Source organism: Panulirus ornatus, chromosome 73 (assembly GCF_036320965.1).
Source record: "Panulirus ornatus isolate Po-2019 chromosome 73, ASM3632096v1, whole genome shotgun sequence".
Lineage (NCBI taxonomy): Eukaryota > Metazoa > Arthropoda > Malacostraca > Decapoda > Palinuridae > Panulirus > Panulirus ornatus.
In genome coordinates, this window is record NC_092296.1 from 11139090 (window position 1) to 11211178 (window position 72089).

The window sequence follows — 72089 nt, forward strand, 5'->3', positions numbered from 1 at the left end:
CTCAATTTCATTTTTTCCCTGCAAAAATCGTCCAAATGCCTCTCTCTTCTCTTTCACTAATACTCTTACTTCTTCATCCCACCACTCACTACCCTTTCTAATCAACCCACCTCCCACTCTTCTCATGCCACAAGCATCTTTTGCGCAATCCATCACTGATCCCCTAAATACATCCCATTCCTCCCCCACTCCCCTTACTTCCATTGTTCTCACCTTTTTCCATTCTGTACTCAGTCTCTCCTGGTACTTCCTCACACAAGTCTCCTTCCCAAGCTCACTTACTCTCACCACCCTCTTCACCCCAACATTCACTCTTCTTTTCTGAAAACCCATACAAATCTTCACCTTAGCCTCCACAAGATAATGATCAGACATCCCTCCAGTTGCACCTCTCAGCACATTAACATCCAAAAGTCTCTCTTTCGCGCGTCTGTCAATTAACACGTAATCCAATAACGCTCTCTGGCCATCTCTCCTACTTACATAAGTATACTTATGTATATCTCGCTTTTTAAACCAGGTATTCCCAATCATCAGTCCTTTTTCAGCACATAAATCTACAAGCTCTTCACCATTTCCATTTACAACACTGAACAGCCCATGTATACCAATTATTCCCTCAACTGCCACATTACTCACCTTTGCATTCAAATCACCCATCACTATAACCCGGTCTAGTGCATCAAAACCACTAACACACTCATTCAGCTGCTCCCAAAACACCTACCTCTCATGATCTTTCTTCTCATGCCCAGGTGCATATGCACCAATAATCACCCATCTCTCTCCATCAACTTTCAGTTTTACCCATATTAATCGAGAATTTACTTTCTTACATTCTATCACATACTCCCACAACTCCTGTTTCAAGAGTACTGCTACTCCTTCCCTTGCTCTTGTCCTCTCACTAACCCCTGACTTTACTCCCCAGACATTCCCAAACCACTCTTCCCCTTTACCCTTGAGCTTCGTTTCATTCAGGGCCAAAACATCCAGGTTCCTTTCCTCAAACATACTACCTATCTCTCCTTTTTTCACATCTTGGTTACATCCACACGCATTTAGGCACCCCAATCTGAGCCTTCGAGGAGGATGAGCACTCCCCGCGTGACTCCTTCTTCTGTTTCCCATTTTAGAAAGTTAAAAATACAAGGAGGGGAGGATTTCTGGCCCCCCGCTCCCGTCCCCTCTAGTCGCTTTCTACGACACGCGAGGAATACGTGGGAAGTATTCTTTCACCCCTATCCCCAGGGATAATATACATATATATATACATATACACATACACACACATACACATACATACGCACATATACACACACACACACACATACATATATATACATATGAAAAATGTAAGAAACAATTTAGAAAACCAAAACTTCTAGCTTGAAATGAAATGAAAAAATGAATGTCACATAATGGTTCAACCTCTGGTTATGGAAAAAGGAAATGTATAATTTATTTACACAGACGTCAATAGCTGTTCTCATCAATTTAACCACTGTATCAATAAGCTTCAATGTCTAAGCTGCATTTTTTTCCAATTTCACTATTTTCTTGTCAAAACACCATATATGAAAACTATCACTCCAGTAACACAACTATAAATATTTACTTCCCCTTTAAAAAAGTTCTGGGGAAGTCTGTCTCGATACACTGCGGGAAACTCTACCACCTGGCGAGGTTTGTGTTGCAATGGTTCTTGATTCACAAACGTAGTAGCATCACTGGTGGGCCAAGGTAGTTCCGTTTGCGAAGAGGCGCTTTATATGATGTCTTGACACACGATGATCTTGATGAGGTACGATACAGTTGACCAAGTTCTCTTGTGCTCTGCCACTTGCCACGTGTCACCTTGGTGTGATAAGCTCCCTTAAGACGACCCGTGAGTCATGACGGCTGGCGCGGCGTACGTTCTCTTCGTCTAATTTAATAAGATATTTTCTTATGTGAAAATTCCACACTCATTTCTAGTTCTTGTTTATCATTCTCCAAGCTGTTAATTTGCTGATGTAGCTACTTTGCTTCCCATGTTTTGGCATTAAGTAGCTTTTGCAAGCAGAAAGAAGGACTCTTTACTAGCATTGACTGATCCATAAAAGGAGAGATAACAAGTCTGCTTCTAAGCTTTGTATCTGTTAATATTGTGATGTACAATAGAAGCACAGTCAACTTTGTCAGTTCCACTTGGCTGCCTGGCACAACACACCAGATTTGGTCCAGCAAAGTGCTACATTTCAGTGCAATATGTTCAGCTGTTTCCCCTTCCATCTTTCAAGTTATGAACAGACAGTAACTGTCTACCATCTACCAATATATATATATATATATATATATATATATATATATATATATATATATATATATATATATATATATATATATATATATATTTTTATACTTTGTCGCTGTCTCCCGCGTTTGCGAGGTAGCGCAAGGAAACAGACGAAAGAAATGGCCCAACCCCCCCCCCATACACATGTACATACACACGTCCACACACGCAAATATACATACCTACACAGCTTTCCATGGTTTACCCCAGACGCTTCACATGCCTTGATTCAATCCACTGACAGCACGTCAACCCCTGTATACCACATCGCTCCAATTCACTCTATTCCTTGCCCTCCTTTCACCCTCCTGCATGTTCAGGCCCCGATCACACAAAATCTTTTTCACTCCATCTTTCCACCTCCAATTTGGTCTCCCTCTTCTCCTCGTTCCCTCCACCTCCGACACATATATCCTCTTGGTCAATCTTTCCTCACTCATTCTCTCCATGTGCCCAAACCATTTCAAAACACCCTCTTGTGCTCTCTCAACCACGCTCTTCTTATTTCCACACATCTCTCTTACCCTTACGTTACTTACTCGATCAAACCACCTCACACCACACATTGTCCTCAAACATCTCATTTCCAGCACATCCATCCTCCTGCGCACAACTCTATCCATAGCCCACGCCTCGCAACCATAAAACATTGTTGGAACCACTATTCCTTCAAACATACCCATTTTTGCTTTCCGAGATAATGTTCTCGACTTCCACACATTTTTCAAGGCTCCCAAAATTTTCGCCCCCTCCCCCACCCTATGATCCACTTCCGCTTCCATGGTTCCATCCGCTGACAGATCCACTCCCAGATATCTAAAACACTTCACTTCCTCCAGTTTTTCTCCATTCAAACTCACCTCCCAATTGACTTGACCCTCAACCCTACTGTACCTAATAACCTTGCTCTTATTCACATTTACTCTTAACTTTCTTCTTCAACACACTTTACCAAACTCAGTCACCAGCTTCTGCAGTTTCTCACATGAATCAGCCACCAGCGCTGTATCATCAGCGAACAACAACTGACTCACTTCCCAAGCTCTCTCATCCCCAACAGACTTCATACTTGCCCCTCTTTCCAAAACTCTTGCATTCACCTCCCTAACAACCACAACCATAAACAAATTAAACAACCATGGAGACATCACACACCCCTGCCGCAAACCTACATTCACTGAGAACCAATCACTTTCCTCTCTTCCTACACGTACACATGCTTTACATCCTCGATAAAAACTTTTCACTGCTTCTAACAACTTGCCTCCCACACCATATATTCTTAATACCTTCCACAGAGCATCTCTATCAACTCTATCATATGCCTTCTCCAGATCCATAAATGCTACATACAAATTCATCTGCTTTTCTAAGTATTTTTCACATACATTCTTCAAAGCAAACACCTGATCCACACATCCTCTACCACTTCTGAAACCACACTGCTCTTCCCCAATCTGATGCTCTGTACATGCCTTCACCCTCTCAATATATACCCTCCCATATAATTTACCAGGAATACTCAACAAACTTATACCTCTGTAATTTGAGCACTCACTCTTATCCCCTTTGCCTTTGTACAATGGCACTATGCACGCATTCCGCCAATCCTCAGGCACCTCACCATGAGTCATACATACATTAAATAACCTTACCAACCAGTCAACAATACAGTCACCCCCTTCTTTAATAAATTCCACTGCAATACCATCCAAACCTGCTGCCTTGCCGGCTTTCATCTTCCGCAAAGCTTTTACTACCTCTTCTCTGTTTACCAAATCATTTTCCCTAACCCTCTCACTTTGCACACCACCTCGACCAAAACACCCTATATCTGCCACTCTATCATCAAACACATTCAACAAACCTTCAAAATACTCACTCCATCTCCTTCTCACATCACCACTACTTGTTATCACCTCCCCATTTGCGCCCTTCACTGAAGTTCCCATTTGCTCCCTTGTCTTACGCACTTTATTTACCTCCTTCCAGAACATCTTTTTATTCTCCCTAAAATTTAACGATACTCTCTCACCCCAACTCTCATTTGCCCTTTTTTTCACCTCTTGCACCTTTCTCTTGACCTCCTGTCTCTTTCTTTTATACATCTCCCACTCAATTGCATTTTTTCCCTGCAAAAATCGTCCAAATGCCTCTCTCTTCTCTTTCACTAATACTCTTACTTCTTCATCCCACCACTCACTACCATTTCTAATCAACCCACCTCCCACTCTTCTCATGCCACAAGCATCTTTTGCGCAATCCATCACTGATTCCCTAAATACATCCCATTCCTCCCCCACTCCCCTTACTTCCATTGTTCTCACCTTTTTCCATTCTGTACTCAGTCTCTCCTGGTACTTCCTCACACAAATCTCCTTCCCAAGCTCACTTACTCTCACCACCCTCTTCACCCCAACATTCACTCTTCTTTTCTGAAACCCATACAAATCTTCACCTTAGCCTCCAAAAGATAATGATCAGATAAATGTGAATAAAAGCAAGGTTATTAGGTACAGTAGGGTTGAGGGTCAAGTCAATTGGGAGGTGAGTTTGAATGAAGAAAAACTGGAGGAAGTGAAGTGTTTTAGATATCTGGGAGTGGATCTGGCAGCGGATGGAACCATGGAAGCGGAAGTGGATCATAGGATGGGGGATGGGGCGAAAATTCTGGGAGCCTTGAAGAATGTGTGGAAGTCGAGAACATTATCTCGGAAAGCAAAAATGGGTATGTTTGAAGGAGTAGTGGTTCCAACAATGTTGTATGGTTGCGAGGCGTGGGCTATGGATAGAGTTGTGCGCAGGAGGATGGATGTGCTGGAAATGAGATGTTTGAGGACAATGTGTGGTGTGAGGTGGTTTGATCGAGTAAGTAACGTAAGGGTAAGAGAGATGTGTGGAAATAAAAAGAGCGTGGTTGAGAGAGCAGAAGAGGGTGTTTTGAAATGGTTTGGGCACATGGAGAGAATGAGTGAGGAAAGATTGACCAAGAGAATATATGTGTCGGAGGTGGAGGGAAAGAGGAGAAGAGGGAGACCAAATTGGAGGTGGAAAGATGGAGTGAAAAAGATTTTGTGTGATCGGGGCCTGAACATGCAGGAGGGTGAAAGGAGGGCAAGGAATAGAGTGAATTGGAGCGATGTGGTATACCGGGGTTGACGTGCTGTCAGTGGATTGAATCGGGGCATGTGAAGCGTCTGGGGTAAACCATGGAAAGCTGTGTAGGTATGTATATTTTGCGTGTGTGGACGTATGTATGTACATGTGTATGGGGGTGGGTTGGGCCATTTCTTTCGTCTGTTTCCTTGCGCTACCTCGCAAACGCGGGAGACAGCGACAAAGCAAAAAAAAAATATATATATATATATATATATATATATATATATATATATATATATATATATATATATATATATATATATATATAATTATACTTTGTAGCTGTCTCCCGCCCTAGCGAGGTAGCGCAAGGAAAGCAGACGAAAGAATGGCCCAACCCACCCACATACACATGTATATCCATACACATCCAACCACGCAAATATACATACCTATACATCTCAACGTATACATATATATACACACACAGACATATGAATATATATACATGTGCATCATTCGTACTATCTGCCTTTCATTCATTCCCATCGCCACCCCGCCAAACATGAAATAACAACCCCCTTCCCCCTCATGTGCGCGAACTAGCGCTAGGAAGACAACAAAGGCCCCATTCGTCACTCGTCATATATATATATATATATATATATATATATATATATATATATATATATATATATATATATATATATATATTTATTGGGAAGGATCACAATTTATGACCGTGATCAAGATATACCTATGAGTCCTCGGGAGAATGAAACACGGTAAGTTCCCAAGTGCGATTTCGTGTAATTATCACATCATCAAGAAAGAAATATAAGTCAGTTGATATACATCGATGAGACGAAGCTAGGACGCCATTTGGTAAACATGTGATTGTCCAAAACATACAACGAGCGTTCATAAACTCATCATTTTACAAATCTTATCAACAATAAAGTTATCTAATTTGTATAGACCATCACTAATATTAAGATTATAATTCTTTGTGTATCTAATAATAGAAGATTCAATGATATTTCTCTTGGTAATAGAGTTAGAGTTAATAACTGAGATGGCGTTACTCCAGTCAATACAATGATCATAGTTTTTAACTTGACTAAACAAGGCATTTGATTCTTGTCCCGTTCTTATACTATATTTATGTTGCATTTTATTTAGATGGCATGATCCATAGACAAGGAAACAAGTTTAAGTTTAGCATATACAGAAAACCCACCAATGTATGCTCATATATTCATTATTACTCACCTCAACACGACAGAGTTGAATTATTATCATTTCAATCTATGTTCCTAAGGGCATTACGTATTTGCAGTCCAGGGTTTATTGATGATGAGTTTGAGAAGATATATTCTATTGGATCTAAGTTAAAGTACCCTTGATCTTTCATTGATAAATCCCTTAAGTTAGCAAAGAAATCATTTTATAGAGTTGAGCCCAAACCTCCCATTGACACCAAGAATCTTTTAGTTCTCCCTTTTAATAATAATTTCACTTTGCTTCCCATGTTGCTTAAACCCTTTAATGTAAATGTTGCCTTTAGCAACAATAATGCTATAAAGAATATCTTGATCAGAAATTCACCAGAAAATTCTCTTGGTTGCATCTATAAAGTGCCTTGTGGAAACTGTGATAAATTTCATGTTGGTCAGACTGGTAAGGATCTTTCTGTTAGACTTAAGCAACATAAATATAGTATAAGAACGGGACAAGAATCAAATGCCTTGTTTAATCATGTTAAAAACTATGATCATTGTATTGACTGGAGTAACGCTATCTCAGTTATTAACTCTATTACCAAGAGAAATATCATTGAATCTTCTATTATCAAATACACAAAGAATTATAATCTTAACATTAGTGATGGTCTGTACAAATTAGATAACTTTGTTGTTGATAAGATTTGTAAAATGATAAGTTTATGAACGCTCGTTGTATGTTTTGGACATTCACATGTTTACCAAATGGCGTCCTAGCTTCGTCTTTTCGATGTATATCAACTGACTGTTATATTTCTCTCTTGTGTCTCTCCTGATGATGTAATTATTACACGAAAGTGCAATTGGGAACTTTTCGTGTCTCATTTTCCCCGTGGACTCAAGGAATATATATATATATATATATATATATATATATATATATATATATATATATATATATATATATATATATATATATATATATATATATATATATATTATTTTTTATTATACTTTGTCGCGATCTCCCGCGTTAGCGAGGTAGCGCAAGAAAACAGACATGAAAAGGTAGAGGAAGGTTGGGGCCACGTGGATGTACAGGAAGGTTAACGCCATGTGGAGGTAGAGGAAGGTTAACGCCACGTGGAGGTAGAGGAAGGTTAACGCCATGTGGAGGTAGAGGAAGGTTAACGCCATGTGGAGGTAGATGAAGGTTAACGCCATGTGGAGGTAGAGGAAGGTGAACGCCATGTGGAGGTAGAGGAAGGTTAACGCCATGTGGAGGTAGAGGAAGGTTGACGCCATGTGGAAGTAGAGGAAGGTTAACGCCATGTGGAGGTAGAGGAAGGTTAACGCCATGTGGAGGTAGAGGAAGGTTAACGCCATGTGGAGGTAGAGGAAGGTTAACGCCATGTGGAGGTAGAGGAAGGTTAACGCCATGTGGAGGTAGATGAAGGTTAACGCCATGTGGAGGTAGAGGAAGGTGAACGCCATGTGGAGGTAGAGGAAGGTTAACGCCATGTGGAGGTAGAGGAAGGTTGACGCCATGTGGAAGTAGAGGAAGGTTAACGCCATGTGGAGGTAGAGGAAGGTTGACGCCATGTGGAGGTACAGGAAGGTTAACGCCATGTAGAGGTAGAGGAAGGTTGACGCCATGTGGAGGTAGAGGAAGGTTAACGCCATGTGGAGGTAGAGGAAGGTTGACGCCACGTGGAGGTAGAGGAAGGTTAACGCCATGTGGAGGTAGAGGAAGGTTAACGCCATGTGGAGGTAGAGGAAGGTTAACACCATGTGGAGGTAGAGGAAGGTTGACGCCATGTGGAGGTAGAGGAAGGTTAACGCCATGTGGAGGTAGAGGAAGGTTAACGCCATGTGGAGGTAGAGGAAGGTTAACGCCATGTGGAGGTACAGGAAGGTTGACGCAATGTGGAGGTAGAGGAAGGTTGACGCCATGTGGAGGTAGAGGAAGGTTAACGCCATGTGGAGGTAGAGGAAGGTTAACGCCATGTGGAGGTAGAGGAAGGTTAACGCCATGTGGAGGTACAGGAAGGTTGACGCAATGTGGAGGTAGAGGAAGGTTGACGCCATGTGGAGGTAGAGGAAGGTGAACGCCATGTGGAGGTAAAGGAGGTTGACGCCATGTGGAGGTAGAGGAAGGTTGACGCCATGTGGAGGTAGAGGAAGGTGAACGCCATGTGGAGGTAGAGGAAGGTTGACGCCATGTGGAGGTAGAGGAAGGTTGACGCCATGTGGAGGTAGAGGAAGGTTGACGCCATGTGGAGGTAGAGGAAGGTTGACGCCATGTGGAGGTAGAGGAAGGTGAACGCCATGTGGAGGTAGAGGAAGGTTGACGCCATGTGGAGGTAGAGGAAGGTTAACGCCATGTGGAGGTAGAGGAAGGTTAACGCCATGTGGAGGTAGAGGAGGTTAACGCCATGTGGGAGAGGTAACAGGAAGGTTGACGCAATGTGGAGGTAGAGGAAGGTTGACGCCATGTGGAGGTAGAGGAAGGTGAACGCCATGTGGAGGTAAAGGAAGGTTGACGCCATGTGGAGGTAGAGGAAGGTTGACGCCATGTGGAGGTAGAGGAAGGTGAACGCCATGTGGAGGTCGAGGAAGGTTGACGCCATGTGGAGGTAGAGGAAGGTTAACGCCATGTGGAGGTAGAGGAAGGTTGACGCCATGTGGAGGTAGAGGAAGGTTAACGCCATGTGGAGGTAGAGGAAGGTTGACGCCATGTGGAAGTAGAGGAAGGTTAACGCCATGTGGAGGTAGAGGAAGGTTGACGCCATGTGGAGGTACAGGAAGGTTAACGCCATGTGGAGGTAGAGGAAGGTTGACGCCATGTGGAGGTAGAGGAAGATTAACGCCATGTGGAGGTAGAGGAAGGTTGACGCCACGTGGAGGTAGAGGAAGGTTAACGCCATGTGGAGGTAGAGGAAGGTTAACGCCATGTGGAGGTAGAGGAAGGTTAACACCATGTGGAGGTAGAGGAAGGTTGACGCCATGTGGAGGTAGAGGAAGGTTAACGCCATGTGGAGGTAGAGGAAGGTTAACGCCATGTGGAGGTAGAGGAAGGTTAACGCCATGTGGAGGTACAGGAAGGTTGACGCAATGTGGAGGTACAGGAAGGTTGACGCCATGTGGAGGTAGAGGAAGGTTAACGCCATGTGGAGGTAGAGGAAGGTTAACGCCATGTGGAGGTAGAGGAAGGTTAACGCCATGTGGAGGTACAGGAAGGTTGACGCAATGTGGAGGTAGAGGAAGGTTGACGCCATGTGGAGGTAGAGGAAGGTGAACGCCATGTGGAGGTAAAGGAAGGTTGACGCCATGTGGAGGTAGAGGAAGGTTGACGCCATGTGGAGGTAGAGGAAGGTGAACGCCATGTGGAGGTAGAGGAAGGTTGACGCCATATGGAGGTAGAGGATGGTTGACGCCATGTGGAGGTAGAGGAAGGTTGACGCCATGTGGAGGTAGAGGAAGGTGAACGCCATGTGGAGGTAGAGGAAGGTTGACGCCATGTGGAGGTAGAGGAAGGTTGACGCCATGTGGAGGTAGAGGAAGGTTGACGCCATGTGGAGGTAGAGGAAGGTTGACGCCATGTGGAGGTAGGGGAAGGTGAACGCCATGTGGAGGTAGAGGAAGGTTAACGCCATGTGGAGGTAGAGGAAGGTTAACGCCATGTGGAGGTAGAGGAAGGTGAACGCCATGTGGAGGTAGAGGAAGGTGAACGCCATGTGGAGGTAGAGGAAGGTTGACGCCATGTGGAGGTAGAGGAAGGTTAACGCCATGTGGAGGTAGAGGAAGGTTGACGCCATGTGGAGGTAGAGGAAGGTTAACGCCATGTGGAGGTAGAGGAAGGTTAACGCCATGTGGAGGTAGAGGAAGGTTGACGCTTCGTATGTAAGACTCACGCACACTACCATTAATTTTTCATCAGTTATTTATCATTATCATTTTACTGTGAGTTACATAGATGTATGTTGCCATGGGCCCACTGTTCCCACGGGCTACTGTTAATCAAGATGTTTGAACACGTAAGAGCTGATCTGTTATTTGAACACGTAAGAGCTGATCTGTTGTTTGAACACGTAAGAGCTGATCTGTTATTTGAACACGTAAGAGCTGATCTGTTGTTTGAACACGTAAGAGCTGATCTGTTGTTTGAACACGTAAGAGCTGATCTGTTATTTGAACACGTAAGAGCTGATCTGTTGTTTGAACACGTAAGAGCTGATCTGTTGTTTGAACACGTAAGAGCTGATCTGTTATTTGAACACGTAAGAGCTGATCTGTTATTTGAACACGTAAGAGCTGATCTGTTGTTTGAACACGTAAGAGCTGATCTGTTGTTTGAACACGTTGTTGAACGGGTGTTGACGGACTCCTATATAACCCCTGTCAGTGTGACCTGAGGGCACACACTGGCCAGCATCGTCACACTGTTCACTAGGGTGTGTCGTAGTGTGTCGTAGTGTGTCGTAAGACTACAGCCCACACTACTACGCATGGACGTATATATTTTTTTCAATAAATCTACAAAGTTCGCTTGAACTTCATTGAGTACCACAGACGAAGAAGACATGATTTTCTTCCTATCACCTCAACCTTACATGGATACCATGGTACGTACATCATGCTGGATACCATGGTTGGTGCGCCATGCTGGATACCATGGTTGGTGCGCCATGCTGGATACCATGGTTGGTGCGCCATGCTGGATACCATGGTTGGTGCGCCATGCTGGATACCATGGTTGGTGCGCCATGCTGGATACCATGGTTGGTGCGCCATGCTGGATACCATGGTTGGTGCGCCATGCTGGATACCATGGTTGGTGCGCCATACTGGATACCATGTATGGTTTATCAAGCTGAATACCATGGTTGGTGCACCACGTTGGATTCCATGGCAAGTGCACCATGCTGAATACCATGGTTGGTGCAGGATGCTGGATACCTTGGTAATGCACCGTGCTGGATACCATGGTTGGTGTACCATGCTGGATACCATGGTTAGTGCATCATGCTGGATACCATGGATGGTTTATCAAGCTGGATACCATGGTAGGTGCATCATGCTGAATACCATGGTTTGTGCACCATGCTGAATACCATGGTTGGTGCACCATGCTGGATACCATGGTAGGTGCATCATGCTGAATACAATGGTTGGTGCACCATGCTGGATACCATGGTTGGTGCGCCATGCTAGATACCATGGTTCGTGCGCCATGCTGGATACCATGGTTGGTGCACCATGGTGGATACCATGGTAGGTGCATCATGCTGAATACCATGGTTGGTGCACCATGCTGAATATCATGGTTGGTGCGCCATGCTGGATACCATGGTTGGTGCGCCATGCTGGATACCATGGTTGGTGCACCATGGTGGATACCATGGTAGATGCATCATGCTGAATACCATGGTTGGTGCGCCATGCTGGATACCATGGTTGGTGCGCCATGCTGGATACCATGGTTGGTGCGCCATGCTGGATACCATGGTTGGTGTACCATGCTGGATACCATGGTTGGTGCGCCATGCTGGATACCATGGTTGGTGCGCCATGCTGGATACGATGGTTGGTGTACCATGCTGGATACCATGGTTGGTGTACCATGCTGGATACCATGGTTGGTGCGCCATGCTGGATACCATAGTTGGTGTACCATGCTGGATACCATGGTTAGTGCACCATATTGGATACCATGGATACCATGGTTGGTGCGCCATGCTGGATACCATGGTTGGTGTACCATGCTGGATACCATGGTTAGTGCACCATATTGGATACCATGGATACCATGGTTGGTGCGCCATGCTGGATACGATGGTTGGTGTACCATGCTGGATACCATGGTTGGTGTACCATGCTGGATACCATGGTTGGTGCGCCATGCTGGATACCATGGTTGGTGTACCATGCTGGATACCATGGTTAGTGCACCATACTGGATACCATGGATACCATGGTTGGTGCGCCATGCTGGATACCATGGTTGGTGCACCATGCTGGATACCATGGTTGGTGCAGCCATGCTGGATACCATGGTTGGTGCGCCATGCTGGATACCATGGTTGGTGCGCCATGCTGGATACCATGGTTGGTGCGCCATGCTGGATACCATGGTTGGTGCGCCATGCTGGATACCATGGTTGGTGCGCCATGCTGGATACCATGGTAGGTGCACCATGCTGGATACCATGGTTTGTGCACCTTGCTCGATACCATGGTTGGTGCACCATGCTGGATACCATGGTTGGTGCACCATGCTGGATACCATGGTTTGTGCACCATGCTGGATACCATGGTTGGTGCACCATGCTGGATACCATGGTTTGTGCACCATGCTGGATACCATGGTTTGTGCACCATGCTGGATACCATGGTTGGTGCACCATGCTTGATACCATGGTTTGTGCACCATGCTGGATACCATGGTTTGTGCACCATGCTGGATACCATGGTTTGTGCACCATGCTGGATACCATGGTTTGTGCACCATGCTTGATACCATGGTTTGTGCACCATGCTGGATACCATGGTTTGTGCACCATGCTGGATACCATGGTTTGTGCACCATGCTGGATACCATGGTTGGTGCACCATGCTGGATACCATGGTTTGTGCACCATGCTGGATACCATGGTTTGTGCACCATGCTGATACCATGGTTTGTGCACCTTGCTCGATACCATGGTTTGTGCACCATGCTGGATACCATGGTTTGTGCACCATGCTGGATACCATGGTTTGTGCACCATGCTGGATACCATGGTTTGTGCACCATGCTCGATACCATGGTTTGTGCACCATGCTGGATACCATGGTTGGTGCACCATGCTGGATACCATGGTTTGTGCACCATGCTGGATACCATGGTTTGTGCACCATGCTGGATACCATGGTTTGTGCACCATGCTTGATACCATGGTTGGTGCACCATGCTGGATACCATGGTTTGTGCACCATGCTGGATACCATGGTTTGTGCACCATGCTGGATACCATGGTTGGTGCACCATGCTGGATACCATGGTTTGTGCACCATGCTTGGATACCATGGTTTGTGCACCATGCTGGATACCATGGTTTGTGCACCATGCTGGATACCATGGTTTGTGCACCATGCTGGATACCATGGTTTGTGCACCATGCTTGATACCATGGTTTGTGCACCATGCTGGATACCATGGTTTGTGCACCATGCTGGATACCATGGTTTGTGCACCATGCTGGATACCATGGTTTGTGCACCATGCTGGATACCATGGTTTGTGCACCATGCTGGATACCATGGTTTGTGCACCATGCTGATACCATGGTTTGTGCACCATGCTGGATACCATGGTTTGTGCACCATGCTGGATACCATGGTTTGTGCACCATGCTGGATACCATGGTTTGTGCACCATGCTGGATACCATGGTTTGTGCACCATGCTCGATACCATGGTTTGTGCACCATGGTGGATACCATGGTTTGTGCACCATGCTGGATACCATGGTTTGTGCACCATGCTGGATACCATGGTTTGTGCACCATGCTGGATACCATGGTTTGTGCACCATGCTGGATACCATGGTTTGTGCACCCTGCTGGATACCATGGTTTGTGCACCATGCTGGATACCATGGTTTGTGCACCATGCTGGATACCATGGTTTGTGCACCATGCTGGATACCATGGTTTGTGCACCCTGCTGGATACCATGGTTTGTGCACCATGCTGCATACCATGGTTTGTGCACCCTGCTGGATACCATGGTTTGTGCACCCTGCTGGATACCATGGTTTGTGCACCCTGCTGGATACCATGGTTTGTGCACCATGCTGGATACCATGGTTTGTGCACCAGTGGTTTGTGCACCATGGTGGATACCATGGTTTGTGCACCAATGCTGGATACCATGGTTGGTGCACCATGCTGGATACCATGGTTTGTGCACCCTGCTGGATACCATGGTTTGTGCACCTGCTGGAATACCATGGTTTGTGCACCTGCTTGGATACCATGGTTTGTGCACCCTGCTGGATACCATGGTTTTGTGCACCCTGCTGGGTACCATGGTTGTGCACCATGCTGGATACCATGGTTTGTGCACCATGCTGGATACCATGGTTTGTGCACCATGCTGCATACCATGGTTTGTGCACCCTGCTGGATACCATGGTTTGTGCACCCTGCTGGATACCATGGTTTGTGCACCATGGTGGATACCATGGTTTGTGCACCATGCTGGATACCATGGTTTGTGCACCCTGCTGGATACCATGGTTTGTGCACCATGCTGAATACCATGGTTTGTGCACCATGCTGCATACCATGGTTTGTGCACCATGCTGGATACCATGGTTTGTGCACCCTGCTGGATACCATGGTTTGTGCACCCTGCTGGATACCATGGTTTGTGCACCATGCTGGATACCATGGTTTGTGCACCCTGCTGGATACCATGGTTTGTGCACCCTGCTGGATACCATGGTTTGTGCACCATGCTGGATACCATGGTTTGTGCACCATGCTTGATACCATGGTTTGTGCACCATGCTGCATACCATGGTTTGTGCACCCTCCTGGATACCATGGTTTGTGCACCATGCTGCATACCATGGTTTGTGCACCATGCTGGATACCATGGTTTGTGCACCATGCTGCATACCATGGTTTGTGCATCATGCTGGATACCATGGTTTGTGCACCATGCTGGATACCATGGTTTGTGCACCATGCTGGATACCATGGTTTGTGCACCATGCTTGATACCATGGTTTGTGCACCATGCTGCATACCATGGTTTGTGCACCCTCCTGGATACCATGGTTTGTGCACCATGCTGCATACCATGGTTTGTGCACCATGCTGGATACCATGGTTTGTGCACCATGCTGCATACCATGGTTTGTGCATCCTGCGGGATACCATGGTTTGTGCATCCTGCTGGATACCATGGTTTGTGCACCATGGTGGATACCATGGTTTGTGCACCATGGTGGATACCATGGTTTGTGCACCATGGTGGATACCATGGTTTGTGCACCATGCTGCATACCATGGTTTGTGCACCCTGCTGGATACCATGGTTTGTGCACCCTGTGGATACCATGGTTTGTGCACCCTGCTGGATACCATGGTTTGTGCACCATGGTGGATCACATTCCATCATTTATCACAGTTAGCAACACCCACGCACCCGACGTTGCCACATCGGATTAAATGCTACTCGTTCACTCTAATACTTTATCTTACTTTAGTTAAGTAAAACAGATAATCGTTACTTCTACTTGTCATATAAGTATTATGACAACCAACGTTGTGGTGTAGTGGATGAGCGTGAAGTCATCATATAAGATGATAATGAAGGGTTGGTGGATTGGATATCACTTGTTTACAGTGTTAGCATCAGATAAGAGCCACTTATCATGTCTAGCGTGGTTCAGTTGTATTTGCTGCTCGGTGAGAAACACTTGATATCTCCTTCATATTTTCATATAAATCGTGGTAGACAGAAACAGTTTCTTCCGACTGGATGGAGAGTTCAAAGAAGGATAAACCCAATCATAATGTGAGTTATTATAACTTGGGTCAAGTTTGATGTACACAACACTTACCATGGAGTTGCTTGCGTGTGGCTGAAGCAAACATGGAAGTTCCTCTTTCTTGGTGTTGATTGGAAGTCTAGGCTTGGGAATGGGGGAGATTGTGAGGTGGAGTGGGGTGGGGAGTTTGTGGGTGGAGTGGAGTGGGGAGTTTGTGGGGTGGAGTGGGGTGGGGAGTTTGTGGGGTGGAGTGGAGTGGGGAGTTTGTGGGTGGAGTGGGGTGGGGAGTTTGTGGGTGAAGTGGGGTGGGGAGTTTGTGGGGTGGAGTGGGGTGTGGAGTTTGTGGGTGGAGTGGGGTGGGAGTTTGTGGGTGGAATGGGGTGAGGAGTTTGTGGGTGGAGTGGAGTGGGGAGTTTGTGGGTGGAGTGGAGTGGGGAGTTTGTGGGTGGAGTGGGGTGGGGAGTTTGTGGGGTGGAGTGGGGTGGGGAGTTTGTGGGTGGAGTGAGGTGAGGAGTTTGTGGGTGGAGTGGGGTGAGGAGTTTGTGGGGTGGAGTGGGGTGGGGAGTTTGTGGGGTGGAGTGGGGTGGGGAGATTGTGGGTGGAGTGGGGTGGGGAGTTTGTGGGTGGAGTGGGGTGGGGAGTTTGTGGGTGGAGTGGAGTGGGGAGTTTGTGGGGTGAGTGGGGTGAGGAGTTTGTGGGTGGAGTGGGGTGAGGAGTTTGTGGGTGGAGTGGGGTGAGGAGTTTGTGGGTGAAGTGGAGTGGGGAGTTTGTGGGTGGAGTGGGGTGGGGAGTTTGTGGGGTGGAGTGGAGTAGGGAGTTTGTGGGTGGAGTGGAGTGGGGAGTTTGTGGGTGGAGTGGGGTGGGGAGTTTGTGGGGTGAAGTGGGGTGAGGAGTTTGTGGGGTGGAGTGGGGTGGGGAGTTTGTGGGTGGAGTGGGGTAGGGAGTTTGTGGGGTGGAGTGGGGTGAGGAGTTTGTGGGGTGGAGTGGGGTGGGGAGTTTGTGGGTGGAGTGAGGTGGGGAGTTTGTGGGTGGAGTGGGGTGGGGAGTTTGTGGGGTGGAGTGGGGTGGGGAGTTTGTTTTAGGAAAAGTGAAGTAGAAAATGGGAAGAACAGGTAATGTCCAAAAGACTCTGGGATTATCCAGAGAAACTACATTGTTCTTATTTTTATTTGATGTTTCGTTTATCTTAACTATTGTCAGACTTTAATGTAACTTATTATCCAAAGTTTGTTTTGCTGTCAATTCAATAGTTGTTTATTGCGTTTGTTGGTGTGTGGGGCACCAGGACCTTGTGTTACTGGTTGCTTACCCAATCTTGTATGATTATTATCTTATTTGATTGTTTGTTGTTTATTTTACACATCTTGGATGTTGTGTGTGTGTGTGTGGGGGGGGGGGGGGACTTACCTCATCTTGTATATATATTTTGGTGTGGGATTATTTAATATTATTTCCCTGCTACATGAGAACCAGTAATGGCTTTTTCTCGATTATCTTCTCTTTTTATCAAACATTTTCAAATATTTCTGTATTTTGTTTAATTTTTTCCATACTTTTTTTTTTTTTTTGCCCTGTCGTGAAGACATATATTCATTGATGGTAAATTTGCTATTTGATGTAGTTTTTCATTTCAGATTATTTCAGGATAACTTATACTGAATGTAAATTTCAGAACTTTGTGTTGTGCTCCTCGTGATTTCTTTACATTTGTCAACTTTATGATATGTACAAGTATGGATGGATATCATTCTACCAGACTTATCAATGTTGTACACATTCTATTTCTATTTTCTAACTTATATGTCAACATCTTTGTAACTTAGCTCATAATTCAATTGTTCTTCTTAGGTTTTTCTGTTATCAAGTCGTTCATACCTCTGCCTGTAATGTTATCAAGTTGTTCATACCTCTGCCTGTAATGTTATCAAGTTGTTCATATCTCTGCCTGTAATGTTATCAAGTTGTTCATACCTCTGCCTGTAATGTTATCAAGTTGTTCATACCTCTGCCTGTAATGTTATCAAGTTGTTCATACCTCTGCCTGTAATGTTATCAAGTTGTTCATACCTCTGCCTGTAATGTTATCAAGTTGTTCATACCTCTGCCTGTAATGTTATCAAGTTGTTCATACCTCTGCCTGTAATGTTATCAAGTTGTTCATACCTCTGCCTGTAATGTTATCAAGTTGTTCATATCTCTGCCTGTAATGTTATCAAGTTGTTCATACCTCTGCCTGTAATGTTATCAAGTTGTTCATATCTCTGCCTGTAATGTTATCAAGTTGTTCATACCTCTGCCTGTAATGTTATCAAGTTGTTCATACCTCTGCCTGTAATGTTATCAAGTTGTTCATATCTCTGCCTGTAATGTTATCAAGTTGTTCATACCTCTGCCTGTAATGTTATCAAGTTGTTCATACCTCTGCCTGTAATGTTATCAAGTTGTTCATACCTCTGCCTGTAATGTTATCAAGTTGTTCATATCTCTGCCTGTAATGTTATCAAGTTGTTCATATCTCTGCCTGTAATGTTATCAAGTTGTTCATACCTCTGCCTGTAATGTTATCAAGTTGTTCATACCTCTGCCTGTAATGTTATCAAGTTGTTCATACCTCTGCCTGTAATGTTATCAAGTTGTTCATACCTCTGCCTGTAATGTTATCAAGTTGTTCATATCTCTGCCTGTAATGTTATCAAGTTGTTCATATCTCTGCCTGTAATGTTATCAAGTTGTTCATACCTCTGCCTGTAATGTTATCAAGTTGTTCATACCTCTGCCTGTAATGTTATCAAGTTGTTCATATCTCTGCCTGTAATGTTATCAAGTTGTTCATACCTCTGCCTGTAATGTTATCAAGTTGTTCATATCTCTGCCTGTAATGTTATCAAGTTGTTCATATCTCTGCCTGTAATGTTATCAAGTTGTTCATATCTCTGCCTGTAATGTTATCAAGTTGTTCATACTCTGCCTGTAATGTTATCAAGTTGTTCATACCTCTGCCTGTAATGTTCAGTACCAGTAATGTACGTTCTGTATTATATGTATACAAATCTTCTTGGCCTGTTATTGGATCATTGTTAAATTTCTCAGTTGTTATTATTTTGAATGTCTTTATCATTTATATTTGTTTTGATAATCCATTTGTATTCAAAGTTATCAATATTTTCTATTGCACTAGCTCTTGGTTTTGTCATTATTGATTTTGATTTTACTGGATGTATTATTATTGGTTATATCATCTGCATGCATGATATACTCAGTATACTGTGTTGGTGGAGGCATACCTGATGTGTATATTATAAACATAGTTGGGGAGAAGCATCCACCTTGTGAGACTCCACTCTGTAGTTGTATAGGATTCCCTATACATACATTCCCTTATACAACAACGTATGTATGCTTCTCTGTCTTGCAGATCGTCACAGTATGGTTTCGGAAGTCCTAGTTGCAGTGTTTCATATTTCAGTTCTACCTGCTATACTTTATCAAATGCTTTGGAGACATCTCTTAGCTCCATGTTTACTTGATTGTTCTTAGCTTTTCTCTTGCTAGTATTTCTGTTATTGTAGCTATAGCTGTGTGTTTCTCTAAATCCGTGCTCTATAGAATTATTCAAATTTTCATCTATATATGCTAACAGTCGAGTGTTCATTATTTTTTCTAGTAATTTCACGGTTATGTCTAATAAGCAGATACCATGGTCTGTAATTTAGGATAACTTTTGGGTCTTTTCCTTCTTTTGGTATGAAGATTACTTTAGCTTTCTTTAATGTGCATGGAAAATATCTTGATGCTAATGTTCTAATAGCATTTTGGGGAAGATTGAATAGCATGTTTCTTGCTATTCCACTGAATCCTGCTGCTTTTTTCTCTAAATCGGCGTAAACTGTCTTGTAGTCCACCTTCTGATATTTTTCCTAGTTTTTGTATTGAATGTGTGTAGGGTACTTGAACCCACATGAGCAGGGTATGGACATTGATGCATGGGGTGGGTGTGTATGGTAGAGGGACCCACATTGGTATGGTATGGACACTGATGCAAGGTGTGGGTGTGTATGGTAGATGGGTGCGCTCTTGGGGAGCTCTCTTCTCTCGACCATCTGAGCCGGAGGGACGAGTCATAACCGACTATGACCCAAGCAGCGAACCACTGGTAGAGGTTTTAACCGTGGACGAGGCAGCACACCACCTCAAACCACCCAAACCTCTGCCTCCGACCCTCGACGGAATGCAAACGCGACTCTTGAAGTCCATTCCTCCGCGTGTACTGTGCAGGATTATCCTGTGGCTCGCCACGTCTACCCTGCCTGAACCACTCACGCAAACAGGAGGATGCTGATATAGAAGGTATCTAATCCAACCTAACCTAAGGACTACAAGCCAATCACCATCTCGTGCGCCGTAATGCGTCTGCTTCATAAGATCTTTAAGCAGCCGCATCTCGAGCCTCGTCCAGATAGATGGAGCTCAAAAGGCATTCGTTCCTGTGGACGAAAGCTTTCAGAACCTCACGATCCTGGACGCTATGATCGGTCACGCTGGCACACACACGCCCACAGTGTGCACCTGGCATTCCCCGACATGGCCAAAGCATTCGATAATGTTATTCATAGCACCATCGAGCGGGCAATGTCGCAGAAGGGCATTCCTGTCCTCGTCAGGGTATATATTGTGTCGACGTATCCAACCTTCACATGAAGGCAGCGGCGGGATGTCGGGCGAAATACGAATAACTCGTGTGATCAAGCAGGGGGACCCCTCATCGCCCATTCTTTTTAACCTTGTAGTTGATGAAGGAATGGCAAGGGTTGAGGAATCGGGCGTGGTTCTTGGATTCGGTGACCAGAAAGTGTCAGTGTTAGCGTTTGCCGATGACTTAGTTCTGGTGGCGAAGACGCTAGCTGGCCTACAGAAAGCAATAGACCTTCATGTCAGAGACTCCTTGTGAAAATGAGCTTCCAGTGTCGGTCCCTCAACATGGAGGTCGATGGCAAGCGTAAGACTTGGTACGTCAATAATATAGGACGTTCCAAGTCTTGGGCAGCGCTATCGGCTCCATGGACGCTAAGGACGACTACAAGTACCTTGTACACATGAGTAAGAAGGAGATAGTGGGTGACCAAAGGGTCTCCAGACTGGGCGAAAAGTAGCGGATTCGGCTACTTTTAATCTACTAGTTGCTATTTTTTGGACTACTTCGTATTGCTTTTGAGCTACTTGTGAACATGATTGGGCTACATGAGTAACAATATTTGTAGTGAAAATATTGATAATAGTAATAACAATGATAATAATAATAATAATAATAATAATAATAATAATAATATAATAATGATAATAATAATAATAATAATGATAATAATAATAACAATAATGATAATAATGATAATAATTATGATAATGATATCAATGATAATAGTACTAATGATAATAATAGGGGAGAAACAATACTTCCCACGCATCCCTCACGTGTCGTAGAAGGTGACTAAAGGGGACGGAAGCAGGGGGCTAGAAACCCTCCCCTCCTTGTATTTCAACTTTCTAAATGAGGGAACAGAAGAAGGAGTCACACAGGGAGTGCTCATCCTCCTCGAGTGCTCAGATTGGGATGTGTGAATGTGTGTGGATGTAACCAAAATGAGAAAAAAGAGAGATAGGTAGTATGTTTGAGGAATGGAGCCTGGATGTTTCAGCTCTGAGTGAAACGAAGCTTAAGGGTGAAGGGGAAGATTGGTTTGGGAATGTCTTGGGAGTAAAGTCAGGGGTTAGTGAGAGGACAAGAGCAAGAGAAGGAGTACCACTACCCCTGAAACAGGAGTTGTGGGAGTATGTGATAGAGGGTAAGAAAGTAAATTCTAGATTGATATGGGCAAAACTGAAAGTGGATGGAGAGAAATGAGTGATTATTGGTGCGTATCCACCTGGTCATGAGAAGAAAGATCATGAGAGGCAAGTGTTTTGGGAGCAGCTGAGTGAGTGTGTTAGTAGCTTTGATGCTCGAGAACAGGTTATAGTGATGGGTGATTTGAATGCAGAGGTGAATAATGTGGCAGTTGAAGAAATAATTGGCGCACATGGGATGTTCAGTGTTGTAAATGGAAGTGGTGAAGAGTTTGTAGATTTATGTGCTGAAAAAGGACTGGTGATTGGGAATACTTAGTTTAAAAAGAGAGATATGCATAGGCATATGTATGTCAGTAGGAGAGATGGCCAGAGAGCGTTATTAGGTTATGTGTTAATTGATAAGCGCGCGAACCAGAGACTTTTGGAAGTTAATGTGCAGAGAAGAGCAAGTGGAGGGATATCTGATCATTATTTTGTGGAGGCGAAGGTGAAGATTTGTAGAGGTTTTCAGGAAAGAAGAGAGAATGTTGGGGTGAAGAGAGTGGTGAGAGTAAGTGAGCTTGAGAAGTTGACTTGTGTGAGGAAGTACCAGGAGAGACTCAGTGCAGGATGGAAAAAGGTGAGAGCAAAGGACGTAAGGGGAGTGAGGGAGGAATGGGATGTATTTAGGGAAGCAGTGATGGCTTAAACAAAAGCTGCTTGTGGTATGAGAAGCGTGGGAGGTGGGTTGATTAGAAAGGGTAGCGAGTGGTGGGATGAAGAGGAAAGATCATTAGTGAAAGAGAACAGAGGGGCATTTCAACGAGTTTTGCAGAAAATAGGGCAAATGACGGGGAGATGTATAAAAGAAAGAGGCAGAAGGTCAAGAGAAAGGTGCAAGAGGTGGAAAAGAGGGCAAATGAGAGTTGGGGTGAGAGAGTATCATTAGATTTTAGGGAGAATAATAAGATGTTTTGGAAGGAGGTAAATAAAGTGTGTAAGACAAGACAACAAATGGGAACATCGGTGGAGGGGACTAATGGGGAGGTAATAACAAGAAGTGGTGATGTGAGAAGGAGATGGAGTGAGTATTTTGAGGGTTTGTTGAATGTTTTTGATGATAGAGTGGCAGATATAGGGTGTTTTGGCCGAGATGGTGTGCAAAGTGAGAGGGTTAGGGAGAATGATTTGGTCAACAGAGAAAAGGTAGTAAAACCTTTGCGGAAGATGAAAGCCGGCAATGTAGCGGATTTAGATGGTATAGCAGTGGAATTTATTTAAAAAGGGGGTGACTGTATTGTTGACTGGTTGGTATGGATATTTGATGTATGTATGACTCATGATGAGGTGCCTGAGGATTGACGGAATGCATGCATAGTGCCATTGTACAAAGGCAAAGGGGATAAAAGTGAGTGCTCAACTTAGAGAGGTATAAGTCTGTTGAGTATTCCTGGGAAATTATATGGGAGGGTATTGATTGAGAGGGTGAAGGCATGTACAGAGCATCAGATTGGGGAAGAGCAGTGTGGTTTCAGAAGTGGTAGAGGATGTGTGGATCAGGTGTTTGCCTTAAAGAATGTATGTGAGAAATACTTAGAAAATCATATGTATTTGTATGTAGCATTTATGGATCTGGAGAAGCCATATGATATAGTTGATAGAGATGCTCTGTGGAAGGTATTAAGGATATATGGAGTGGGAGGCAAGTTGTTAGAAGCAGTGAAAAGTTTTTATCGAGGATGTAAGGCATGTGTACGAGTAGGAAGAGAGGAAAGTGATTGGTTCACAGTGAATGTCGTCTTGCGGCAAGGGTGCATGATGTCCTCATGGTAGTTAATTTGTTTATGGATGGGGTTGTTAAGTAGGTGAATCCGAGAATTTTAGAGAGAGGGGCAAGTATGCAGTCTGTTGTGGATGAGGGGGCTTGGGAAGTGAGTCAGTTGTTGTTCACTGATGATACAGCGCTAGTAACTGATTCAGCTGAGAAAGTGCAGAAGTTTGTGACTGAGTTTGGTAAAGTGTGAAAGAAGAAAGCCGAGAGAAAATGAGAATAAGAGCAAGTTTATTAGGTACAGTAGGGTTGAGGGACAAGTCAACTGGGAGGTAAGTTTAAATGGAGAGAAACTGGAGGAAGTGAAGTGTTTTAGATATCTGAGACAGGATTAGGCAGCGGATGGAACCATGGAAGCAGAAGCGAGTCAATGGGTGGGGGAGGGGGCGATAGTTCTGGGAGCTCTGAAAAATGTGTGGAAGGCAAGAACAGTATCTCGGAAAGCAAAAATGGGTGTTTGAAGGAATAGTGATTCCAACAACGTTATATGGTTGCGAGGCGCGGGCTATGGATAGAGCTGTGCGGAGGGTGGATGTGTTGGAAATGAGATGTTTGAGGACAATATGTGGTGTGAAGTGCTTTGATCGAGTAAGTAATGAAAGGGTAACAGAGATGTGTCACAATAAAAAGAGTGTGGTTGAGAGAGCAGAAGAGGGTGCTTTGAAATGGTTTGGTCACATGGAGAGAATGAGTGAGAAAAGATTGACAAAAAGGATATATGTGTCAGAGGTGGAGGGAACGAGGAGAAATGGGATGCCAGATTTTAGGTGGAAGGATGGAGTGAAAAAGAATTTGAGCGATCGGGGACTGAACATGCAGGAGGGTGAAAGGCGAGCAAGGAATAGAGTGAATTGGAACGATGTGGTATACCGGAGTCGACGTGCTATCAATGGATTGAACTAGGGCATGTGAAGGGTCTGGGGTAAACCATGGAAAGTTCTGTGGGGCCTGGATGTCTAAAGGGAGCTGTGGTTTCGGTGCGTTATACGTAACAGCTAAAGACTGAGTGTGAACGAATGTGGCCTTTGTTGTCTTTTCTTAGAGCTACCTCGCGCGCGTCCGAGGGAAGGAGGTTATCATTTCATGTGTGGCGGGGTGGCGACGGAAATGAATAAAGACAATAAGTATGAATTATCTACATATGTCTGTGTATATATATATATATATATATATATATATATATATATATATATATATATATATATATATATATATATATATATATATATATATATATATATTGGGAGGTAAGTTTCAATGGAGAAAAACTGGAGGAAGTAAAGTGTTTTAGATATCTGGGAGTGGATTTGGCAGCGGACAGAACCATGGAAGCGGAAGTGAGCCACAAGATGGGGGAAGGGGCAAAGGTTCTGGGAGTGTTGAGGAATATATGGAAAGCGAGAACGTTATCTCAGAGAGCAAAAATGGGTATGTTTGAAGGAATAGTGGTTCCAAGAATTTTATATGGTTACGAGGCATAGGCTATACATAGGGTTTTCCTGAGGAGGGTCGATGTGTTGGACATTGAATGTTTGAGGACAATATGTGGTGTGAGGTGGTTTCATCGAGCAAGTAATGAAAGGGTAAGAGAGATGTGTGGTAATAAAAAGAGTGTGGTTGAGAGAGCAGAAGAGGGTGTATTGAAATGCTTTGGTCACATGAAGTGAATGAGTGAGGAAAGATTGACAAAGAGGATATATGTGTCAGAAGGGGAGTGAATGAGGAGAAGTGGGAGACCAAATTGGAGGTGGAAGGATGGAGTGAAAAAGATTTTGAGCGATCAGGGCCTGAACATACAGGAAGGTGAAAGGCGAGCAAAGCACAAAGTGAATTGGAACGATGTGGTATACCGGGGTCGACGTGATGTCAATGGATTGAACCAGGGTATGTGAAGCGTATGGGGTAAACCATGGAAAGTTTTGTGGGGCCTGGATGTGGAAAGGAAGCTGTGGCTTTGGTGCATTATACATAACAGCTAGAGACTGAGAGTGAACGAATGTGGTCTTGGTTGTATTTTCCTAGCGATACCTCGCGCGCATGCGAGGGGAAGGGGTTGTCATTTCATGTGTGGATAGGTGGGACGGGAATGAATGAAGGCAGCAAGTATGAATTTCGCACACACACACACACACACACACACACACACACACATATATATATATATATATATATATATATATATATATATATATATATATATATATATATATATATATATATATATATATATATATTCTTTCAAACTATTCGCCATTTCCCGAATTAGCAAGGTAGCGTTAAGAACAGAGGACTGGGCCTCTGAGGGAATATCCTCACCTGGCCCCCTTCTCTGTTCCTTCTTCTGGAAAATTAAAAAAAAAAAAAAACAAGAGGGAAGGATTTCCAGCACCCCGCTCCCTCCCCTTTTAGTCGCTTTCTACGACACGCAGGGAATACGTGGGAAGTATTCTTTCTCCCCTATCCCCAGGGATGATATATATATATATATATATATATATATATATATATATATATATATATATATATATATATATATATATATATATATATATATATTTTTTTTTTTTTTTTTTTTTTTTTTTTTTGCTTTGTCGCTGTCTCCCGCGTTTGCGAGGTAGCGCAAGGAAACAGACGAAAGAAATGGCCCAACCCACCCCCATACACATGTATATACATACGTCCACACACGCAAATATACATACCTACACAGCTTTCCATGGTTTACCCCAGACGCTTCACATGCCTTGATTCAATCCACTGACAGCACGTCAACCCCGGTATACCACATCGATCCAATTCACTCTATTCCTTGCCCTCCTTCACCCTCCTGCATGTTCAGGCCCCGTGACACAAAATCTTTTTCACCCCATCTTTCCACCTCCAATTTGGTCTCCCTCTTCTCCTCGTTCCCTCCACCTCCGACACATATATCCTCTAGGTCAATCTTTCCTCACTCATTCTCTCCATGTGACCAAACCATTTCAAAACACCCTCTTCTGCTCTCTCAACCACGCTCTTTTTATCTCCACACATCTCTCTTACCCTTACGTTACTTACTCGATCAAACCACCTCACACCACACATTGTCCTCAAACATCTCATTTCCAGCACATCCATCCTCCTGCGCACAACTCTATCCATAGTCCACGCCTCGCAACCATACAACATTGTTGGAACCACTATTCCTTCAAACATACCCATTTTTGCTTTCCGAGATAATGTTCTCGACTTCCACACATTCTTCAAGGCTCCCAGAATTTTCGCCCCCTCCCCCACCCTATGATCCACTTCCGCTTCCATGTTTCCATCCGCTGCCAGATCCACTCCCAGATATCTAAAACACTTCACTTCCTCCAGTTTTTCTCCATTCAAACTCACCTCCCAATTGACTTGACCCTCAACCCTACTGTACCTAATAACCTTGCTCTTATTCACATTTACTCTTAACTTTCTTCTTTCACACACTTTACCAAACTCAGTCACCAGCTTCTGCAGTTTCTCACATGAATCAGCCACCAGCGCTGTATCATCAGCGAACAACAACTGACTCACTTCCCAAGCTCTCTCATCCCCCAACAGACTTCATACTTGCCCCTCTTTCCAAAACTCTTGCATTCACTTCCCTAACAACCCCATCCATAAACAAATTAAACAACCATGGAGACATCACACACCCCTGCCGCAAAACTACATTCACTGAGAACCAATCACTTTCCTCTCTTCCTACACGTACACATGCCTTACATCCTCGATAAAAACTTTTCACTGCTTCTAACAACTTGCCTCCCACACCATATATTCTTAATACCTTCCACAAGCATCTCTATCAACTCTATCATATGCCTTCTCCAGATCCATAAATGCTACATACAAATCCATATATATATATATATATATATATATATATATATATATATATATATATATATATATATATATATATATATATATATATATATATATATATATGAATATATATATATGAATATATATATATATATATATATATATATATATATATATATATATATATATATATATATATATATATATATATATATAATTATTAAAATCAAAAACAAAGGAGGAAATGCTCTGTTCTGAGCGCATGACAACTCCTAGCAAAAGGACGATCAACCAGGTTGGGGGGGGATGGCAAATGGAAGAAAAATGATATGAAGATTTAAAACTCAAACTCTATCTCTTAAGAAGATCCTCAAACTCAGTGCTTCCCAGTCCAGTTACATTAAACCCAATGTTTATTCTTTCTCTGTCAGTATCTAAAACTGCCTCATTTTGGCTTATGCTAACATTCTGACCCTGAACACTGGCTTGGTTCAATGCATTTTGCTGCACTTTACCACTACTTTCAGTGGTACTAACAGGCTGACTCAAACTAGCTGAGGTACTATGAAAATCAGAATTAGTACCTAAACCCACTGTGAAAGTCAGATGAGGCATAGATGGTTCACTGCTAGCCTGAGATGTGTCCAATTTCAAGCTTAAATTTGGTGCAGAGTGAGGATGAAGTGTCTGGCCCACTGTACTGTATCCCTGGGTATTAAGGATATATATATATATATATATATATATATATATATATATATATATATATATATATATATATATATATATATATATATATATATATATATATATATATATATATATATATATATATATATATATATATATATCATTATTATTATTATTATCATTTTGCTTTGTCGCTGTCTCCCGCGTTAGCGAGGAAGCGCAAGGAAACAGACGAAAGAAATGGCCTAACCCACCCACATACACATGTATATACATACACGTCCACACACGTAAATATACATACCTATACATCTCAATGTACACATATATATACACACACAGACACATACATATATACACATGCACACAATTCACACTGTCTGCCTTTATTCATTCCCATCGCCACCTCGCCACACATGGAATAACATCCCCCTCCCCCCTCATGTGTGCGAGGTAGCGCTAGGAAAAGACAACAAAGGCCCCATTCGTTCACACTCAGTCTCTAGCTGTCATGTAATAATGCCCGAAACAACAGCTCCCTTTCCACATCCAGGCCCCACACAACTTTCCATGGTTTACCCCAGACGTTTCACATGCCCTGATTCAATCCATTGACAGCACGTCGACCCAGGTATACCACATCGATCCAATTCACTCTATTCCTTGCCCGCCTTTCACCCTCCTGCATGTTCAGGCCCCGATCACTCAAAATCTTTTTCACTCCATCTTTCCACCTCCAATTTGGTCTCCCACTTCTCCTCGTTCCCTCCACCTCCGACACATATATCCTCTTGGTCAATCTTTCCTCACTCATTCTCTCCATGTGCCCAAACAATTTCAAAAAACCTTCTTCTGCTCTCTCAACCACACTCTTTTTATTTCCACACATCTCTCTTACCCTTACATTACTTACTCGATGAAACCACCTCACACCACATATTGTCCTCAAACATCTCATTTCCAACACATCCACCCTCCTGCGCACAACTCTATCCATAGACCACGCCTCGCAACCATAAAACATTGTTGGAACCACTGTTCCTTCAAACACAGCCATTTTTGCTTTCTGAGATAATGTTCTCGACTTCCATACATTCTTCAAGGCTCCCAGGATTTTCGCCCCCTCCCCAACCCTATGATATATATATATATATATAGATATTATTTTTGCTTTGTCACTGTCTCCCGCATTAGCAAGGTAGCGCAAGGAAACAGACGAAAGAATGGCCCAGCCAACCCACATCCACATGTATATACATACACGTCCACACACGCAAATATGCATACTTATACATCTCAACGTATACATATATTTAAACACAGACATATACATATATACCCATGTACATAATTCATACTGTCTGCCTTTATTCATTCCCATCGCCACCCCGCCACACATGGAATAACAACACCCTCCCCCCTCATGTGTGCGGGGTAGCGCTAGGAAAAGACAACAAAGGCCCCATTCGTTCACACTCATTCTCTAGCTGTCACGTAATAATGCACCAAAACCACAGCTCCCTTTCCACATCCAGGACCCACACAACTTTCCATGGTTTACCCCAAACGCTTCACATGCCTTGGTTCAATCCATTGACAGAACGTCGACCCCGGTATACCACATCGTTCCAATCCACTCTATTCCTCGCGCGCCTTTCATCCTCCTGCATGTTTAGGCCCCGATCACACAAAATCTTTTTCACTCCATCTTTCCACCTCCAATTCGGTCTCCCACTTCTCCTCGTTCCCTCCACCTCTGACACATATATCCTCTTGGTCAATCTTTCCTCACTCATTCTCTCCATGTGACCAAACCATTTCAACACACCCTCTTCTGCTCTCTCACTCTCACACTCTTTTTGTTATCACACATCTCTCTTACCCTTACATTACTTACTCGATCAAACCACCTCACACCACATATTGTCCTCAAACATCTCATTTCCAGCATATCCACCCTCCGCACAACTCTATCCATAGCCCACGCCTCGCAACCATACGACATTGTTGGAACCACAATTATTTCAAACATACCCATTTTTGCTTTCCGAGATAACGTTCTCGACTTCCACTCATTCTTCAACGCTCCCAGAATTTCCGCCCCCTCCCCCACCCTATGATTCACTTCCGCTTCCATGGTTCCATCCGCTGCTACATCCATTCCCAGATATCTGAAGCACTTCACTTCCTCCAGTTTTTCTCCATTCAAACTTACCTCCTAATTGACTTGACCCTCAACCCTACTTTACCTAATAACCTTGCTCTTATTCACATTTACTCTCAACTTTCTTCTTTCAAACACTTTGCCAAACTCAGTCACCAACTTCTGCAGTTTCTCACATGAATCAGCCACCAGCGCTGTGTCATCAGCGAAACACAACTGAATCACTTCCCAAGATTTCTCATCCACAACAGATTGCATACTTACCCCTCCCTCCAAAACTCTTGCATTAACCTTCCTAACAACCCCATCCATAAACAAATTAAACAACCATGGAGACATCACACACCCCTGCCGCAAACCTACATTCACTGAGAACCAAACACTTTCCTCTCTTCCTACACGTACACATGCCTTACATCCTCGATAAAAACTTTTCACTGATTTTAACAACTTGCCTCCCACACCATATATTCTTAATACCTTCCACAGAGCATCTCTATCAACTCTATCATATGCCTTCTCCAGATCCATAAATGCTACATACAAATACATTTGCTTTTCTAAGTATTTCTCACATATATTCTTCAAAGCAAACACCTGATCCACACATCCTCTACCACTTCTGAAACCACACTGCTCTTCCCCAATCTCATGCTTTGTGCAAGCCTTCACCCTCTCAATCAACAATACCCTCCCCTATAATTTCCCAGGAATGCTCAACAAACTTATACCTCTGTAATTTGAGCACTCACCTTTGTCCCCTTTGCCTTTGTACAATGGCACTATGCAAGCATTCCGCCAATCCTCAGGCACCTCACCATGAGTCATACATACACTAAATAAACTTACCAACCAGTCAACAATACAGTCACCGCCTTTTTTTCTAAAATTCCACTGCAATACCACCCAAACCCGGTGCCTTGCCGGCTTTCATCTTCTGCAAAGCTTTTACTACCTCTTCTCTGTTTACCAAATCATTTTCCCTAACCCTCTCACTTTGCACACCACCTCCACCAAAACACCCTATATCTGCCACTCTATCATCAAACAGATTCAACAAACCTTCAAAATACTCACTCCATCTCCTCACATCGCCACTACTTGTTATCACCTCCCCATTAGCCCCCTTCACTGAAATTCCCATTTGTTCCCTTGTCTCACGCACTTTACTTACCTCCTTCCAAAACATCTTTTTATTCTCCCTAAAATTTAATGATACTCTTTCACGCCAACTCTCATTTGCCCTCTTTTTCACCTCTTGCACCTTTCTCTTGACCTCCTGCCTCTTTCTTTTATACATCTCCCACTCATTTGCATCATTTCCCTGCAAAAATCGTACAAATGCCTCTCTCTTCTCTTTCACTAATAATCGTACTTCTTCATCCCACCACTCACTACCCTTTCTAATCTGCCCACCTCCCACGCTTCTCATGCCACAAGCATCTTTTGCGCAAGCCATCACTGCTTCTCTATATGCATCCCATTCCTCCCCCACTCACCTTACCTCCTTTGTTCTCACCTTTTTTCATTCTGTACTCAGTCTCTCCTGGTACTTCCTGACACAAGTCTCCTTCCCAAGCTCACTTACTCTCACCACTCTCTTCATCCCAACGTTCTCTCTTCTTTTCTGAAAACCTCTACAAATCTTCACCTTTGCCTCCACAAGATAATGATCAGACATCCCTCCAGTTGCACCTCTCAGCAAATTAACATCCAAAAGTCTCTCTTTCACGCGCCTATCAATTAACACGTAATCCAATAATGCTCTCTGGCCATCTCTCCTACTTATATACATATACTTATGTATATCTCTCATTTTAAACCAGGTATTCCCAATCACCAGTCCTTTTTCAGCACATAAATCTACAAACTCTTTACCATTTCCATTTACAACGCTGAACACCCCATGTATGCCAATTATTCCTTCAACTGCCACATTATTCACCTTTGCATTCAAATCACCCATCACTAACACACTCATTCAGCTTGTCCCAAAACACTTGCCTCTCATGATCTTTCTTCTCATGCCCAGGTGCATATGCACCAATAATCACCCATCTCTCTCCATCAACTTTCAGTTTTACCCATATCAATCTAGAGTTTACTTTCTTACACGCTAACACATACTCCCACCACTGATGTTTCAGGAGTAGTGCTACTCTTTCCCTTGCTCTTGTCCTCTCACTAACCCCTGACTTTACTCCCAAGACATTCCCAAACCACTCTTCCCCTTTACCCTTGAGCTTCGTTTCACTCAGAGCCAAAACATCCAGGTTCCTTTCCTCAAACATACTACCTATCTCTCCTTTTTTCACATCTTGGTTACATCCACACACATTTAGACACCCCAATCTGAGCCTTCGAGGGGGATGAGCACTCCCGCGTGACTCCTTCTTCTGTTTCGCCTTTTAGAAATTTAGATACGAGGGGAGGGTTTCTAGCCCCCCCCCTCCCCCCCGTTCCCTTTAGTCGCCTTCTACGACACGTGAGGAATGCGTGGAAAATATTCTTTCTCCGCTATATATACATATATATATTTTTTTTTTTTTTTTTTTATACTTTGTCGCTGTCTCCCGCGTTTGCGAGGTAGCGCAAGGAAACAGACGAAAGAAATGGCCCAACCCCCCCCCCCCATACACATGTACATACACACGTCCACACACGCAAATATACATACCTACACAGCTTTCCATGGTTTACCCCAGACGCTTCACATGCCTTGCTTCAATCCACTGACAGCACGTCAACCCCTGTATACCACATGACTCCAATTCACTCTATTTCTTGCCCTCCTTTCACCCTCCTGCATGTTCAGGCCCCGATCACACAAAATCTTTTTCACTCCATCTTTCCACCTCCAATTTGGTCTCCCTCTTCTCCTCGTTCCCTCCACCTCCGACACATATATCCTCTTGGTCAATCTTTCCTCACTCATTCTCTCCATGTGCCCAAACCATTTCAAAACACCCTCTTCTGCTCTCTCAACCACGCTCTTTTTATTTCCACACATCTCTCTTACCCTTACGTTACTTACTCGATCAAACCACCTCACACCACACATTGTCCTCAAACATCTCATTTCCAGCACATCCATCCTCCTGCGCACATCTCTATCCATAGCCCACGCCTCGCAACCATACAGCATTGTTGGAACCACTATTCCTCAAACATACCCATTTTTGCTTTCCGAGATAATGTTCTCGACTTCCACACATTTTTCAAGGCTCCCAAAATTTTCGCCCCCTCCCCCACCCTATGATCCACTTCCGCTTCCATGGTTCCATCCGCTGACAGATCCACTCCCAGATATCTAAAACACTTCACTTCCTCCAGTTTTTCTCCATTCAAACTCACCTCCCAATTGACTTGACCCTCACCCCTACTGTACCTAATAACCTTGCTCTTATTCACATTCACTCTTAACTTTCTTCTTCCACACACTTTACCAAACTCAGTCACCAGCTTCTGCAGTTTCTCACATGAATCAGCCACCAGCGCTGTATCATCAGCGAACAACAACTGACTCACTTCCCAAGCTCTCTCATCCCCAACAGACTTCATACTTGCCCCTCTTTCCAGGACTCTTGCATTTACCTCCCTTACAACCCCATCCATAAACAAATTAAACAACCATGGAGACATCACACACCCCTGCCGCAAACCTACATTCACTGAGAACCAATCACTTTCCTCTCTTCCTACACGTACACATGCCTTACATCCTCGATAAAAACTTTTCACTGCTTCTAACAACTTGCCTCCCACACCATATATTCTTAATACCTTCCACAGAGCATCTCTATCAACTCTATCATATGCCTTCTCCAGATCCATAAATGCTACATACAAATCCATTTGCTTTTCTAAGTATTTCTCACATACATTCTTCAAAGCAAACACCTGATCCACACATCCTCTACCACTTCTGAAACCGCACTGCTCTTCCCCAATCTGATGCTCTGTACATGCCTTCACCCTCTCAATCAATACCCTCCCATATAATTTACCAGGAATACTCAACAAACTTATACCTCTGTAATTTGAGCACTCACTCTTATCCCCTTTGCCTTTGTACAATGGCACTATGCACGCATTCCGCCAATCCTCAGGCACCTCACCATGAGTCATACATACATTAAATAACCTTACCAACCAGTCAACAATACAGTCACCCCCTTTCTTAATAAATTCCACTGCAATACCATCCAAACCTGCTGCCTTGCCGGCTTTCATCTTCCGCAAAGCTTTTACTACCTCTTCTCTGTTTACCAAATCATTTTCCCTAACCCTCTCACTTTGCACACCACCTCGACCAAAACACCCTATATCTGCCACTCTGTCATCAGACACATTCAACAAACCTTCAAAATACTCATTCCATCTCCTTCTCACATCACCGCTACTTGTTATCACCTCCCCATTTACGCCCTTCACTGAAGTTCCCATTTGCTCCCTTGTCTTACGCACCCTATTTACCTCCTTCCAGAACATCTTTTTATTCTCCCTAAAATTTAATGATACTCTCTCACCCCAACTCTCATTTGCCCTTTTTTTCACCTCTTGCACCTTTCTCTTGACCTCCTGTCTCTTTCTTTTATACACCTCCCACTCAATTGCATTTTTTCCCTGCAAAAATCGTCCAAATGCCTCTCTCTTCTCTTTCACTAATACTCTTACTTCTTCATCCCACCACACACTACCCTTTCTAAACAGCCCACCTCCCACTCTTCTCATGCCACAAGCATCTTTTGCGCAATCCATCACTGATTCCCTAAATACATCCCATTCCTCCCCGACTCCCCTTACTTCCATTGTTCTCACCTTTTTCCATTCTGTACACAGTCTCTCCTGGTACTTCCCCACACAGGTCTCCTTCCCAAGCTCACTTACTCTCACCACCTTCTTCACCCCAACATTCACTCCTCTTTTCTGAAAACCCATACTAATCTTCACCTTAGCCTCCACAAGATAATGATCAGACATCCCTCCAGTTGCACCTCTCAGCACATTAACATCCAAAAGTCTCTCTTTCGCACGCCTGTCAATTAACACGTAATCCAATAACGCTCTCTGGCCATCTCTCCTACTTACATAAGTATACTTATGTATATCTCGCTTTTTAAACCAGGTATTCCCAATCATCAGTCCTTTTTCAGCACATAAATCTACAAGCTCTTCACCATTTCCATTTACAACACTGAACACCCCATGCATACCAATTATTCCCTCAACTGCCACATTACTCACCTTTGCATTCAAATCACCCATCACTATAACCCGGTCTCGTGCATCAAAACCGCTAACACACTCATTTAGCTGCTCCCAAAACACTTGCCTCTCATGATCTTTTTTCTCATGCCCAGGTGCATATGCACCAATAATCACCCACCTCTCTCCATCAACTTTCAATTTTACCCATATTAATCGAGAATTTACTTTCTTACATTCTATCACATACTCCCACAACTCCTGTTTCAGGAGTATTGCTACTCCTTCCCTTGCTCTTGTCCTCTCACTAACCCGTGACTTTACTCCCCAGACATTTCCAAACCACTCTTCCCCTTTACCCTTGAGCTTCGTTTCACTCAGAGCCAAAACATCCAGGTTCCTTTCCTCAAACATACTACCTATCTCTCCTTTTTTCACATCTTGGTTACATCCACACACATTTAGGCACCCCACTCTGAGCCTTCGAGGAGGATGATCACTCCCCGCGTGACTCCTTCTTCTGTTTCCCATTTTAGAAAGTTAATACAAGGAGGGGAGGATTTCCGGCCCCCCGCTCCCGTCCCCTCTAGTCGCTTTCTACGACACGCGAGGAATACGTGGGAAGTATTCTTTCACCCCTATCCCCAGGGAATAATATACATATATATATACATATACACACACACACACACACACACACACATATGCACATACACACACACACACACACATACATATATATACATATGAAAAATGTAAGAACAATTTAGAAACAAACTTTTAGCTTGAAATATATATATATATATATATATATATATATATATATATATATATATATATATATATATATATATATATATATATATTTCATACTATTCGCCATTTCCCGCGATAGCGAGGTAGCGTTAAGAACAGAGGACCTGGCCCTCTTCTCTGTTCCTTCTTTTGGAAAATTATAAAAAAAAAAACGAGAGGGGAGGATTTCCAGCCCCCCGCTCCCTTCCCTTTTAGTCGCCTTCTACGACACGCAGGGAATACGTGGGAAGTATTCTTTCTCCCCTATCCCCAGGGAATATATATATATATATATATATATATATATATATATATATATATATATATATATATATATATATATATATATATATATATATATGTATATATATATATATATATATATATATATATATATATATATATATATATATATATATATATATATGTATATATATATATATATATATATATATATATATATATATATATATATATATATATATATACATATATATATATATATATATATATATATATATATATATATATATATATATATATATATGTATATATATATTCCTATCAGTCCACGGGGGAAAATGAAAAAAGATAAGTTCTCAAGTGCACTTCCGTGTAATAATCACATCATCAGGGGAGACACAAGAGAGAAATGTAACAGTCATTCGATATAGATCGAAGAGACGAAGCTAGGACGCCATTTGGTAAACATGTGATTGTCCAAAACATGTTTACCAAATGGCGTCCTAGCGAGGTAGCGCAAGGAAACAGACGAAAGAATGGCCCAACCCACCCACATACACATGTATATACATACACGTCCACACCCGCAAATACACATACCTATACATCTCAATGTATACATATATATACCCACACAGACATATACATATATACCCATGTACATAATTCATACTGTCTGCCTTTATTCATTCCCATCGCCACCTCGCCACACATGGAATAACAACACCCTCCCCCCTCATGTGTGCGAGGTAGCGCTAGGAAAAGACAACAAAGGCCCCATTCGTTCACACTCAGTCTCTAGCTGTCATGTAATAATGCACTGAAACCACAGCTCCCTTTCCACATCCAGTCCCCACAGAACTTTCCATGGTTTACCCCAAACGCTTCACATGCCCTGGATCAATCCATTGACAGCACGTCGACCCCGGTACACCACATTATTCCAATTCACTCTATTCCTTGCACGCCTTTCACCCTCCTGCATGTTCAGGCCCCGATCACTCAAAATCTTTTTCACTCCATCTTTCCACCTCCAATTTGGTCTACCACTTCTCCTCGTTCCCTTCACCTCTGACACATATATCCTTTTGGTCAATCTTTTCTCAATCATTCTCTCCATGTGACCAAACCATTTCAAAACACCCTCATCTGCTCTCTCAACCACACTCTTTTTATGTTCTCGACATCCACACATTGTTCAAGGCTCCCAGAATTTTCGCCCCCTCCCCACCCTATGATTCACTTCCGCTTCCATGGTTCCATCCGACGTCAAATCCACTCCCAGATATCTAAAACACTTCGCTTCCTCCAGTTTTTCTCCATTTAAACTTACCTCCCAATTTACTTGACCCTCAACCCTACTGTACCTAATAACCTTACTCTTTTTCACATTTACTCTCAACTTTCTTCTTGCACACACTTTACCAAAGTCAGTCACCAGCTTCTGCAGTTTCTCACAAGAATCAGCCACCAGCGCTGTATCATCAGCGAACAACAGCTGACTCACTTCCCAAGCTCTCTCATCCACGACAGACTGCATACTTGCCCCTCCTTCCAAAACTCTTGCATTCACCTCCCTAACAACCCCATCCATAAACAAATTAAACAACCATGGAGATATCACACACCCCTGCCGCAAACCTACAGTCACTGAGAACCAATCACTTGCCTCTCTTCCTACACGTACACATGAATTACATCCTCGATAGAAACATTTCACTGCTTCTAACAACTTGCCTCCTACACCATATATTCTTAATACCTTCCACAGAGCATCTCTATCAACTCTATCATATGCCTTCTCCAGATCCATAAATGCTACATACAAATCCATTTGCTTTTCTAAGTATTTCTCACATACATTCTTTAAAGCAAACACCTGATCCACACATCCTCTACCACTTCTGAAACCACACTGCTCTTCCCCAATCAGATGCTCTGTACATGCCTTCACCCTCTCAATCAATACCCTCCCATATAATTTACCAGGAATACTCAACAAACTTATACCTCTGTAATTTGAGCACTCACTCTTATCCCCTTTGCCTTTGTACAATGGCACTATGCAAGCATTCCGCCAATCCTCAGGCACCTCACCATGAGTCATACATACATTAAATAACCTTACCAACCAGTCAACAATACAGTCAACCCATTTTTTGATAAATTCCACTGCAATACCATCCAAACCTGCTGCCTTGCCGGCTTGCATCTTCCGCAAAGCTTTTACTACCTCCTCTCTGTTTACCAAATCGTTTTCCCTAACCTTCTCACTTTGCACACCACCTTGACCAAAACATCCTATATCTGCCACTCTATCATCAAACACATTCAACAAACCTTCAAAATACTCAGTCCCACGCATTCCTCGCGTGTCCTAGAAGGCGACAAAAGGTGACGGGAGCGGGGGGGCTAGAAACCCTCCCCTCCTTGTATTTATATTTCTAAAAGGGGAAACAGAAGAAGGAGTCACGCGGGGAGTGCTCATCCTCCTCGAAGGCTCAGATTGGGATGTCTAAATGTGTGTGAATGTAACCAAGATGAGAAAAAAGGAGTGATAGGTAGTATGTTTGTGGAAAGGAACCTGGATGTTTTGGCTCTGAGTGAAACGAAGCTCAAGGGTAAAGGGGAAGAGTGGTTTGGGAATGTCTTGGGAGTAAAGTCAGGGGTTAGTGAGAGGACAAGAGCAAAGGAAGGAGTACCCCTATTCCTGAAACAGTAGTGGTGGGAGTATGTGATAGCGTGTAAGAAAGTAAACTCTAGATTGATATGGGTAAAACTGAAAGTTGATGGAGAGAGATGGGTGATTATTGGTGCATATGCACCTGGGCATGAGAAGAAAGATCATGAGAGGCAAGTGTTATGGGACAAGCTGAATGAGTGTGTTAGTGCTTTTGATGCACGAGACCGGGTTATAGTGATGGACCATTTGAATGCAAAGGTGAATAATGTGGCAGTTGAGGGAATAATTGGTATACATGGGGTGTTCAGTGTTGTAAATGGAAATGGTAAAGAGCTTGTAGATTTATGTGCTGAAAAAGGACTGGTAATTGGGAATACCTGGTTTAAAAAGAGAGATATACATAAGTATATGTATGTAAGTAGGAGAGATGGCCAGAGAGCATTATTGGAATACGTGTTAATTGATAGGCGCGCAAAAGAGAGACTTATGGATGTTAATGTGCTGAGAGGTGCAACTGGAGGGATGCCTGATCATTATCTTGTGGATGAAGGTGAAGATTTGTAGAGGTTTTCAGAAAAGAAGAGAGAATATTGGGGTGAATTGAGTGGTGAGAGTAAGTGAGCTTGGGAAGGAGACTTGTGTCAGGAAGTACCAGGAGAGACTGAGTACAGAATGGAAAAAGGTGAGAATAAAGGAAGTAAGGGGAGTGGGGGAGGAATGGGATGCATATAGAGAAGCAGTGATGGCTTGCGCAAAAGATGCTTGTGGCATGAGAGGAGTTGGAGGTGGGCAGATTAGAAAGGGCAGTGAGTGGTGCGATGAAGAAGTAAGATTATTAGTGAAAGAGAAGAGAGAGGCATTTGGACGATTTTTGCAGGGAAATAATGCAAATGAGTGGGAGATGTATAAAAGAAAGAGGCAGGAGGTCAAGAGAAAGGTGCAAGAGGTGAAAAAGAGGGCAAATGAGAGTTGGCGTGAAAGAGTATCGTTAAATTTTAGGGAGAATAAAAAGATGTTTTGGAAGGAAGTAAATAAAGTGCGTAAGACAAGGGAACAAATGGGAGCTTCAGTGAAGGGGGCTAATGGGGAGGTGATAACAAGTAGTGGCGATGTGAGAAGGAGGTAAAGTGAGTATTTTGAAGGTTTGTTGAATGTGTTTGATGATAGAGTGGCAGATATAGGGTGTTTTGGTCGAGGTGGTGTGCAAAGTGAGAGGGCTAGGGAAAATTATTTGGTAAACAGAGAAGAGGTAGTAAAAGCTTTGCGGAAGATGAAAACCGGCAAGGCAACGGGTTTGGATGGTATTGCAGTGGAATATATAAATAAGGGGTGACTGTGTCGTTGACTGGTTGGTAAGGTTATTTAATGTATGTATGACTCATGGTGAGGTGCCTGTGGATTGGCGGAATGCTTGCATAGTGCTATTGTACAAAGGCAAAGGGGACAAAGGTGAGTGCTCAAATTACAGAGGTGTAAGTTTCTTGAGTATTCCTGGTAAATTATATGGGAGGGTATTGATTGACAGGGTGAAAGCATGTACATAGCATGAGATTGGGGAAGAGCAGTGTGGTTTCAGAAGTGGATCAGGTGTTTGCTTTGAGGAATGTATGTGAGAAATACTTAGAAAAGCAAGTGGATTTGATGTAGCATTTATGGATCTGTAGAAGGCATTTGATAGAGTTGATAGAGATGCTCTGTGGAAGGTATTAAGAATATACGGTGTGGGAAGCAAGTTGTTAGAAGCAGTGAAAAGTTTCTATCGAGGATGTAAGGCATGTGTACGTGTAGGAAGAGAGGAAAGTGATTGGTTCTCAGTGAATGTAGGTTTGCGGCAGGGGTGTGTGATGTCTCCATGGTTGTTTAATTTGTTTATGGATGAGGTTGTTAGGGAGGTCAATGCAAGAGTTTTGGAAAGAGGGGCAAGTATGAAGTCTGTTGTGGATGAGAGAGCTTGGGAAGTGAGTCAGTTGTTGTTCGCTGATGATACAGCGCTGGTGGCTGATTCATGTGAGAAACTGCAGAAGCTGGTGACTGAGTTTGGCAAAGTGTGTGAAAGAAGAAAGTTGAGAGTAAATGTGAATAAGAGTAAGGTTATTAGGTACAGTAGGGTTGAGGGTCAAGTCAATTGGGAGGTAAGTTTAAATGGAGAAAAACTGGAGGAAGTGAAGTGTTTCAGATATCTGGGAGTGGATGTAGCAGTGGATGGAACCATGGAAGCGGAAGTGAATCATAGGGTGAGGGAGGGAGTGAAAATTCTGGGAGCCTTAAAGAATGTTTGGAAGTCGAGAACATTATCTCGGAAAGCAAAAATGGCTATGTTTGAAGGAATAGTGGTTCCAACAATGTTGTATGGTTGCGAGGCGTGGGCTATAGAGAGACTTGTGCGCAGGAGGATGGATGTGCTGGAAATGAGATGTTTGACGACAATATGTGGTGTGAGGTGGTTTGATCGAGTAAGTAATGTAAGGGTAAGAGAGATGTGTGGTAATAAAAAGAGTGTGGTTGAGAGAGCAGAAGAGGGTGTTTTGAAATGGTTTGGTCATATGGAGAGAATGAGCGAGGAAAGATTGACCAAGAGGATATATGTGTCAGAGGTTGAGGGAACGAGGAGAAGTGGGAGACCAAATTGGAGGTGGAAAGATGGAGTGAATAAGATTTTGAGTGATCGGGGCCTGAACATGTATGAGGATGATAGGCGTGGTATACCGGGGTCTACGTGCTGTCAATGGATCGAACCAGGGCATGTGAAGCGTATGGGGTAAACCATGGAAAGTTCTGTGGGGCCTGGATGTGGATGAGGTATAGTCAACCATTCCTTCTTTGTTACAGGCCCTTCGCGTGGTAGCTCTTGGTACTCCAATGGGGCGAACCCAAAAGATTTTTACCGACGAAAACGATGATGGTAGAGATGATGATGATGACCACCGAAATGATGATCGAAGAGGCACGCCTAGAAGTGGTGGCGGTGGTGATGGACCAGGCGATGGTGTTGATAATGGAAATAATGATGGCAGAAATACAGACGAAACACGCTATGGTGATGGAAATGAAGATAGTGTGAATGATGGTGGTGAAAAAGGGAGCACGACAGAGAATATCACAGATAACCTTGATAAACAGTAAATCAAATGATAAAGTGTGTGACATTTTAGTATTTCCAACTTGATGTACTGTTTTATTCTTCATTAATCCCGGGTTCATATTACCTTTGTTGAACTCACCAAGTTGATGTAGATGTTTTTATTACTTGTTTAGTATTCTAGATGAGTTCCTAAGTTTTGATAAACGTTGTATGGCTTCACGGTTAACGTGTTCAGAGTTCCTGGATGAGGGACATTTGGCAAAGCCCCACAGGTTGTCTGACAGAACATCACATGACCTGGTGACACCTGTGGCTTGTGTGAGCTCCTCATGTTAGACATCATATTATAGATAACCGTCAAATGAAAATCCATATCATAAGTCAACATACTCACAGCTAGAACTTAATGCTAACTTCCTGCTGAGTTATCTAACTTTATCCATCCACACCCTCCACCCAAGCCTTCTCACACCCCTCACTCCACATCCCACACCCCAGCCTTCTCCACACCCCACACCCTCCACCCCAGCCTTCTCACACCCCTCACTCCACATCCCACACCCCAGCCTTCTCCACACCCCACACCCTCCACTCCAGCCTTCTCACACCCCTCACTCCACATCCCACACCCCAGCCTTCTCCACACCCCACACCACACACCCTCCACTCCAGCCTTCTCACACCCCTCACTTCACACCCCACACCTCAGCCTTCTCCACACCCCACACCCCAGCCTTTCACACCCCTCACTCCACACCCCACATCCCAACCTTCTCCATACCCCACATCCCAGCTTTCTTCACATCCCTCACTCCACACCCAACATCCCAACCTTCTCCACACCCCACACCCCACACCACAGCCTTTCACACCCCCACATCCCAACCTCCTCCACACCCCACATCCCAACCTTCTCCACACCCCATACCCCACATTCCAACCTTCTCCACACCCCACACCCACATCCCAACCTTCTCCAAACCCTCATCCCACACCAGAGTTAAAGTAATTGTGATTAAATTCCACTGAAATGCAATAAATTACGAACAAATTGTATCTGTGATTGTAACTGAAAATAAGATAGAAGTAAATGATGGTAATTCTAATCAATTGTGATCAAGTAATTGTAATTCATTGTAATTTTGAAGGGGGATCATAAACATTTTGAGTCCACCGTCTTGACCCCCTGACCCAACCCAAACAAAAATATCTGTACTACGATGATAGAAAACATTATACGAACCTCGCCTGCTTATCTGTATGGCACTTAAACCAAACACTCCATGGTTTTCTGTAGGAAAGAAACATTATATGATTGATTTACAGGAATAATTTGCTATTAAATCGTTAATTGCTTATATCATTTAACTACTGCATGAGAATATATACTTCCAATTCGACTGTACTCAAAAATGAATAAAGGATAATAGACAAGAATAATTAGCAGATAATTCTTCCTTTGATATGACAAAATCAGCAGTAAAAGTAGGAGAAAGAGGGTCAAAAGTATTGCTTACTGGTCAAAGTATCAGATAGTAGGAAACGTGGCAACTCTGTCGTAGTGAACACGTATCAGACGAGAAATTGACGATCCGTTGCTCCTGCTCCTGACCCGGTGACGTGTTCAATACAATTGCTCCCAGACATCACCATCAGACAGACAGACAGACAGCTTCACCTGTACAGTCATAGCTGCTGCCACTCTACACTGTTCCATTCTTAAGGTAAGACAAGTGTGAAGATTTTCATGTGTGATGTTTACCTAACCTAATTTAATCCTAAGTTATTCTTACCTACCTACCTGACATAACCTAACCCACCTAACCTAGCTTACATAACCTAACTAACCCAGTTTACATAGCTTAACTTACCTAACCTAGTTTACATAACCTACCTGACTTAGCTTACATAACCTACCTAACCTAGCTTACTAACTTAACTTACCTAATGTAACTCTCGTAACTTAACCCATCTAACCTAGCTTGCAAACTTAACCCATCTAACCTACCTTACTAACCTACCTATCCTAGTTTACTTAACCAGTCCAACCTAGCTTACACACCTACCTAACTTAGCTTACATAACTTAACCTACCTAACCTAGCTACATAACCTTACCTAACTTACCCTACCTAACGTAGCTTACATAAATTAACACATCCAACCCAGCTTACATACCTTATCTATTTAAGTTAGTTTACATAACTTAACCTACCTAACCCAACATACATAACTTAGCCAATCTAACCTAGCTTACAAACCTACCTAACCTACCTTACATAACTTATCTAACCTAGCTTACATAACTTAACCCATCTACCTAACTTATAGAACTTAACCCATCTAACCTAGCTTACAAACCTACCTAACCTAGCTTACATAACCCATCTAACCCAGCTTACATAACTTAACCTATCTAAACTAGCTTATATAATTTAACCCATCTAACCGAGCTTACATGACCTACCTAACCTAGCTTACATGAATTAACCTGTCTAACCTAGCTTACATAACTTAACCTAACTAAACTAGCTTACAGAATTTAACCCATCTAACCTAGCTTACATAACCTACCTAACCTAGCTTACAGAACTTAACCTACCTAATCTAACTTATAGAACTTAACCCATCTAATCTAGCTTGCATAACCTACCTAACCCAGCTTACATTACTTAACCTATCTAACCTAGCTTACAAACTTAACCTACCTAACCTAGCTTACATAATTTAACCCACCTAACCTAGCTTACATAACTTGACCTATCAAACATAGGTTACATAACCTATTTAGCCTAGCTCACAAGCTTAACCTAGCTAACAAACTTAAACTATCTAACCTAGCCTACATAATTTAACCTACCTAACATAGCTTACCTAACTTGACATAAGAAACCTAATGTACTTTACCTTATCTAACCTAGCCTACCTGACTTCGCCTACCAAACCTAACTTAACCTACCTAACCTAACCTAGCTTACCTTATTCAACCTACCTAACTTAACCTGGCTTAGTTAACCTAACTTAACCTAACCTACCTTACCTTACCTCACCACACCTACCTTACTTGACTTAACCTACCTGACCTAACCTAGCTTACCAGGTTTATCATAGGCGTATCATACGCATTCATTAATTTTAGAAATTCAATTTATTTGTGAATTGTGGGTTGAACTTGGTAGATTATTATACGTTCTCTTGTAAGGAATAATGTCATGAAGTAATAATACTAGAATAACTTTTTAATTTCAGGTTCGAGGAATGTCTGATCACAGAAGGAATGGACGACACTGAGCTATGCTAACATACCTTACCAACACAAGGAGTAGTGAGCTATGCTAACATACCTTACCAACACAAGGAGTAGTGAGCTATGCTAACATACCTTACCAACACAAGAAGCAGTGACCTAAGCTAATATACCTTATCAACACAGGAAACAGTAAGCTATGCTAACATACCATACCAACACAAGAAGCGGTGAGCTATGCTAACATACTTTACCAGCACAAAAAGAAGTGAGAAATACTAGCATGACTTACCAAAACAAGGAACAGTCAGCTATGTTAACATACCTTACCTAATTAAGGAGCAGTAAGCTATACTAATATACCTTACCAACACAAGGAGTAGTAAGCTAAGCTAACATACCTTACCAAGAAAAAACCTTGAGCAATACTGACATCCCTTAACAAAACAAGGAACTGTCAGCTATGCTAACATACCTTACCGGTACAAGGAGCAGTGACCTATGCTAACATACCTTAATACACATGGAGCAGTGAGCTATGCTAACATACCTTACCAACACAAGGAGCAGTGAGCTATGCTAACATACCTTATCAACACAGGAAGCAGTAAGTTATGCTAACAACCTTACCAACACAAAGAGCACTGAGCTATGCTAACATACCAACACAAAAAGCAATAAGTAATGCTATCATGACTTACCAAAACTAGGAGCAGTGAACTTTGTTTACATACAAACATAAGGAGCAGTGAGCTAAACTAACATATCTTACCAACACAAGGAGCAGTGAGCTATGCCAACATACCCAGCCAACACAAGGAGCAGTGACCTATGCTAACATACCACACCAACACAAGGAACAGTGAGCTATTCTGATATACCTTACCAACACAGGAAGCAGTGAGCTATGGTAACATACCTTACAAACACAAGGAGGAGTGAGCTATGCAAAAATACCTTACTAACACAAGGAGCAGTTAGGTATGCTAACATACTTTACCAACACAAGGAGCAGTGACCTATGCTAACATATTCATCAACACAGGAAGCAGTAAACTATGCTAACATACCTTAACACAAGGAGCAGTGAGCTATGCTAACATACCTTACAACACAGGGAGCAGTGAGCTATGCTAACATACCTTAACACAAGGAGCAGTGAGCTACGCTAACATACCTCACCAACACAAGGAGCAGTGAGCTATGCTCACATACCTTATTATACAAGGAGCAGTGAGCTATGTTAACATGCTTTGCCAACAGAAGGAGCAGTGAGCTAACATGCCTTACCAACACATGGAGTAGTGAGCAATGCTAAAATACCTAACAAACATAAGGAGCAGTGAGCTATGCTAACATATATTACCAACACAAGGAGCAGTGAGCTATGCTATAATACCTTACTAATACAAGGAGCAGTGAGCTATGCTAACATGCCGTAACAAAACAAGGAGCAGTGAGCTATGCAGTTGTGTTAACATTAGCTTACCAACAAAAGGAGTAGTGAGCTATGCTACCATACCTTACTAACACAAGGAGCAGTGAGCTATGCTAACATATCTTACCAACACAAGGAACAGTGAGCTATGTTAAAATACCTTTCCAATACAAGGAGCAGTGAGCTAAGCTAACATACCTTTCCAACACAAAAAACAGTGACCTATGCTGACATACCTTATCAACACAGGAGGCAATAAGCTATGCTAACATACCAACACAAGGAGCAGTGAGCTATGCTAACATACCTTACAACACAGGGAGCAGAGAGCTACGCTAACATACCTCGCCAACACAAGGAGCAGTGAGCTATGCTAACATACCAACACAAGGAGCAGTGAGCTATGCTAACATGTCTTACAACACAGGGAGCAGGGAGCTATGCTAACATACCTCACCAACACAAGGAGCAGTGAGCTATGCTAACATACCAACACAAGGAGCAGTGAGCTATGCTAACATGTCTTACAACACAGGGAGCAGGGAGCTATGCTAACATACCTCACCAACACAAGGAGCAGTGAGCAATGCTAACATACCTTATTACACATGGAGCAGTGAGCTATGTTAACATGACTTACCACCACAAGGAGCAGTGAGCTATTCTAGCATGCCTTACCAACACATGGAGCAGTGAGCTATGCTGATATACCTAACAAACACAAGGAGCAGTGAGCTATGCTAACATATTTACCAACACAAGGAACAGTGAGCTATGCTAAAATACCTTACCAATACAAGGAGCAGTAAGCTACTCTAACATGCCTTAGCAAAACAAGAAGCAGTGAGCTATGCTAACATACCTAGAAAACACAAGGAGCGGTGAGCTATGCAAAAGATAACTTATGAACACAGGAAACAGTAAGCTATGCTAACCTACCTTACCAACATTAGGAACAGTGAGCTATGCTAACATACTTTACCAGCACAAGGAGCAGTGAGCTATCCTAACATACCAACACAAAAAGCAGTGATGTATGTTAACTTACCTTATGTTAACATACCTTACCAACACAAGGAGCAGTGAGCTATGCTAACATACCTTCCAGACACAGGGAACAGGGAGCTATTTTAACATACCTTACCAACACAAGGAGCAATAAGCTGTTCTAATATACCTTATAAACACAAGGAGCAGTGATCTATGCTAACATACCTTACCAACACAAGAAGCTGTGAGCTATGCTAGCATACCTTACCAATACATGGAGAAGTGAGATATGCTAACATGCCTTACCAACACAAGGAGCAGTGAGCCATACTAACATATCTTACCAACACAAGATGCAGTGAGTTATGCTAACATACCATACCAACATAAGGAGCAGTGAGCTGCGCTAACAGACCTTTCCAACACAAAAGGCAGTGAGCTATGCTAACATACCTTATCAACACATGAAGCAGTAAGCTATGCTAATATACCTTACCAAAACAGGAGCAATGAGATATACTAACATACCTTACAAGCACAGGGAGCAGGGAACTATACTAACAAACCTTACCACCACAAAGAGTAGTGAGGTATGCTAACATACCCTACCAACACAAAAATCAGTGGGTAACGCTAACATAACTTACCAAAACAAGGAGCAGTGAGTTATGTTAACATACTTTACAAACATAAGGAGCAGTGAGCTATGCTAATATACCAATACAAGGAGCAGCAAATGGAGAAAAACTGGAGGAAGTGAAGTGTTTTAGATATCTGGGAGTGGATTTGGCAGCGGATGGAACCATGGAAGTAGATGTGAGTCATAGGGTGGGGGAGGTGGCGAAAGTTCTGGGAGCGTTGAAGAATGCGTGGAAGTCGAGAACGTTATCTTGGAAAGCAAAAATGGGTATCTTTGAAGGTATTGTGGTTCCAACAATGTTATATGGTTGCGAGGCGTGGGCTATAGATAGAATTCTGCGGAGGAGGATGGATGTGCTGGAAATGAGATGTTTGAGGACAATTTTAGGTGTGAGGTGGTTTGATCGAGTAAGTAATAATAGGGTAAGAGAGATGTGTCGTAATAAAAAGAGTGTGGTTGAGAGAGTAGAAGAGGGTGTTTTGAAATGGTTTGGTCACATGGAGAGAATGAGTGAGGAAAGATTGACAAAGAGGATATATGTGTCAGAGGTAAAGGGAACGAGAAGTGGGAGACCAAATTGGAGGTGGAAAGATGGAGTGAATAAGATTTTGAGTGATTGGGGCCTGAACATGCAGGAGGGTGAAAGGTGTGCAAGGAATATAGTGAATTGGAACGATGTGGTATACTGGGGTCGACGTGCTGTCAATGGATTGAACCAGAGCATGTGAAGCGTCTGGGGTAAACCATGGAAAGTTTTGTAAGGCCTTGATGTGGAAAGGGAACTGTAGTTTCGGTGCATTATACATGACAGATAGAGACTTGAGTATAAACGAATGTGGCCTTTGTGTCTTTTCCTAGCGCTACCTCGCGCACATGCGGGTAGAGGGGGTTGTCATTTTATGAGTGGCAGGGTGGCGACGGGAATGAATAAGAGCAGACAAAATTAATTATGTGCATGTGTATATATGTATATGTCTGTGTGTGTATATACATATGTATACGTTGAGATGTATAGGTATGTATATGTGCATGTGTGGACGTGTGTATATGGGTGTGTATATGGGTGGGTTGGGCCATTCTTTCGTCTATTTCCATGCGCTAACGCGGGAGACAGCGACAGAGCATAGTAAATAGATAAAAAGTATATTCCAGAGTCCAAGGGGAACATGAAATGCGAAAAGTTCCCAAGAGCACTTTCGTGTAATAATCACATCATCAGGGGAGACACAAGAGAGAAATATAACAGTCAATTGATATACAACAAAGAGCGTAGATAGGAAGCCATTTGGTAAACATATGATCGTCTTGGACAATCACGTTTACCAAATGGCGTCCTAGCTTCGTCTCTTCGTTGCATATAAACTGACTATGATATTTCTCTCTTGTGTCTCCCTTGATGATGTAATTATTGCACGTAAGTGCACTTGGGAATTTTAGTGTTTCATTTTCCTGGTGGACTCATATGAATATTCTTGATCAAGCGCAAAACTGTGATCCTTTCCAATATATATATATATATATATATATATATATATATATATATAAATATATATATATATATATATATATATATGTATATATATATATATATATATATATATATATATATATATATATATACAATTTTATCATTTTTTTTATTTTGCTTTGTCGCTATCTCCAGCGTTTGCGAGGTAGCGCAAGGAAACAGACGAAAGAAATGGCCAAACCCACTCCCATACACATGTATATACATACACGTCCAAACACGCAAATATACATACCTATACATCTCAATGTACACAAATATATACACACACAGACATATACATATACACATGTACATAATTCATACTGTCTGCCTTTATTTATTCCCATCGCCAAATCGCCACACATGGAATAACATCCCCCTCCCCCCCTCATGTGTGCGAGGTAGCGCTAGGAAAAGACAACAAAGGCCTCATTCTTTCATACTCAGTCTCTAGCTGTCATGTAATAATGCCCGAAACCACAGCTCCCTTTCCACATCCAGGCCAAACATGAACTTTCAATGGTTTACCCCAGACGCTTCACATGCCCTGATTCAATCCATTGACAGCACGTCGACCCCGGTATCCCACATCGATATAATTCACTCTATTCCTTACCCGCCTTTCACCCTCCTGCATGTTCAGGCCCCGATCACTCAAAATCTTTTTCACTCCATCTTTCCACCTCCAATTTGGTCTCCCACTTTTCCTCGTTCCCTCCACCTCCGACACATATATCTTCTTGGTCAATCTATCCTCACTCATTCTCTCCATGTGCCCAAACCATTTCAAAACACCCTCTTCTGCTCTCTCAACCATGCTCTTTTTATTTCCACACATCTCTCTTACCCTTACATTACTTACTCGATCAAACCACCTCACACCACATATTGTCCTCAAACATCTCATTTCCAGCACATCCACCCTCCTGCGCACAACTCTAGCCATAGCCCACGCCTCGCAACCATACAACATTGTTGGAACCACTATTCCTTCAAACATACCTATTTTTGCTTTCCGAGATACTGTTCTCGACTTCCACACATTCTTCAAGGCTCCCTGGATTTTCGCCCCCTCCCCCACCCTATGATCCACTTCCGCTTCCATGGTTCCATCCGCTGCCAGATCCACTCCCAGATATCTAAAACACTTCACTTCCTTCAGTTTTTCTTCATTCAAACTTACCCCACAATTGACTTGACCCTCAACCCTACTGTACCTAATAACCTTGCTCTTATTCACATTTACTCTCAACTTTCTTCTTTCACACACTTTACCAAACTCAGTCACCAGCTTCTGCAGTTTCTCATATGAATCAGCCACCAGTGCTGTATCATCAGCGAACAACAACTGACTAACTTCCCAAGCTCTCTCATCCACAACAGACTGCATACTTGCCCCTCTTTCCAAAACTCTTGCATTCACCTCCCTAACAACCCCATCCATATACAAATTAAACAACCATGGAGACATCACACACCCCTGCCGCAAACCTACATTCACTGAGAACCAGTCACTTTCCTCTCTTCCTACACGTATACATGCCTTACATCCTCGATAAAAACTTTTCACTGCTTCTAACAACTTGCCTCCCACATCATATATTCTTAGTACCTTCTACAGAGCATCTCTATCAACTCTATCATATGCCTTCTCCAGATCCATAAATGCTACATACAAATCCATTTGCTTTTCTAAGTATTTCTCACATACATTCTTCAAAGCAAACACCTGATCCACACATCCTCTACCACTTCTGAAGTCGAGAACTTTATCTCCGAAAGCAAAAATGAGTATCTTTGAAGGAATAGTGGTTCCAACAATGTTGTATGGTTGCGAGGCGTGGGCTATGGATAGAGTTGTGCGCAGGAGAGTGGATGTGCTGGAAATGAGATGTTTGAGGACAATATGTGGTGTGAGGTGGTTTGATTGAGTAAGTAATAATAGGGTAAGAGAGATGTGCGGTAATAAAAAGAGTGTGGTTGAAAGAGCAGAAGAGGGTGTTTTGAAATGGTTTGGTCACATGGAGAGAATGAGTGAGGAGAGATTGACAAAGAGGATATATGTGTCAGAGGTGGAGTGAACAAGAAGTGGGAGACCAAATTGGAGGTGGAAGGATGGAGTGAAAAAGATTTTGAGTGATCGGGGCCTGAACATGCGGTAAGGTGAAAGGCGTGCAAGGCATAGAGTGAATTGGAACGATGTGGTATACCGGGGTCGACGTGCTGTCAATGGATTGAACCAGGGCATGTGAAGCGTCTGAGGTAAACCATGGAAAGTTCTGTGGGGCCTGGATGTGGAAAGGGAGCTGTGTTTTCGGTGCATTATTACATGACAGCTAGAGACTGAGTGTGAACGAATGTGGCCTTTATTTTCTTTTCGTAGCACTACCTCGCACACATGAGGGGGTGTAGGGGGTTGTTATTTCATGTGTGGCGGGGTGGCAATGGGAATAAATGAGGGCAGACAGTATGAATGATGTACATGTGTATATATGTATATATGTCTGTGTGTGTATACATATATACACGTTGAGATGTATAAGTATGTATATTTGCGTGCGTGGACTTGTATTTATATACATGTGTATGTGGGTGGGTTGGGCCGTTCTTTCGTCTGTTTTCTTGCGCTACCTCGCTAACGCGGGAGACAGCGACAAAGCAAAATAAAATATAATAAAAAAAAATATATATATATATATATATATATATATATATATATATATATATATATATATATATATATATATATATATCATCCCTGGGGAATTGGGGAGAAAGAATACTTCCCATGTATTCAGTGCGTGTCGTAGAAGGCGACTAAAAGGGGAGGGAGCGGGAGGCTGGAAATCCTCCCCTCTCGTTTTTTGTTTTTTTCAAGTTTTCCAAAAGAAGGAACAGAGAAGGGGGCCAGTTGAGGATATTCCCTCAAAGGCCCAGTCCTCTGTTCTTAACGCTTCGTCGCTAACGCGGGAAATGGCGAATAGTATGGAAGGAAGGAAGATATATATATATATATATATATATATATATATATATATATATATATATATATATATATATATATATATATATATATATTCTTTTCTTTCTTTCATACTATTTGCCATTTCCCACAATAGCGAGGTAGCGTTGAGAACAGAGGACTGGGCCTTTGAGGGATTATCCTCACCTAGCCCCCTTCTCTGTTCCTTCTTTTGGAAAATAAAAAAAAATAAAAAAAAAGAATATATATATATATATATATATATATATATATATATATATATATATATATACACATTGGAAAGGATCACAATTTTCCGCGTGATCAAGTATATTCCTGAGTCCACGGGGAAAATGAAACACAATAAGTTCCAAGTGCACTTTGGTGTAATAATCACATCACCAGGGTAGATACAAGAGAAAAATATAAGTCAATTAATATATAGGTAAGGGTAAGAGAGATGTGTGGTAATAAAAAGATTGTGGTTAAGAGAGGAGAAGAGAGTGTTTTGAAATGGTTTGGTCACATGGTGAGAATGAGTGAGGAGAGATTGACAAAGAGGATATATGTGGAGGGAACGAGGAAAAGTGGGAGACCAAATTGGAGGTGGAAAGATGGAGTGAAAAAGATTTTGAGTGATCGGGGCCTGAACATGCAGGAGGGTGAAAGGCGTGCAAGGAATAGAGTGAACTGGAACGATGTGGTATACTGGGGTCGACGTGCTGTCAATGGATTGATCCAGGGCATGTGAAGAGTCTGGGGTAAACCAAGGAAAGTTTTGTGGGGCCTGGATATGGAAAGGGAGCTGTGGTTTCGGTGCATTATACATGACAGCTAGAGACTGAGTGTGAACGAATGTGGCCTTTGTTGTCTTTTCCTAGCGGTACCTCGCGCACATGCTGGGGGAGGGAGTTTTCATTTCATGTGTGGCGGGGTGGCGATGGGAATGAATAAGGGCAGACAGTATGAATTATGTACATGTGTATATATGTTTATGTCTGTGTGTGTATTCATATGTATACGTTGAGATGTATAGGTATGTATATGTACGTGTGTAGACGTGTATGTATTTATATGTGTATGTGGTTGGGTTGGGCCATTCTTTCGTCTGTTTCCTTGCGCTACCTCGCTAACGCGGGAAACAGCAACAAAGTATAATAGATAGATAAATGAATAGAAAGAGAGAGAGAGAGAGAGAGAGAGAGAGAGAGAGAGAGAGAGAGAGAGAGAGAGAGAGAGAGAGAGAGAGAGAGAGAGAGAGAGCATTAAGATGTCCATAAGGGGCATCAGTTGCCCATGCCTTCTCATTTGACATAATGAAAAATTATGCCTTTGTCTAAGATTTCCCTTTTTTTTTTTTTTTACATGTATTCCAAATACCGTACCACAATATACTCCCTGTTCACAAAATAAGTTCATGCACGATTTTCTTCATTATTTTACATTTTACATGCTGTGGATAATGTATTTACTTAATAAACGGAGGTAAAGTTATATTCTTCTGCAAAAATCTCTAAGATGCTGCACACTGGTTCTTTTTCCTGGAGAAAAACATATTATGCAGTGCTCCTTGAAATGGTCTGGTATGTTAGCATAGCTCACTGCTCCTTGTGTTTGTCAGGTATGTTAACATAGCTCACTGCTCCTTGTTTTGGTAAGGTTTGTTAGCACAGCGCACTACTTGCGCTGGTATGTTCACAGAGCTCACTGTTCCTTGTGTTTGTCAGGTATGTTAACATAGCTCACTGCTCCTTATGTTGGTAAGGTATATTAGCACAGCTCACTACTCTTTGCGCTGATATGTTGACATAGCTCACCGCGTCTTCTGTTGGTAAGGTAGGCTAGCATATCTCACTGCTCTTTGCGTTGGTAGTGTATGTTAGCATATCTCATTCTTCCTTGTGCTGGTAAGGTATATCAGCATACCTCACTCCTCCTTGTATTGGTAAAGAATGTTAATATAGCTCACAATTCCTCATGTTGGTACAGTATGTTAGCATAGCTCAATGCTATTAATGTTGGTAAATTATCTTAGTATACCTCACTATTCCTTGTGTTTGCAAGGTATATTAGCATAGTTCACTGCTCCTCTTGGTAAGGTATGTTAGCATATCTAACTCCTCCTTCTCTTCCTAAGGTATGTTAGCATACCTCACTGCTCCTTGTCTTGGTAAGGTATATTAGCATAACTCACTTCTTGTGCTGGTAAGGTGTGTTAGCATAGCTCACTGCTGCTTGCGTTGGTAATAATGTTAACATACCTCACTGTTCCTTGTCTTTGTAAGGTATATTAGCATAGCTCACTGCTCCTTCTCTTGGCAAGGTATGTTAGCATATCTAACTCCTTCTCTTCCTAAGGTATGTTAGCGTATCTCACTGCTCCTTCTCTTGGTAAGGTATTTTAACATAGCGCACAACTTCTTGTGTTGGTAAGGTATGTTACCATAGACCATAGAACACTACGCCTTGCGTTGGTTTGGTATTTTTGCAAAGCTCACCCCTCCTTGTCTTGGTAAGGTGTGTTACCACAGCTCACTACTATTTATGTCGGTAAGGTATGTTAGCATACTTCACTGCTCTTTGTATTGGTGAAGTATGTTAGCATAGCTCACCCCTCCTTCTCTTGGTAAGGTGTGTTACCACAGCTCACTACTATTTATGTTGGTAAGGCATGTTAGTATACTTCACTGCTCTTTCTATTAGTGAAGTATGTTAGCATAGCTCACTACTCCTTGTGTTGGTAGGGAATACTAACATAAATCACTGTTCCTTGTGTAGATGAAATGTACTACATTGCTGAATACTCCTTGTGTTGGTAAGGTATGTTAGCATAGCTTACTACTCCTTGTGTTCGCAACGTATGTTAACATAGCTCACTGCCCCTTGTGTTGATATGCTGCCATAACTCATTCCTCCTTGTGTTGCTAAGGTATTTAGCGTAGCTCAATGCTCCTTGTATTGGTAGTGTATGTAAGCATAACACACTGCTCCTTATATTTGTAAGGAAGATTAGCATAGCTCACTCCTCCTTGCATTGAAATTGTATGTTAGCACAGCTCACTGCCCCTTCTGTTGGTAAGGTATGATAGCATATGTGTCGGGAAGGTATGTTAGTGTAGCTCACTGATCCTTCGCGTGTAAGATATGATGGCATAGCTCACAACTCCTTGCGTTGGGAAGATATGTTAGCATAGCTCATTCCTCCTTCTGTTTATTAGGAAAGCAAGCATAGCTCACCCTTTTTGTGTTGGTAAGGTATATTAGCATAACCCACTACTCCTTGTGTTGGTAAAGTATGTTAGCATAGCTCACTGCTCCTCGTGTTGGTATGGTATGTTGGCATACCTCAGTTGTGTTTGTGTTGGTAAGGTATGTTAGCATAACTCACTGTTCCTTGTGTTCGTAAGTTATATTACCATAGTTCATTGCTCCTTCTGCTTGCGAGTTATGTTAGCAAAGCTCACTGCTCCTTCCATTAGTAAGGTATGTTAGCATACCTCACTGCTCCTTCTCTTCGTAATGTATGTTAGCATAGCTAACTGCTCCTTGTCTTGGTAAGGTTTGTTAGCAAAGCTCACTGTCCAAGTGTCGATAAGGTATGTTATCATAGCTCATTGTGTTGTTAAGGGTTGTTAGCGTACATCATTGTTCCTTGTGTAGATAGTTATACTAGCACAGCTCATTGCTCCTTATTTTGATAAGGTATGTTAGCATAGCTCACTGCTATTTGTGTTTGTTAGGTATGTTAGCATAGCTCACTGCTCCTTATGTTGGAGAGATATGTTAGCATAGCTCACTGCTTCTTCTGTTAGTAAGTTATGTTAGCATAGCTCACTGCTCCTTATGTTTATAAGGTATGTTAGCTAAGCTCACTGCTCCTTGTGTTGGAAAGATATATTAGCATAGCTCACTGCGCCTTCTGTTGGTAGGGTATATTAGCATAGCTCACTGCTCCTTCTGTTGGTAAGGTATGTTAGCATAGCTCACTGCTTCTTCTGTTATGTTAGCATAGCTCACTGCTCCTTATGTTTGTAAGGTATGGTAGCATAGCTCACTGCTCCTTGTGTTGGAAAGATATATTAGTATATCTCACTACTCCTTCTGTTGGTAAGGTATGTTAGGATAGCTCACTGCTCCTTCTGTTGGTAAGGTATGTTAGCATAGCTCACTGCTCCTTATGTTTGTAAGGTATGGTAGCATAGCTCACTGCTCCTTGTGTTGGAAAGATATATTAGTATATCTCACTACTCCTTCTGTTGGTAAGGTATGTTAGGATAGCTCACTGCTCCTTCTGTTGGTAAGGTATGTTAGGATAGCTCACTGCTCCTTCTGTTGGTAAGGTTTGTTAGCATAGCTCACTGTGCCTTCTCTTGGTGAGGTATGTTAGCTTAGCTCACTACTCTTTGCGTTGGTAAATATGTTAGCATAGCGTCGTGCTCCTTCTGTTGGTAAGGAAGGTTACCATAGCTCATTGCTCCTTGTGTTGGTAATGTATGTCAGCAAAGCACATTCTTCCTTATGTTGCTAAGGTATGTTAAAGGTATATTAGCATAGCTTACTGTCCCTTGTGTTGGTAAAGTTTATTACATTGCTCAATACTTCTTGTGTTGGTAAGGTATGCTAGCATAGCTCACTACTCCTTTTGTTGGTAAGGTATGTTAGGATAGCTCACTCCTTTTGGAACGGTAGGCTAGCATAGGTCACTTATCTTTGTACTGGTAGGATAGCATAGCTCACTGCTGTTCCTTTAGTTGGTATGGTACGTTAGCATAGCTATCATCCTATTGCTTTGACATCTACCACTTCAAAAGTCTTTGAATCCCTCCTCAACTCCAACTTCCTTAGACACCTCAAAAATCACAAGCTTCTCTCTGATCACCAGTATGGCTTCCGTAAGGAGAGAGCCACTCTTGTTATTCTTTCCTATCTTACTAATGTTTGGTCATCATCCCTGAAAGACTTTGGGGAGTCATGTACAGTTGCCATTGACATTTGTAAGGCTTTTGACAAGGTATGGCATTGAGATCTCATCTCTAAGCTCCTATCTTTTGGCTTCCCTCCCTCACTTTGCTCCTTCATATCTATCTTCCTCTCAGGCCGATCTATCTCTGTGGTTGTTAATGGATCACCAACAGTGTCCCTTCAGGTTTTGTCCAGTCCACTACAATTTTTCTCCATTCTTTCAATGATTTCCTCTCCTCCACACATAATCCAATGCACACATATGCTGACAATACTATATTCATTCACATCCTTCAATTCTGCTCCCTCTTCTCTCACTCGATCTGCATCTCATCTCGACACAGCTTTCTCAATAAACTCTTACTTGGACAGGATATCTCATTGTGATACACAAAATTTTGTCAAGTTTAATGCCTCTAAAACTCAGTTTCTACCCATCTCTCTATCAAAAACTCCTCAACTCTTCTCTCTCCAATGACAGTTCTGTAATTCCACTTCGTGATGAACATACTTGGTATGACTGTAACATCCATGCTTTCTTGGAAACCCCAAATTACAGGAATAGTTAAGTCTGCCTCTAAGAAACTGGGTATCCTGTTTAGATGTTGAAATTTCTCTTCTAAACAGTTGCTCATGTTATACAAGGGATTCATTCATCCTTGTATAGAGTACTGCTCTCACATTTGGGGTGGTTGTAGATCTGTAACTGTACTTGACAGAGTTGAGTCGAAAGCAGTCTGACTTATAAACTGTCCTAGGCTAACTTCCAAACTTGAGACCTTTGCCTTACACCACAATGTTGGTTCACTTTACTTCTTCTATAGGTATAGGAGCTGGCTGCTTGTGTCCCCAAACTACTAGCTAGACCAAACAATACTCAGCAACTAGGGGGGGGGGGGAGGAGGATTGTGGTACCTGATTCTTTCCCTACCTGTCAAAAAGCTTTGGAACTCTCTACCCTCTTATGCTCTTATGTCTGTCCCAATAACTATGACCTGGCACATTTCAAGACAGGTTTTTCACTTTCTCCGAAATTCATAAATACTTTCCCTTGTCCTTTCTTTTCCAGTTTCATAATTCTTTCTGTATTTCAATTAAAGCCTGACCTTGATGTGGACTTTTGTCTGTGACTGGAGCCTTCATCATAGAAATGAAAAAAAAAAGAATTGAAGGACACTTGTTTGATGGTAGAGCGGCAGATGTAGGGTGTTTTGGTCAGCGTGGCATGCAAATTAAGAGTTATGAGGAGTGGTTTCGTGAAGAAAGATGAGGTGGTCAAAGCCTTGCCTAAAAGAAATGCAGCAAGGAAACTGGAGTGGATGGTATTGCACTGAATTTATCTAAAAAGGTGGAGACTGTGTTGTTGATTGCTTGGTTAGGATATTCAGTGTATGTATAGATTATGGTGAAGTGCCTGAGGATTGGCAGAATGCATGTATGAAGGTGAATGTTCAAACTTCAGAGGTATAAATTTGTTGAGTATACCTGGTTTGTTGTATGGAAAAGTACTGATAAAGAGGTTGAAGGTGTGCATAGAGCATCGGATTAAGGAGGAGCAGTATGGCTTCAAAAGTGGCAGAGGATGTGCGGATCAGGCATTTGCTTTGAAGAACGTCCGTGAAAAATACTCACAAAAACAGATGAATTTGTATGTGGCATTTATGGATCTGGAGAAGGTATATGATAGGATTGATGAAAATGCTTTGTGAGAGGTATCAGAAATATATGGTGTGGGAGGTAAGATGCTAGAAGCAGAGATGTGTTTACGAGCAGGAAGAGAGGAGAGTGAATGTTTCCCAGTGAAGGTTGGTCTGTGGCAGGGTAGTGTGATGTTACCATGGTTGTTTAATTTGTTAATGAATGTGGTGGTGAGGGAGATATATGCAAGAGATTCGAATGAGAGGGCCTGGGAAGTGAGTCAATTATTCGCCGATGATACAACACTGGTAGCTGATTCAAGTGAGTAACTGCAGAAGTTGGTGGCTGGGTTTGAGTGTGTGAAAGGAGAATGTTGAGAGTGACTGTAAATAAGAGCAAGGTTATTAGGATCAGTAGGGTTGAGGTAATAGTTATTTGGGATGTAAGTTAGAATGGAGAAAAACTGTAGGAAGTGAAGTGTTTTAGATATCTGGGAGTGGGCTTGGCAGCAAATGAAGCCATGGAAGCAGAAGTGAGTCATAGGGTGGGAGAGGGGGTGACGGTTTTGGGGGCAATGAAAAATGTGTGGAAAGAGAAAACTATCTCAGAGGGCAAAAATGGTTATATTGAAAGGAATAGTAATTCCAACAATTTCATATGGTTGTGATGCGTGGGCTATAGATAGGGTTGTATGGAAGAGGGTGGATGAGCTGGAAATGATATGTGTGAGGACAAAATGTGGTGAGAGGTGGTTTGGTCGAGTAAGTAATATAAGGGTAGGAACAAAAAGTGTGTGGTTGTGGGAGAGCAAAAGAGGGTGTCTTGAAATGGTATGGACAGATAAAGAGAATGAGTGAAGAAAAATTGACAGAGAGCATATATATATATATATATATATATATATATATATATATATATATATATATATATATATATATATATATATATCCATTCTCTAGTTGTTAAGAGCACTGCACAGAAACTTCAGCCCCCTTTCCATAACCAGACCCTAAAGACCCTTTCTGGACTGAACCAGGGTATATGAAGTAGCCAAAGGAAAGCATGGAAACATCTGTGGGTCCTGGTTGTGGACAGGAGGCTGTGGTATCAGTGCATTGCATATGAGAAGTAGAGAATGGACATAAGTGAACGTGGCCTTTCTTTGTCTGTTCCTGGCGATACCTTGCTAACATGGGAAATGGCAAACAAGTATGAAAAATATCTGTATCTGTATATATATATATATATATATATATATATATATATATATATATATATATATATATATATATATATATATATATATATATGTGTATATGTATATATATATATATATATATATATATATATATATATATATATATATATATATATATATATATATATATATATATATATATCCCTGGGGATAGGGGAGAAAGAATACTTCCCACGTATTCCCTGCGTGTCGTAGAAGGCGACTAAAAGGGAAGGGAGCGGGGGGCTGGAAATCCTCCCCTCTCGTTTTTTTTTTTTTTTTTTTTCCAAAAGAAGGAACAGAGAAGAGGTCCAGGTGAGGATATTCCCTCAAAGGCCCAGTCCTCTGTTCTTAACGCTACCTCGCTATCGTGGGAAATAGCGAATAGTATGAAAAAAAAAAAAAATATATATATATATATATATATATATATTTTCTGTGTACAGAATGGAAAAAGGTGAGAACAATGGAAGTAAGGGGGGTGGGGGAGGAATGGGATGTATTTAGGGAATCAGTGATGGATTGCGCGAAAGATGCTTGTGGCATGAGAAGAGTGGGAGGTGGGCTGTTTAGAAAGGGTAGTGAGTGGTGGGATGAAGAAGTAAGAGTATTAGTGAAAGAGAAGAGAGAGGCATTTGGACGATTTTTGCAGGGAAAAAATGCAATTGAGTGGGAGAAGTATAAAAGAAAGAGACAGGAGGTCAAGAGAAAGGTGCAAGAGGTGAAAAAAAAGGGCAAATGAGAGTTGGGGTGAGAGACTATCAGTAAATTTTAGGGAGAATAAAAAGATGTTCTGGAAGGAGGTAAATAGGGTGCATAAGACAAGGGAGCAAATGGGAACTTCAGTGAAGAGCGTAAATGGGGAGGTGATAACAAGTAGTGGTGATGTGAGAAGGAGATGGAATGAGTATTTTGAAGGTTTGTTGAATGTGTCTGATGACAGAGTGGCAGATATAGGGTGTTTGGGTCGAGGTGGTGTGCAAAGTGAGAGGGTTAGGGAAAATGATTTGGTAAACAGAGAAGAGGTAGTAAAAGCTTTGCGGAAGATGAAAGCCGGCAAGGCAGCAGGTTTGGATGGTATTGCAGTGGAATTTATTAAAAAAGGGGGTGACTGTATTGTTGACTGGTTGGTAAGGTTATTTAATGTATGTATGACTCATGGTGAGGTGCCTGAGGATTGGCGGAATGCGTGCATAGTGCCATTGTACAAAGGCAAAGGGGATAAGAGTGAGTGCTCAAATTACAGAGGTATAAGTTTGTTGAGTATTCCTGGTAAATTATATGGGAGGGTATTGATTGAGAGGGTGAAGGCAGGTACAGAGCATCAGATTGGGGAAGAGCAGTGTGGTTTCAGAAGTGGTAGAGGATGTGTGGATCAGGTGTTTGCTTTGAAGAATGTATGTGAGAAATACTTAGAAAAGCAAATGGATTTGTATGTAGCATTTATGGATCTGGAGAAGGCATATGATAGAGTTGATAGAGAGGCTCTGTGGAAGGTATTAAGAATATATGGTGTGGGAGGCAAGTTGTTAGAAGCAGTGAAAAGTTTTTATCGAGGATGTAAGGCATGTGTACGTGTAGGAAGAGAGGAAAGTGATTGGTTCTCAGTGAATGTAGGTTTGCGGCAGGGGTGTGTGATGTCTCCATGGTTGTTTAATTTGTTTATGGATGGGGTTGTTAGGGAGGTAAATGCAAGAGTCTTGGAAAGAGGGGCAAGTATGAAGTCTGTTGGGGATGAGAGAGCTTGGGAAGTGAGTCAGTTGTTGTTCGCTGATGATACAGCGCTGGTGGTGGATTCATGTGAGAAACTGCAGAAGCTGGTGACGGAGTTTGGTAAAGTGTGTGGAAGAAGAAAGTTAAGAGTAAATGTGAATAAGAGCAAGGTTATTAGGTACAGTAGGGTTGAGGGTCAAGTCAATTGGGAGGTGAGTTTGAATGGAGAAAAACTGGAGGAAGTGAAGTGTTTTAGATATCTGGGAGTGGATCTGTCAGCGGATGGAACCATGGAAGCGGAAGTGGATCATAGGGTGGGGGAGGGGGCGAAAATTTTGGGAGCCTTGAAAAATGTGTGGAAGTCGAGAACATTATCTCGGAAAGCAAAAATGGGTATGTTTGAAGGAATAGTGGTTCCAACAATGTTGTATGGTTGCGAGGCGTGGGCTATGGATAGAGTTGTGCGCAGGAGGATGGAGGTGCTGGAAATGAGATGTTTGAGGACAATGTGTGGTGTGAGGTGGTTTGATCGAGTAAGTAACGTAAGGGTAAGAGAGATGTGTGGAAATAAAAAGAGCGTGGTTGAGAGAGCAGAAGAGGGTGTTTTGAAATGGTTTGGGCACATGGAGAGAATGAGTGAGGAAAGATTGACCAAGAGGATATATGTGTCGGAGGTGGAGGGAACGAGGAGAAGAGGGAGACCAAATTGGAGGTGGAAAGATGGAGTGAAAAGGATTTTGTGTGATCGGGGCCTGAACATGCAGGAGGGTGAAAGGAGGGCAAGGAATAGAGTGAATTGGAGCGATGTGGTATACAGGGGTTGACGTGCTGTCAGTGGATTGAATCAAGGCATGTGAAGCGTCCGGGGTAAACCATGGAAAGCTGTGTAGGTATGTATATTTGCGTGTGTGGACGTGTGTATGTACATGTGTGTGGGGGGGTTGGCCCATTTCTTTCGTCTGTTTCCTTGCGCTACCTCGCAACCGCGGGAGACAGCGACGAGGTATAAAAAAAAAAAAAAAAAATATATATATATATATATATATATATATATATATATATATATATATATGTGTGTGTGTGTGCGTGTCAGACATGGAAGGAAGAAGGAGAACAAGAAGACAAAATTGGAGATGGAAGGATGTAGTGAGAAAGTTTTGAGCATTCAAGGCCTGAGCATGCAGGATGGTGAAAGGAGTACAAAGAATAAGAGTGAATTGGAGCAATGTGGTTTACTGGGGTCGACTGCTGCCAGTAGTCTGAACCAGGGCATGTGAAACATCCAGGGTAAACATGGAAAGGTCTGTGGGGCCTAGATGTGGATAGGGAGCAGTGATTTTGGTATATTACACATGACAGCTCATGTATAATGAGAGCCAATGTGGTCTTTCTTTGTTTCTTGGTGCTCCCTTGCTGATGTAGAAAATGGCACTCAGTTATGAAAAAAAAAAATACATACATACCATAGCCTGAGCCAGGTACCTATTTTATTGACCAAACACTATGGGTGCATAAACAGCTGTCTTAGCTGTCACCTGATTGCTGTGGCCAGGATTCGAACCTATGCGCTCAACCTTGGGCAGCCCATAAATGCATCGTGGTCAGGAATTCTAACCACTACACTCATGCAGAATATGCCAATATTCACTGTAAAGTCCCATTAAGGCATAATCAACTTTGCTTCTTGTCATGAAAAGGGTTGTAATTTCATATGAAAAAGTTTTATTGAATGTATTTTACATTCTGTATATTTCATGAACACTTGTGATTAAATCATGATACTTTCCTTGGTATTTTATGTAAAAAGAGTTGCCATAGGATATCCTCATTGTAAACGGATACAGTTTTTGTAGATTTGTTGTTTAGGACTGAGGAGCTGGTTGAATATCTTGATATTATCTTCAATGAATTACTTTAATCATAAATTACTGCTCTTCATAAAAAGACCAAATACTGTGAATTCTCCCTTTGATGAAAAATTTGTGACCAAGGATATTTTCCCTCACTAACAAGTGAGGCTGCGAACAGCAGCCAAGCCTCCAGGTTTACATTCTGTTCCTCTGTGATTGCTCATGAGTCTGTAGTTTAATTGAGAGTTCCCTACTCTTTTTATCAACACTTTACCTTCAGTAACATTGTGAGAATTAGCTGACTCCTCACCCAGTGTAGGAGCTCATGCGTATATAGGAAAAGGTGTTATTACAGTATAAATTCTGCAGTGGTCAAGAGATTATGGCCTAGTTCAAGTCAGAAAAGCATGTTGGCTATATTTAGCTTGATTGTCACAAATACACCTAAAAATATCTATAAAAATCAAAAATCTATGAAAACAGTGGTAGTGTTAGTGGTTAAGGTGAAGGAAAAACATGCTAATTCATTCTACTAAAAGTTGAAAAACTTAATGTGTTAAATCATGATGTGAGCATAGTTTCATCATCATCACTTTATGCCACTGCTTATTGCTAAAAGCATGTGTTTACATGCTTCAATTAGAAGATGGGACTTCTTTTCTTTGGTAATTAAAAGTTCATATTTTCTTTGAAACATTTTATTTCATCGTACACTTCCACTATCTTGCTGTTAAGTATAACGCAACAAAACCAGAGCTTGACATCCATGGCCAAGTTCCACAGACTGTTCTATTATTTACCTTGACTGCTTCATATGCCCTGGCTCAGCCCACTGAGAGCACATCACCCCCCACCCCCATATACCGTACTGATCAATTCAACTCTATCCCATGCATGCCTCTCACTGTTCTGAATGTTCAGGGCCTGATATCAATAAGCCTTCTATCTTCTTACTCTTGGTCTTTCTCTTGAAGTTAGTCCCACATGAATCCAGAATTGATAACTACAGAATGAGTTTATCAAGCATGTGTGGTGAGCATTTAGCACTAGCCATGCTTTTAGGCAAAATTTCATCACAGGTAATCCTGCATAGGTAGGTACTCCCCTCTCATCCCTCCTCATCTGACAAGTAATCCCTCTAAATCAGGCATTCTTTGCTCATCCTCTATATATCCAAAATATTCAGTGCACCCTAATCAGCTCTCACAATTAGACTGTGCTTACTGCCACATCTCTCTTACACTGTAATTTCTTACACAATCAACCTACCTCACACCACACATCCTTAGGCATTTCACTTCAAAATGCTGATTTCCTTCCTTTTTTTTCTAAATTCAAGGTACCTATAGTAATGCTAGTAGTACTATGCCTTCAGACATGCCCATCTTTGTCTAACAGAAAACATCTTCCAAATTCTGTCTATGTACCCAGGACCTTAGCCCCCTCTACCACATTGTGACTCACTTCAGCACCCATGGATCCATCCACTTTCACATACACTCCGAGGTGACAAAAGCAATTAACTTCTTCCAAAAAGTTCCCATTCAAACTTACACTCAATCCATCCTGTCTCATCCCCCTCACTCCTCCTTTAACATACTCTCCCAAACTTTGACACCCACTGTTGGAGTTTCTCTCTGGAATTTGCTATCAAAAACATGGCATTTGCAAACAGTAACTGATTCACTGCCCATGCTTCCCCATCCTAGCATATCAAAAAACCTACCCCTTGATCTAAGATCCTTACATTTACTTCTCTAACCACAATGTCCATGATCAGATTAAATGACTTTGTTGACATCACACATCCTTTATACAAACCCATCTTCACTGAGAAGCCATTGTCCTCCCTGTCTACTCATACACAGTCCTTAGCCTGATAAAAACTTCTCACTGCATTTAGCAACTTTTCATTTAATCTTTATATTCATATCATCTTCCAAAGGCCACTGTCAACCATAACATATGCTTTCTCCTGCTTCATAAATGCCACATACATTTCACTCATTCTCCAATTATTTCTCACACAAAGTCTTCAAAGCAAATATCTGCTCTACATTCACTATAGCTTTCTTCTGAAGCTACATTACTCATCCCTAGTCATATGTTCTGCACATGCCCCTGTCCCCTCAAGCTGTTAATCTCTCTTATACCTTACAAAAGGTTAATCAAAAGACTTATTGAACGACTGTAATTTGAACATTCACTTTTCTTCCCCTTGTCTTTACATAAGTGCACTATGCAGTGTATACAAAATGGTCAGGTTATATCATTAAACATGCCCTAGTTCCTGAGAAACAAAATGAGGGTTTTGATGGCTGACTCTTCTTTTTTCTGAGGCAGAGCACTATCAACATGAAATACATTTCTTGGAAACATACTAGCTAAAACCCTGTCCAGTATCATGTTCAGTGAGGGATCAACAATCTGCAATCTTTCTTTGTGAATGACTCAGTGATATTCACGGCCATTTCTTGTCTTACTTGAGTCTATCCCCAGCCATTTAGCATTTTCCACCAGGCTGGCATCACCAACCTGCCTCTCACCAAACCCTCAAACCTCACACGGTTTGTAGATCACAAGTGCCAATGCAAGACAATCACAAAAGATGGACAACAAAAGGTTGAGAAAAGGATGGGTAGGCTGGGCAGTGAAAAAATTACTAAAAATTGCTCATGGGACACCAACTCCAAGAGAAGAGGTTTTGTAAGTTACAAAACTCACATTTCTCTCTTTTGCAGTTTGTCCAGTGAGTATGAATTTGAGAAAAACTTAAAATTAATAACCTAAGCAAAAAACCCTCAAGGGTGAATTGGAATCGATTCTCCTGGAAGACAAATTCCCAGAACCACATGGGCATGTCCACATCAAAATAGTAGAGTGCTTCATTATTTGCATATCATTATTGCAAAATGGCCCAGCTAAAGTATCAAAAAGAAAGCTGCTTAATTGCATTATCAGAGAGAAATGTGGTTTTAGTTAACCTAAACCCTAAAAAATTAATAAAGATGATTAGGAGGTAACACCTGAAAAAATGAAATGTACAAATTATAAGACTGAATGCTCCATTTTAAGCTGCAGAAAATACAGGCAGCCAGATTCCCCAAAGGAAGGATAAGAAAATTAACCTCAAATTAGGTAGCTGGGGAAAAATCAAAACTCAGAGATTGAGCTTCTTGAAAAGCACTTTCAAAAGGTGACAGCACTACTATCTTTGTGTTGTGGTGATAAGGGCTACAGAACTCTAAGAAAGCACAAGTCAATTCTAAGAAAGACATAAGCACTTTAGATCAATCAGAACAGAAAATAGCAAAAAGGTGAATATCAAGTAAAATTTTTGCCTGAAGAGGGTATAAAAAAAATTAAAAAAGTAAAATCCAGAGCTCAGGATTAAGGGAGGTCTTTCAGTCTCAGATCATCAGGAGAAAACCTTAAAGAAAAAATAAACTGAGGCACATGCCAAGCTGAAGTTGCCTTTTCCAACTTGAGACTACCAGCATGAATAAAACCCGTTAAAACCAGTTGTCTAATATCCTTATCCAGACAAAAAATAGGCTAAAATATAACATGGTTCAAATAACTCCTAGGCAAGGACTGATCTATTTTACCTACCCATCCTTCTAAACGGATAAAAACCATACATCAGGAGTTATACATAGTTCCAGTGGAAGGTGTTCACTGAGGTGCTACTTCAAAGGAGAGGACAATCAGCTGAAAAGTCTCTGTTTATCAAAAAATCTAAGAAAGACTCAGATGAAGATACACCCTGAAGAAGGAACTTATAGAGAAAAGCCTCCATCAGATTGGAGAGAGGCTAGGACTGCAAGCATCTTGTATGTAACTTTTTCGACAGCTGCATAAGAGTAAAAATCCACAACCCTACTCAGGATGCTCTGAGAGAAGAAAAATGCATAGATCCAGCATTTCCTTAACATAGAAAAGACAGAAATCCAATACATCCTCAAAGGGTCCTATTACAAGGTCATTCATTGAACTGAAAATTCATCCTATTTCAAAGCTTCTGACCAAAAATCATGAAAGAAGTTATTCTCTGACCTGCTTTTATAAAATACCAAAAAGAAGTGTAACATGAAAATTAGTGAAGGTCCATACAATCTGGATAGCTTTGTTATGGGCAAAACTTGGAAATGGTACCCTATCTTGTCCACATAATAAAATTTCATGATAGGCATGGTGCCAGACCTGAACACAAAAAAATAGAAAAACATCTGTGCTAATGGCATCTTAGCTCTACCCCTCCATATATGCATATACTGAGTGTTCTAAGTCTTCTATCTCAGTTGTATCTCACATAACAATGTAATTACACATGAAAGTACACATGGGACGTATCCTATTTTATGTTCTACAAGGTTATCAGCAAATAAATATATATATATATATATATATATATATTCAAACTATTCGCCATTTCCCGCATTAGCGAGGTAGCGTTAAGAACAGAGGCCTGGGCCTTTGAGGGAATACCCCCACCTGGCCCAATTCTCTGTTCCTTCTTTTGGAAAATTAAAAAAAAAATAGTTTGAAAGAAAGAAAAGAAAAGATATATATATATATATATATGTATATATATATATATATATATGTATGTGTATATGTATGTATATGTATGTATATGTATATATATATATCCCTGGGGATTGTATCCCCGGGGATAGGGGAGAAAGAATACTTCCCATGTATTCCCTGCGTGTCGTAGAAAGCGACTAAAAGGGAAGGGAGCGAGGGGCTGGAAATCCTCCCCTCTCACTTTTTTTTAATTTTCCAAAAGAAGGAACAGAGAAGGGGGCCAGGTGAGGATATTCCCTCAAAGGCCCAGTCCTCTGTTCTTAACGCTACCTCGCTAATGCGGGAAATAGCGAATAGTATGAAAGAAAAAGAAAAGAATATATATATATATATATTTTTTTTTTTCTTTTTTTTTTTCATACTATTCGCCATTTCCCGCGATAGCGAGGTAGCGTTAAGAACAGAGGACTGGGCCTTTGAGGGAATACCCTCTCCTGGCCCCCTTCTCTGTTCCTTCTTTTGGAAAATTAAAAAAGAAAAAAAAAAAACGAGAGGGGAGGATTTCCAGCCCCCCGCTCCCTTCCCTTTTAGTCGCCTTCTACAACACGCAGGGAATACGTGGGAAGTATTCTTTCTCCCCTATCCCCAGGGATAAATTATATATATATATATATATATATATATATATATATATGTGAGGTGGTTTGATCGAGTAAGTAACGTAAGGGTAAGAGAGATGTGTGGAAATAAAAAGAGCGTGGTTGAGAGAGCAGAAGAGGGTGTTTTGAAATGGTTTGGGCACATGGAGAGAATGAGTGAGGAAAGATTGACCAAGAGGATATATGTGTCGGAGGTGGAGGGAACGAGGAGAAGAGGGAGACCAAATTGGAGGTGGAAAGATGGAGTGAAAAAGATTTTGTGTGATCGGGGCCTGAACATGCAGGAGGGTGAAAGGAGGGCAAGGAATAGAGTGAATTGGAGCGATGTGGTATACAGGGGTTGACGTGCTGTCAGTGGATTGAATCAAGGCATGTGAAGCGTCTGGGGTAAACCATGGAAAGCTGTGTAGGTATGTATATTTGCTTGTGTGGACGTGTGTATGTACATGTGTATGGGGGGGGGTTGGGCCATTTCTTTCGTCTGTTTCCTTGCGCTACCTCGCAAACGCGGGAGACAGCGACAAAGTATAAAAAAAAAAAAAAAAAAATATATTATATATATATATATATATATATATATATATATATATATATATATATATATATATATATGTGTGTGTGTCAGACATGGAAGGAAGAAGGAGAACAAGAAGACAAAATTGGAGATGGAAGGAAGTAGTGAGAAAGTTTTGAGCATTCGAGGCCTGAGCATGCAGGATGGTGAAAGGAGTACAAAGAATAAGAGTGAATTGGAGCAATGTGGTTTACTGGGGTCGACTGCTGCCAGTTGTCTGAACCAGGGCATGTGAAACATCCAGGGTAAACATGGAAAGGTCTGTAGGGCCTAGATGTGGATAGGGAGCAGTGATTTTGGTATATTACACATGACAGCTCATGTATAATGAGAGCCAATGTGGTCTTTCTTTGTTTCTTGGTGCTCCCTTGCTGATGTAGAAAATGGCACTCAGTTATGAAAAAAAAAATACATACATACCATAGCCTGAGCCAGGTACCTATTTTATTGACCAAACACTATGGGTGCATAAACAGCTGTCTTAGCTGTCACCTGATTGCTGTGGCCAAGATTCGAACCTATGCGCTCAACCTTGGGCAGCCCATAAATGCATCGTGGTCAGGAATTCTAACCACTACACTCATGCAGAATATGCCAATATTCACTGTAAAGTCCCATTAAGGCATAATCAACTTTGCTTCTTGTCATGAAAAGGGTTGTAATTTCATATGAAAAAGTTTTATTGAATGTATTTTACATTCTGTATATTTCATGAACACTTGTGATTAAATCATGATACTTTCCTTGGTATTTTATGTAAAAAGAGTTGCCATAGGATATCCTCATTGTAAACGGATACAGTTTTTGTAGATTTGTTGTTTAGGACTGAGGAGCTGGTTGAATATCTTGATATTATCTTCAATGAATTACTTTAATCATAAATTACTGCTCTTCATAAAAAGACCAAATACTGTGAATTCTCCCTTTGATGAAAAATTTGTGACCAAGGATATTTTCCCTCACTAACAAGTGAGGCTGCGAACAGCAGCCAAGCCTCCAGGTTTACATTCTGTTCCTCTGTGATTGCTCATGAGTCTGTAGTTTAATTGAGAGTTCCCTACTCTTTTTATCAACACTTTACCTTCAGTAACATTGTGAGAATTAGCTGACTCCTCACCCAGTGTAGGAGCTCATGTGTATATAGGAAAAGGTGTTATTACAGTATAAATTCTGCAGTGGTCAAGAGATTATGGCCTAGTTCAAGTCAGAAAAGCATGTTGGCTATATTTAGCTTGATTGTCACAAATACACCTAAAAATAAAATATCTATAAAAATCAAAAATCTATGAAAACAGTGGTAGTGTTAGTGGTTAAGGTGAAGGAAAAACATGCTAATTCATTCTACTAAAAGTTGAAAAACTTAATGTGTTAAATCATGATGTGAGCATAGTTTCATCATCATCACTTTATGCCACTGCTTATTGCTAAAAGCATGTGTTTACATGCTTCAATTAGAAGATGGGACTTCTTTTCTTTGGTAATTAAAAGTTCATATTTTCTTTGAAACATTTTATTTCATCGTACACTTCCACTATCTTGCTGTTAAGTAT

The 72089-nt window shown here is 42.0% G+C and overlaps 1 long non-coding RNA gene across 1 annotated transcript; it reads left to right on the forward strand.

Moving 5' to 3' along the window:
• The first annotated feature begins 16079 nt into the window (after positions 1 to 16079).
• On the forward strand, positions 16080 to 44009 carry LOC139748304 (uncharacterized). Its single transcript, XR_011712628.1, has 2 exons — positions 16080 to 16230; positions 42317 to 44009. It is a non-coding gene; the product is annotated as an uncharacterized lncRNA (long non-coding RNA).
• The last annotated feature ends 28080 nt before the right edge of the window (positions 44010 to 72089 follow it).